The sequence below is a fragment of the Erigeron canadensis genome, chromosome 3, assembly GCF_010389155.1.
Source record: "Erigeron canadensis isolate Cc75 chromosome 3, C_canadensis_v1, whole genome shotgun sequence".
NCBI lineage: Eukaryota > Viridiplantae > Streptophyta > Magnoliopsida > Asterales > Asteraceae > Erigeron > Erigeron canadensis.
In genome coordinates, this window is record NC_057763.1 from 15102674 (window position 1) to 15166500 (window position 63827).

A 63827-nucleotide genomic window follows, 5' to 3' on the forward strand; every position below is an offset into this window, starting at 1 on the left:
CCTTTTAATATATTATATATATATATACTAGTTTGTATTTGGCCGTGCAACGCACGACCCACTAAAGTCGGCAAGAAAAGTTTAGTGCTTTGCAACCCATCTATTTGTAAGTATAACCTTAATTAATTTTGTATTATATTGTATTTATTTATAAAACAAGCTCTTTCCTTTTTAATTTCCTTAATAAACTTAATAATTATGATTCTGTGTCATATTTTTTTATTTTTAATTAACTAAAAAAAGGTACTCGCGTGTTACGACGGTGATGAAAGTAGCGTAAAACCTTTCAAAAGAAATTGTAGAAATATGTCACATTATAATTTTTTTCTAAAAAATATTTAATGAAGACAATATAAACATAAAGATTAATCAGATAGAATTATAATATATTGTCTTTTACTAAATTGTATTATATTAAGAGTGGTGATAAATCATAATATGTTATTAGTTTTAAAACAATGGTGTTATTTAAAAATATATAATACCATTTTAAATATACTTAATAAATATTTGGATCAACACTTACAATGGGATCCAAAACAGTGGTAGGATAAGACTGTCTATACCATAATGGTAGAATAAGACTATCTACATCTTAATCTACCGAAGTATTAGGAATCCACTACCACTACATGAAATTTAAGAAGCTGGGATTACTTGTTAACATTACATAGATAAATTGACACAAACTTAAGATATAATGAATACGAGAACCATCGTGGAAGTAACTTCTCTACACTATCGTGATAGGGAAAATTTGGTAAACACGTAGGGTTTTACTTAAATAATACATGTCATTTTATTTATCTAATTTTTTGGAATCCATATCTCATTGTCTAGGGTACGCGTAAGTCTGCACCATTATACGGTGAATTTTCTCTAATGTCATATATCGACCGAATATAATATTACTTTAATTATCCATCATATACAATATAGAAAAGTTCATTATAAAATCTTTTTTCACTTTTTTCTTTCCAATTGAATTATAAAAAATAACATATTAAATGATATAACAAATTAACAATAACTACATCATTAGTTACTTAACAAAAGAGAGAAATTTAATCATGAATCGTTAAATAATATTATTTAAGATTTTTTAAAAAAAAATAATTGTGTGTGAATGTGTGTGTCATGATGGGGTCACCAAGTCAGGTTTGGATCCACCCGTTAGCCATACCTAAATCAAACCACCACTTCTGCCTCGTCACCACCACTTCTAAAAATTACTTTCAATTCCAGAATTTCATTCCTTCCTTTCAATTCAATTCCAGAATTTCATTTAAGCAGGACGAGACACCTGATTTGCGCCCTTTTTCATCTTAATTTCATCTTTACAAAAGAGAGAAATTTTGCCCTCCACTTCTGCTGCCTCACCACCACCACAATAGAGAGAGAAATTTTGCTTAAGGTTCTTATCTATTCACTTTTATTTTTTTTATTTTGTGTTAGGTTTTTTTATCTTTAATACATAAAGTCCCAATATGTGCGGGGATTTGATCAGACTTTTTTGCTAGTTGCTAAAACTGCTTTAATGATACTTAGTGGTAATACTTTTGTGAAATTGAGATAGGCGTTAGTAGCGTATTCTAATTGATTAAATGTCGCATATGTCAGGTTTCTAGTTCTTGATTGGCGTTCACTCTTTGTTTGTAATTTCCATTATATGTTAACAGAGGAGCAATTGTAATTTACAAATTCTGCAGTGTCGATTATAGAGTATTTATACATCGTGTTATTATGAGTTTGATAGTAGCATATATTTTCGCATATTGCTCAAGTCATAAGAAGTATTTACACTTCTTATCACATATTTTTTTTGTTATTTTATAAAATACAATCAGAGTATTTTTTTGGTTATTTTATACAGTTTCATTTCAATTACAATCTGATTTTACCTGAGTATATCGATCTAGAAGTTTACCCATTCAATTTTTGTCAATCAAATTGGGCTATTACCTGAGTATAGCTTGCTGATCCACTTATATGTACATTTGCATTGCAGCTTGTTGGTGTAAATCTTTCTGCGCTATTACCATCTTTCTGCCTTCTTTACTTTTAAACATCCTAGTACCATTTTATTTATATTCAAAACTTAATGTAGGCTCATTTTTCAAGCTCAATTGTTGTATTTTAAAACTTTTAGATGTCTTTAAGAATACATTACATACTTTATCACCAGCATTAATGACAATTGTTATTTGTCATTTGCATAATCTTAGGTTATATCAAGTTGAATTAGTGTGAAATTTAGTTAATTTATTTATTTATTTTCTTTGAATTTCAAAGTTTCATTAGAGTGAACATAGTAAGTCATTACACCATGTTGTATTGAAATGATATTTGACACATTATTTACACCTCAATGGGTTGAGATATTAGCCAAAAAGCAAAAGGTTGAAAGTGGATCGAGTGTATTTTACACTTGATTCATTTTATAAATAATTAATGTAGAATCTCCTAGAATAAAGAGTACCATTTTGTAACTGTTTTTGACACTAGTTATACATAAGTGTCGTTCGGCGCAGTCCAATCATACTATCATACGCCTAGATTAAGTGATACAAAGTTGTCTAAGAATTTATTTTTAATTATTGAACTCTTCGAATTGAATTTTTCTAATCATATACGATGCACTAGTTATTGATAAATTCATTTTTTCCATTGGTCTTTCCTCCGAGCCTTAACCAACCTGACCCATTTAGATCCGAATTGGTACTAGTATGTCTCAAACGGGTCACAAATCATCCAAAATGTACTGTTAATTTTTCAAAGTCATTTTGTTATGTATGTTTGATTATAAATCAAACAATATATTATTTGTGTAGCTTTTCGTAGAAAAAGTAGTTTTTAGCCCAACCCATTAGGAAACATTTCAAAGTCATCAACGCTTCTTACTTTAAATCAACTGTGAAAAACTCATCCAGGATCAACAATCCGGAGATGGGGAAACAGTGTTACATAAGACTCTTGATTACGGTTTGTTGACAACTGGTGGGTAGGTTTTTTGTAGTGATAGGCTTACAATGTTGCTGACCGATTCACAGACTATCGAGGTTTGTGGTTTTATTTCTCATTTCTCTAATGCTATAACCTTTTTCATTGGTAATGTTTTTGAGTACTTTGTTTTTGAGCAATCACGTTCATTTGTCTCTGTCAGACAAAAGGTTACACTTTCCTGAACATGAAACCACTACAACACCATGAACAGACCATCAAAGGTATGCACATCCCACATGCCTCGTCTTCCAGTTTCATTTGTGTGCTTTCTGCAAAGTTTACATTGCTACTATAAGCGTTGGAATATTAAAATGCACTGTATTACTTTGAGAGATGCGTATAATGAGTACATTATTGATTTCTTACAGAGGATATTACGCTAAGTAAAGTTAGTTAAAACGTTGAGGATGAATCTGAAGATGATACGCCAACTCTGGAACCACTGGTTACTTTGCATAAGTTGCAAAGTAATATAACCGTTTGAAGTCATATATGATTTTAAACATAGTGTGAATTATCCATACAAAATCATTTTTGATTTTATTCATACTTATACATAATCATTTTTGATTTTATTTATAGTTATACATAATCATATATGATTTTTATTTTATTCAACAAACAATGTCAAAAAAGGTTATAAAATCTTATTTAATTTTGGTATGCAGTGTTAAAAAAATACTATACGAAGTCATATTTAATTTATCAAAAAAACATATCATGAAAACTATGTAAAACTAAATTTGATTTTTCACATAAAGTGTCTAAAACTATACAAAATCATATATGATTTTATGCATTAATTTGGATTCTATATCAATAAAACAATACAAAATCAATTATGATTTTGTACACGCTTTAGTTTTAATCGTGAATTTACTGAAATTACATAATTACCCCTAGTTTTAGTTTTGGAAACACTATTGTAAGTGGTATTTATGTAATTTAGTATACAACATAATTGATTTTCGTGTGGTAAAAAGATTGTAAGTCCCAACTAATACTAGATGGGTGCTGAAGACACCTCTATGTCAATGGTGAGAGTACTTTGCAACACTATCACTTAATCTGGACGTGACCAGTTTAGAGTGAGTAGTGTACCAGGTTAACTGGAATGTTACTTATTAAGGTGACAGGCAGAATAAGTACATACAATGCAATAATGTAACTGACAAGTAAGAAAATATAGTGAGACAATATATAATTTTCAAGTGTATTTTATTTATTGATTGTTAAATAAAATATAAGGTTGTTGCGGAACCAAGATAATACAAAGATGTAAATATCCTAACAACCTATGAAATACAATTGATCTATACTTGGAAATTCTCCTAACAATCGAAACACTTAAAGTTGTGAAATGTTCCCTTTTACGATTGAGAGAATATTGCACAAGTTCACCAATATTGCAGAATGTATGTGTTTGCAAAGTTGTTGAAATGCTTGGGCAAGGACCTATATTTATAGTCGAAGTATGAGCATTGGGATCTCAACTTCGACGTACAAATATGGTTGACAGCACACAAAAGTATTAGTAAATAATCCTTTGTGTGTGCTAAATAAAGTAAGACAAAAGGTTACTTTATTCAACCACTCTACATCTTTGCACTTTTATCCACAGACAAGATTATTGTCCGGTTAAAAGGATGTAGTGTTAAAGGTCCTCCTCGTAATCAGTGTAAAGCTTTGTAAAGGCATTTACACTGGAGGATTCTCCAGTTGATTGATCTGGCAGAATGTCAACTGGGCTTCGCTGCTATTGCCATTCTCTTTCTTCCATTTGTTGTCTTCGACTTCAATTGGAATGTCTTCAGGTATATGTCTTTAGATCTTAACTGGAGGAAGTCATTAGTTGCATAAACTGTACATTGCAACTGGACTTCAAATATTTTGGACAATTCTTAATGCTCTCCAGATGTAACTGGAGAGATCCAGTTTTCAGCAAAACTGGACCTAACAAATTCCCCCTAATTGTCCTGAAATATTACCAAGTATTTTCAAACTTGTTTCTATACAAGTGTAAGTTTGAAATACTTGAGTTTGATAAAACCTATTAAGTTTCCAAGACATTTTTATAGATCATCAAATGCCTTGGGTTTAATTTTAATTGTTTGTAGATCTTATCAGTTATCTAACTTGTGAATTACAATCTGGCAACTTGTATATACACAATTTTACAATGAAGTTACAAGAAAGTAAATAAAATTACAAGCAGATAGATAGAAGGAAAACTTAAACAGATGGCCCTTCGCCAGTTTTCCTTCTCTTGGCAACAGATGAGATTGGTTGTTTGTCTTCAAGATCAAGGCCTAATCTTTCTTCAATGTTTTCCTTGAACTTGATCAGATTTTGCGATACATATTCCCAGCCTTTTTCAACCTTGTTCTTTCGCTGCCTACTCTCCAGCAAGTCCAACATATCCACATGCTCTGAATGACCATACTGATGGACATCAGGGTTCTCAGTTGTTCTTTTGGGTCCACCAAGGTATTGAACCTCAACAACAAAATGTCTGGCACCAGGTTTGATCGATACTTTCACATCGGTGATCTTACCTTTATTGTGCCTTCGACGCTGTACATCAGATAAGTATGTGCGAGCCTCTGATTCATTAGTTAGCTTGATCTTACTCGTGCTCAGTTTGTGAGTAGCAGCTCGAATATCATCAGTTGTGGGTTCAGATGGTTCTACCCAAGTCCTCAGATTTGCATCTTTTGATAAGGCTTTCTGTTTTCTTCCTTTGGACTTGGGTGGAGTTAATACCTTGCTGACCACCTTCTTAACTTGTTCAATCCGTTTGAGAATCCCTTCTGACCTTATCTCTTTAGCCTTTTCCACTGATACATTCAAACACTTGGCATCAAGACCAGCTTCATCGTCTTGGTAGTGTTTGTCCAGTTCTACTTCAAGCATTTCCTTCAGGGCATTGACAATCCTTGGATCTTCTTTTATTTTCTTATATTCCAACAGTTGCAAGCCAAGGAGTTGTGTGTCAGTTACATCAACAAGAGGGGTTGGAAGATTTTTCCTTGATTCAAACTGATTGGCCTCCATTTGTTTCTTCCTTTCCTTGACCAGATACCCAACCCTTGCTAATTTCTGACTTTCGCTTTCAGTAACTGGAGGCAATTGATCAACATTGCCAGTTTCCAAAATAGGTGCATCAGCGGCAGGTTTCTCAGAGTCATCAGTTGCAATGGCCTTTCCCTTATCCACATTCCCCCTATCAACCACATCATCAAAAGATTCAATAACCTGCTCACCAGCCTCAGTACTGGCAGCAACAACTATCTCCTTCCCTGAACCTGAAGCTTTAACTAGAGTGCGAGGGATACGAACAGACCTTTCCCCCTTGGCAGCATCTAGTCCTTGCCTAATAGCTTCAAAATCGGCATGACTGGAGGGCAAGCGATCTAGAGGCTGCCACGATTGCATGTTCTTGCACTCTTTGAAGACTCTACATAAGATGCGAACTGTCCTCCATAGATGATTAATCTCTTGAGATTGAGTCATGACATATCCACAAGTGGTGTCTTGACTCTTTTGGATTGCTTGAAGTATATTTAAATCATCTGGAGAGAGCCTAGTTGCCGGTACTTCCTTTTCAACTTCGTCTTCCTTTTCTTTGCCAGCTTTAGTGGTCAGTTTTTCAATAGCAACCGTGTGATCAGATACCTTGCTGGCTAATGTATCCAAACTACACCTCAACTGATTGATCTCAGATGTTATGGGGGTGAGATCAACCTGGGGCGCTGTAGTCTTGGTGATCTCAGATATCACCCTTTCTATCAAATTATTTTCCCTTTCAGCCAAGGTATTTTCAATTTTCTGACCAACTGATGTGGCCAACTGGTTGCCAAGCTCAACAACATCCAGACCAAGTTTGTCAACAAGTAATTTGACCTGTCTTTCTAATTCTTTCAACTCAACCTCTGATGATCTGACAGTATTATTCAGCAGGTTGGTGATGGATGTATGTACCTTTGATTGAGTTAAGTCAAAAGCTTCCTTTAAAGAAGTAGCCAGTGAATTGCAGCTGATGACCAACTCGTTGAGCTTTCTAAATACCAAGTCCTCATTGCCAGAGAACTTGTTAATCCCCAAATCAACCACCCTTACATTGGTAATGTGATCCTTATGATATTTGGAGAGGGACTTGGTATTCTTGTCCAGTGTCTTCTGAATATACTCCACCCTTGTGAAAAGGTTTGAGATATCGGTTTGGAAAGACACGAACTGGCTGTCTAGTGACGGAGGGGAAGGTGCCACTGGACCTGCTCAGAATGCAATAGATACAACTGGAGGAGGTACATTAAGTGAAGGTTCTCCAGTTGTTGTTGCACCAACTGAAGGAATAGAAGTTGTTGAAGAATGAAGGGGAAGAGATTCAATGTGACGTTCATGCTAAGAATGCTCAGGTGTGAACGTCGGCGACGGTGGTGTAAGAAAGTGTCTATTTCTAGGCACATTCATGGATGAAAGTAGTTGTCGAGAGGCGAATGTTGGAATTTCTTGTAAGGAGGAGAAGTCAAGTGGTGAAACTGAAACTTGTGGTTCTTGAGGCTGACCAAGGAGAGAAGGGAGCTGATCAAGTACAGTTGCATCAGCCATCTCCTTGTCAGATTCAGTCTCAGTTGAATCCAAAGATTCAAGCTGAAACTTACCCTCATTTATGACAAGATCCATAAATGTTGGGGGTGGTTGAACAAGTTGTTCAGACTCCTGATGACCAGTTTGAGTTTCCTCAATGGTTTCATCAGTTATAGGATTCGTTGCCAAAGCATCTTCTCCCTGAAAAGAGGAAACTGTAGCCTCAACTACAACTGCTCTTTCCTCAGTTGCAATATCATGGGCTTGTGATTCAGAGACCACGATCACTGGCTGTTACTGGTCAGATATAGCAAGTTCTGATCTAGATCTTCTTCTACTTTTGGTAGATCTTCTTACCTTTGGAACCGCCTGGATGCCTGAGGGGAGATCTCCAGGTTCTGCAACAGTCACAGCATCTGCAAACGAACTGGTGGGTCCTTCATTATTTTGAGGCCCGCCCAGTTGTCTTTCTGACTCACCTGGTGGTGGTGCATCAGTTTTAGAGAATGCCAGTAGCATTCTCGGAGAAATCTGGACTTCATCAGACGTGGACACAAGGACCCCTGTTGCCTTTTAATTTAAACACCAAGCTTCTGAACAAGATGTTTGCGAAGTCCACACTTAGTCCATTCCACAGGCAGTATGCCATTTCTGCTTGGAAAGAGTTCATCTGGTCCCAACTAAACTTTCTACCAAATGGACCATGAAGTACTTCCAGGATGGTGAAAGCCCACTCATAGTAATTGATCCCTTGGTCTTCAGTATACCTCCTTCCAGGACTTCTTTATTACCCATGTCAAGGAAGACCTGACGGAAGTTGATATTTGGAGAAATCACCACTGGACTCTCATCTTGTCTCAAGTAACTGAGGTTAAGGGCCTCCCTCAATGTCTCAGTGGTGATGCTACACGAGACTGACCCATCCTTTAAAGTGAAGGAGATGGATGAGCAGTCATCAGAATTGGACGCCGTGTACCGGACTCGCACAAGTAGTCATGAAACAACTTGTTTGGGTTCAAAGAAAAAGCATCGTTGAGGGGAGAATCCCGGAGGAAGGATTGGATTTTCCCAATGTAACACCCCACCGTTGGCGGAAACATGAGGTGTCATGAAAAGTACAGCACAACATGGAATTATATAGATACTGCTAAATGAAGTAGAATATAATAAATATATTTCTAAAAACATGAGTTCAAAATCATAACAGTGCTAAAATAGCTTATTACAATCAAGTCCATAAAGAAATAATTCAAGGCATGTAGCCTTAAAGTCTGACAATAAACAAGGAGCACTAATCTCCGAAGTCCAATCTAGCATAGCAATCTTTATCCCTGATTAACCTGAGCACCTGAAAAGTATACTAAAACGTGTCAACACAAAGGTTGGTGAGTTCGTAGGTTTTATGTCAAGAGTCTAATAAAAGAAATAAATCTTTTGTCGATTATTTTAAGTCTAAACCAGTAATAGTTCAATATATAACGAGCAGAGTTACGCCATAATAAGTCCAAATGCCTCAATGTCTCAAAGTCTGGTCTTACGGTACCTGCCTTAGTCCAAAGTCTCAAGTCTCAACACACACAATGAGTACGTCCAAAGCACAACAAACAACACATAATCACACACATACAACAAGATCAAAGCACGTCATATGGCACAAGTAACTCTATACGCACAGGCTCAATATTGAACATAAAACAGAAATCGACAAAACTATTTGAAAATAAGTATACTTTCCACCCCAAAACTTGTAAAAAGAGGGGCTACGAAACTCATCTGAAAGCAACACAAGCACAATTATCCTAGATGAACGAACAAGAACACGAACAGTCAAATACACTTGAAATGAGCTCACTATCTGTCCAAAAGTCCTACACTGTCCACAAGTCACCCAGTAAGTACTTACTTAATTGTACAAGTCCATGTTTTATACTAGTGTCTTAGGAAATGCCATTATATCTCATCAAATGTCATACTATTATTAATAGTCTTTTTGTCCTTATATGTTGTCCAAGGAAATAGTTCATTTAATAATGTCCCGTTTTATTGTTTATATCTGTTAAGTCTTCGTGTCAACGTCATTATAAAATATATTAAGTCCGGAAAGTCATATAGTTGGTACATCGTCTTTACAAAGTCTTTTTATTCTTTGTCTATATATATAGTCGTTATAAAGTCTAAGAAGTCCGATAAGTCATTACTGTCGTTAAACGAATGTGTAATTTATAAATGGTCCTTTCAACGTCTTTATAATACATTTATATATATATATATACTTAAATTAGTCCTTAATATATTTATGTATATTAATTTAATTATTATAAAAATTTGGGATTAATAACATTGATCAAATTGTTTAAAAAGTAATTTAACTTTATTTAAAACTTTAATTTGACTAATTCATCAACTTAAACATTTCTGGCCGGTTTGACTAACTTTGACCAGTGTTGACCGGCGTTGACCGGAACAAAAATCGAGGTTCCGGATAGATCTATGAACCATAACCGATTTCCAAGACCAAATCACTAATACAATCCAGTTTTTACAATGATCTAACCAAGAACAACCCAAAAATCACATCTTACCCACAGTTCTTAAACAAATCCGGATTCAAGTTTCCGGATCTAAAAGATTTCGGGTTTAAACATTCGAATTTAAAGATTTCGGACCATAGCTCTTAGATTTAGAAGATTTCGGGTCAAGATTTCGGATCTATATATATATACATACATATATACCTCCAATTTGTTTAACATAATGTAAGATTTTCGGATCCAAGAGATTTTCAGATATATATATATATATATAACCTTAAACAACCGAAACTTTATATATATATATTTTCTCATAGAAAATCGATTTACACAATCTAAGAAAAGATTTTCGGATTCATATGTATATATTTACATATAATCCAAAATATATATATATATATTTTGCCAAAACTCGAGTATACATAGATATATATATATATAACATATAACCGAAAACAAAGAAAAGATTTCGGATTTAAGAGGAGGAAGGAAGAGATTTAAAGCTGAAAATGTGTATATATATATACATAAAAATATCGTGTATATATATACATATATGACTAAAACGGGTTTCATACAACCGAATATATATATATATACATACACGAAAATCTTAATTTTTGAATGAAGAACACGCAAATAAATCAATGATTCGTGCCATACTTACCACGATCTAAACAAAATAGAAGGAGAAGATGATAGATGGTGGTTCGGTGGTGGTCTTGTGGTGGTTTGCGGCCGGATTTGAGAGAAAGAGGGGAAGGGGGGCGGCTGGAGATAGGAGAGAAAGAGAGAGAGTGTGTAAAGTGAGAATGAGGGGAGAGACCTAGGGTTAGGGTTTTTGTTAGTTCTCCCTAGACCCTTGACTGAGTTTGACCAACATTTGACCTTCTAAAATCTCGTTTAAATCTCGTTTAAATGTAACTTTTTAATAGCTTTCTAACGGATATAAACATGTCTATTTTTACTTATTAAATCTTTAATTGATTTAATTTTTAGTATTTTACTAAATTTGGCATTTCCACAAGATAACTAGTATTCTTCTTGTTTTCGAGTCCACGTACAATTTTTCTAAAGTCTAAATGCTCATAAAGTCCGAAATAAACACAAATTCATTTATTTCATGATAAGGTCTTAAAGTCCAAAGACGTACATAAACGAAACGAACTAAAAATGACTAGAAAAGTATTTCGGAAAGTACGGTCAGATGACGGTTGTCACACCCAATGAGAGAATCAGCAGCCTGATGCCCTTGAAGAGATGCCATTGGATTGTTTGGATTTAGTTTTATTAATTTTGAATGTATGGGGGCACCAACAACATGAGAAACATTTTCGGATGGAACATACTCGACAGTGAGTAGATTCACATCACGAGAGCGAGATGAAGAAGATGAAGATTTAGGAGCCATTTGAGATTTTGGATTTAGGGTTTTGGATTTAAAGAAAAAGAGAGAAAGAGATCTCGAATTGCGAATGATTGGAAGAGTAAATGAAAGAAATTTTTGTGCGAAGTGAATGAGAAAATTATTTAGTGGGGGTATATATAGGCAATAAAATATTACCATATATATACGCAAAGATATTTTAATCCCCAAATTTTACAAACAAATTCAAAATTTGATTTTTTAGTAATTTTGAGAGTTAAAAAACATTTAATACCTCCCATCAAACATTTAATGCTATGACGGCTGGTATTCCCACTCACCCAATAACTTCAAAATTTTCCATAAAAAGTGCAATAATTTTCAGCAAAAAGTCTTGACACGTAAGACATGTCAGGTGATGTTTGTGAGTGCGATACAAACACTCGAGTATCATCACGTGTCACAAGTATTGACCAAGTAAAACATAACGTTATGAAATCTGGTTAACCACCAGTTTAAGACAAGACCAAACTAGCATACTGGAGAGATTTTCCAGATGCCAGTTTCAACTGAGAAATTCATTAGTTGAATATTTCAAAATAAAACGAATTTTAATTGGAAAAATACTTTGAGTCTTTCCCCCTAAAAATGTGATCCATTTGATCAATGACTGGTCTTTGAGTACATCAAGGCGTTCAATCTCCAACCAATCAAGGATCAACTGGACCATCCTCAACTGGAGGGCCTCTCCAGTTTAATGAGGATTTAACATACCCAGTTCACTGATGAGATGTTTAAAAGTTTTCTCATCAAGAGGTTTTGACAAACATCAGCTAACTGTTTATCAGTGGGGATGAAATGTATTTCAATGTCTCCTTTCATAACATGATCATGAATGAAGTGATACCTGATGTCAATATGCTTTGTCTTTGAGTGCATCACTAGGTTGTGAGATATAGCAATTGCACTGGTGTTGTCACAAAAGATTAGGGTTCTTGTGTATTTCATACCATAATCAAGTAACTGTTTTGATCCAAAGAATCTGGGCACAACAACTGGCCGCAGAAATGTACACTGCCTCAGCAGTTGACATTGAGACCGAAGTCTCCTTCTTACTGGTCCAACTCACCAGTTTTCCCCCCAGGAAGTGACAACCACCAGTTGTAGACTTTCTATCAATCTTACAACCTGCATAATCTGAATTAGAATAACCCATTAGATCTAGCCCTGAGCCTTTGGGATACCAAAGACCAAGGCTAGGGTACCCTTCCAGGTACTTGAAAATGCGCTTAACAGCATGCAAATGTGATTCTTTTGGATTAGCCTGAAATCTGGCACATAGATATGTTGCAAACATTATATCTGGTCGACTGGCAGTTAAATACATCAGTGAACCAACCATTCCACAATATTCCTTTTGGTCCAGTGGTTTACCATTTGGGTCAGAATCCAAATTTAATGGAGCTGAAATAGGTGTGGTTTTCGATGGGATAGAATCATATTTGTATTTTCTCAACAAATCTCTAACATATTTTTCTTGGTTAATAAAAATACCATCCATGGTTTGTTTAATTTGTAAACCTAAGAAAAATGTTAATTCACCCATTAAACTCATCTCATATTCTTGAGACATGATTTTTGAAAACCTTTTACACATTCCATCATCAGTTGACCCAAATATAGTGTCATCAACATAAATTTGTACCAACAAGATATTACCTTTTTCTTTCAAGATAAACAAGGTATTATCTATTGCACCTCTTTGAAAACCATTATTTAGAAGATGTTTAGTTAGAGTGTCATACTAGGCTCTTGGGGCTTGACGAAGACCATACAAAGCTTTGTTTAGTCTATATACCCAGTGAGGATGCTTTTCGTTCAAGAAACCTGGATTCTGCTTAACATACACTTCTTCTTTCAACTTTCCATTCAGGAACGCACTTTTGACATCCATCTGGAAGACTTTGAATTGCAAATGAGCAGCATAAGCCAAGAAAAATCTAATAGCTTCAAGTCTTGCAACTGGAGCAAAAGTTTCATCCAAATCAACACCTTCTGCTTGACAATAACCCTTGGCAACCAATCTTGCTTTGTTCCTGACAACATTGCCATCTTCATCCATCTTGTTTCGGTAGACCTACCTCGTTCCAATGGGTTCTTTCTTTAACCCTGGAGGACAAGGAAGAAGTTCCCAAACATTGTTCCTTTCGAACTGGTTAAGTTCTTCTTGCATAGCCTCAACCCAGCTTGGATCTGCCAAAGCCTCGTCAATCTTCTTCGGTTCAATCAGTGACAAGAAGGTGACGTTCAAGCATTGTTCACTTGTGGCTCTTCTAGTCTGAACCCCACTATCTGGATTTCCAATAATTTGCTCAATGGGATGAGCAACTGTCAATTTAGTGTATTGACTAGGTTGATATTGCACAACATCAGTGCAAGACACCTGACGATCTTCAACAGTTGTGGCAACTGGAGAATGATCAGCCCAAACTACTTCCACTTCATCATCAGTGTCAGCTGGCATGTTGACATGATCATCTTCAAATAAAGGCATATTTTGAAGAACTGGAGAAGTCTGAACTGGTTCTGATGTTGTTGTGGCACGAACATCTGATCCAATCACCAGTTTCTGTGGTAAATTGAAACTGATTGAGGGATAAAATGGAGTGTCATTGGAGATTTTCTTTTGTGCAACTGGTTCCAAGTCTTGATGACCGGAAACATCTTCTGGTGTAGGAACTGATTGATGAACTTGATCAGATACACCAAAATCAACTGGGTCAACTGGAGATAAATCAAGGCTTGGTCTTTTATTGATTGCCTCATTTGATTCATCGAATGTGACATGAATTGTCTCATGTACCTTTTGGAGTCTATAATTGTAAACTCTATAAGCCTTTCTTATATCTGAATACCCCACAAAAACACCTTCATCAGCTTTTGCATCAAATTTTCCCAACTGACTAGAATCGTTCAAAATATAAACTGGACAACCAAATACATGAAAATATCCAATGTTTGGTTTACGATTCTTGAGGACTTCGTAGGCAGTCTTCCTATGTCTCTTGACATAAACTGACCGATTTTGGGTATGACAAGCTGTAGACACTACTTCTGCCCAAAAACTGGTAGGAGACCTGATTCAGATAACATACTTCTGCAGCTTCAATCAATGTGCGATTTTTCCTTTCAACCACACCATTTTGCTCTGGAGAACGAGCTGAAGAGAAGTTTTGAGAAATGCCAGTGTTAGTGCAAAATGACTCTAATTCTTTATTGATGAATTCAGTACCATTATCACTTCGCAACTGACACACTTTCTTGGTATATTCTCTTGATGAGTGAGATGATTTCACCAGGTGCATCACTTTTTGATCTGATGAATACCACCCAACAATACCTGGTGTATTCATCAACAACAACTAAAGTGTATCATTTACCAGGTTTAGTTTGAACATTCACTGGACCAAAGAGGTCCATATGCAGCATGTGAAGAGGTTCAGTGATACTGAAGTTTTGCCTGGTCTTGAAACTGGCCCTTTTCTCTTTGCCCATCTCACACCCTAGACATGGCTTTTCCTTTTTAAAGGAAATTAAAGGATCCCTTCCACCAGTTGTTTTCTAGATAACTTATTGATATTCTTAAAATTAAGATGGGATAACCTTTTATGCCACAACCAGTTGGTGTCCTCATCAGCTTTGGCATAGAAACAATGCTCTTTTGGAGCTGGTTCCATGTCCATTATGTACACATTCCCTTTCCTTGGTGCAATCATCACCACTTTCCAATCCTTGTTAAATATGGTACCTTGAGCAATATCGAACAACACCTTCTATCCATCATCACAAAGTTAACTGACACTTACGAGGTTATATTTTAAACCATTAACAAATGCAACTTTTGTAAGCTGGACCTGTCCTTTGTCAATGACACCATATCCTTCAGTTTTCCCACTTCCATCATTACCAAATGTCACTGCCGGTCCATCTTGGACATTGAACTCTTCCAGCAGGGGCTTACATCCGGTCATTGTCCGTCCAGCAGCACTGTCCAGATACCATATATTCTTCTTTTGATCGCCCTGCACACCCAAGTAGATAATTAGTTATTTTTGTGAACCCATCTTTTCTTGATGGGTCCACCAGACTTCTCTTGAGAAGTCTTAGCAAATTTAGTTGGGTTGGAACTGGAGGCTGGAACTGGAGGATTATTTCCAGCTTCAGGAGTAAAAACAATTGGTTTGATGGGAACAACAGCATCCTCCTTTTTCATTCCAGATTTTGTTCCTTTTTGAGCAGATTGATTTTGTTTTTGCTTTTGCTTCAAAGGAGGAGTTTTAACAATTTGTTTTTCAACTGAAGAAGACGAAGCTCCTTCCAGATTTTTTATTCTGGTAGTACAACTTTGTACTTGACTTGACAAATTTTGTAGTTGACTCTCCAGTTTCAACAAAAAATTGTTTTCTTCAGGCTGCTGAACCTTGGACTTGGGTTCAGCTGAATTCTGAGTCTTTGGAGTCTTGGGCTCTCTGGACTTTTGAGGTAAAGTATTATCACCAGCTTCCTTTTTAACTGGAGCTTTAGCCTTTTTTGCTCCAGTTTTCACCTTAACAGGGGTCTTCTCAATGGATTCAGATTTGGCAATGTTAGAGGAGTCATATGGAGTCTCAACTCTAACTGATTCTGGCATCTGGTGAATTGCGGGTAAAACAGCTGCCATCTATAGATCACCAGATTTCCAGGCAGTTTTTTGAGCATCAATGGTTTTTGAAAAAGCGTCATAATTTTTACAGGATGCTTGTACCCAAGATTTGATAACCATGTGTTCCCTTTCAAGATCAAATTTTAATTTTTGGTTATCTCTTTCCAATGCCTCATTTTTCAAATCTGACTCTTTAAGAGCCATCTGGACACTTTGCAAATCATTAATTTGACTTTTCATATTATTAAACTCAATTAAAACTTTTTCCAAGTATCTTTCACAGTCAGTTCTCATAGTTTCAACAAATAACTAGTCATCATTTAATGATTTAGCAATATCCAGTTTTAGTTCTGTATCCAACTCACCATCATAATCTCTTACCTTCTTTAAAATGATGTCGACCCATCTTCCAGAAACAACATCATCTTTTACCACTGGTTGTTGATTTTCTAATGCCATGAAACACACATCTCTAATCTCTTCATCATCATCAGATGAGTCATCAGAGAGTTCCTATTTCCCTTCAGTTTGAGCCATCATGCACTTGTTCTTTTCTTTCTCTTTTTCTTGTTCAAGAGACATGAGAGCAATTTGGGCCTTAAGTTTCTTGTATTTGGCCTTATAATCATCAGTTTTGACAAAATTTGGGACCACGGGACCAGTTTGGTTGTTCATCTGACTAGATATGAATTCCTTCATGAAATGACCTTTCTTACAACACTTATAGCAGATAAGATTGGCCTTACCTAGAGAATTTGAACTGGAAGCATTATTGGACCCATTAAATCGATTAGATTTATGCTTAAACCTGTTAAAGGTTTTAGCAATCATGGCTACCAGATCATCATCGTCAGTTTCCTCACAACCATTACTTAGATTTGTGGTAAGGCCAGAGTTCAGTAAGTTGTTTAACATCTCCTTCATTGAATGTGACTGGACATTCTCAGCAAACATTAAAGCAGCACAAGGTTGCCCAGTAAGGCTAGCAACCTTGGAACTCTGAGCATGGTTTAAAGCATTTTGCTCAGCCAATATCCTTGCAGCATCATTATCTTCAGTGAATCTGAAGGCTCCATAAAGGGAAGCAAGAGTATGGCTGTGCAAGGTCTTACCTTGTCTTAAGACAAGAACCATGTGTGCCCATTTGGATGGCAATACATCACAAAATTTCTCAAGAAGAATCTCCTTATGCTTCTCCACTCTCAAGCCTCTAAGTTGATTAATTAGGCCAGTAAATCTGGTGTACGTACCAGTTAAACTTTCATTGGGAAGAGCAAAGAAGGATTCATACTTCTTGTTTAGAGCAACCTTTCTGGTGACAATGGTGTCATTTCCTCCTTCAAACCGGAAAACTAATTCATCCCACATGGATTTAGCACTGGGAAACAACACAAGTGTTGGAATTAGTTCATCAGGGACAGCAGCAAGGATCATGTTTTTCAGTCTGGTATCAAGATCAACCAGCCTGCGATCCTCGTCTGACCAATGTTTTCCCTGGTACCTCTTCTCCCAGTTGGGTCTAGAAAAGGACTAACACCACTGGACATGGGTATATATGGTCCATCCTTGAGGATTTTCAACATATACCTCTCTATCCCACCAAAATGCAAGAGCATTCTAGCTTTCCATGTACCAAAGGTCTCACCATTCCCATCAAATTTGGGAACTGGAGTATTGGAATAGTGTACATGGACATGGCTGGCTCCAGGTGTAGGAGGAGGAGGGGGAGGAGGATTGGTGTTCAAAGGAGTTGTAACATTAATGTTAGGATTAGGAATAGTTTCATTTTGGGGACCAGAACCATTCTCACCTTCAGCAGCCATCAAGCAGACCTAGGTTATAGAATTGAAACAATTCAACCTGCCTGCTCTGATACCACTTGTAAGTCCCAACTAATACTAGATGGGTGCTGAAGACACCTCTATGTCAATGGTGAGAGTACTTTGCAACACTATCACTTAATCTGGACGTGACCAGTTTAGAGTGAGTAGTGTACCAGGTTAACTGGAATGTTACTTATTAAGGTGACAGGAAGAATAAGTAAATACAATGCAATAATGTAACTGACAAGTAAGAAAATATGGTGAGACTATGTAATTTTCAAGTGTATTTTATTTTTTGATTGTTAAATAAAATACAAGGTTGTTGCGGAACCAAGATAATACAAAGATGTAAATATCCTAACAACCTATGAAATACAACTGATCTATAATTGGAAATTCTCCTAACAATCGAAACACTTAAAGTTGTGAAATGTTCCTTTTTACGATTGAGAGAATATTGCACAACTATGTAGCACCGAAACGGATACGGCAAAGCGGCACGGGAACGATACGGGAACGGGGAACGGCAAAACTAAAAAATTTAGGATATGGGTACGGCAAAGATACGGCAATAAAAAAATTTTTAAAAATAAAATATATTGATTTTATATAGAGAGAGACTTGAGACTTCAAAGATTATGTAAAATTATATATGTATAATTTTATAATATATGTTTGATGGTGATAGGTGATCACGGATTAAATTTTTAATAATCAATTTTGGAATAGAAAAAGTCTAATGGTGATCTTAATTATATAATTTAGTTGGTTTGTGTTTGGGAGTACGCATAGTCGCAAGATGGAAGTCGTTTTTGGAATACAAAAAACTCATTGAAACCCTAATATTAGTTAGATACGGTATGAAAACTTCACAGAAACGTTTCGGTATATATGGAAACTTCAAGGAAACGTTTTGTACGCGTTTCGTACGAGTTTCCGTTCCCATGGAGTTTCTGAAACGGGTACGCCTACCTGTTTGGAGTTTCGGTGCATCATAGTTGCACAAGTTCACCAATATTGTAGAATGTATGTGTTTGCAAAGTTGTTGAAATGCTTGGGCAAGGACCTCTATTTATAGTCGAAGTATGAGCATTGGGATCTCAACTTCGACGTACAAATATGGTTGACAGCACACAAAAGTATTAGTAAATAATCCTTTGTGTGTGCTAAATAAAGTAAGACAAACGGTTACTTTATTCAACCACTCTACATCTTTGCACTTTTATCCACAGACAAGATTATTGTCCGGTTCAAAGGATGTAGTGTAAAAGGTCCTCCTCGTAATCAGTGTAAAGCTTTGTAAAGGCATTTACACTAGAGGATTCTCAGTTGATTGATCTGGCAGATTATCAACTGGGCTTCGCTGCCATTTTCATTCTCTTTCTTCCATTTGTTGTCTTCGACTTCAATTGGAATGTCTTCAGGTATATGTCTTTAGATCTTAACTGGAGGAAGTCATCAGTTGCATAAACTGTAGATTGCAACTGGACTTCAAATATTTTGGACAATTCTTCATGCTCTCCACATGTAACTGGAGAGATCCAGTTTTCAGCAAAACTGGACCTAACAAAGATTTTATTTTCTTTTCCTTAATCATTTCTGGAAATATTTAAAAACTGAATGTCAGTTTCATGTTCTTCAAAATACGAAAACTGCTTTTCCTTATCATTTCAAGAGAATTATCAAATATTTTATTATGTCAAAGGGGTTCTATCATCTTACTCCAAACGCAAAAACAACATTGAAAAATCTGAAGATTTCATACCTATAAACTGTACTGTAGATTCACGTAAATTCAATGTTCTCTCTTCTTTTTGTTTTTTCTATTTTATTACATGTTATTTGTTAGTGTATTATGTACTGAAGATTTTTCTAGGGTTTTTATAGGTTAATATTATATTTCTTTATGATTTTTTGATGTCTGGTTCGAATTTTATTTATTATATTAAAATATAGATGTGTAATTGGTGATGATACTTTGATAGAAATACGGATATAAAGTTTTTGTGAAATATATTTGATTTCATTATTGTGTAACTTTTTTTCGCAGAAGTTACACATGACTCGTTATATCTGTCTCCTCCGAAATCAATTAAGAGGACTAGGGTTTCTCAAAAATCTCCTAAGATACATGATAGTCAACTTTTTACGAAACCTTTGTTATCTTCCGTTAAGCGATTCTCACCTAAAAATAATACAACTAAAGGTTCGAAAAGACATATGGAATTCACAACTAAGCCGGAACCATTAGCTGCTGTAATGACAGCTCTTAATCAAATACAGAAGAAAGCTGTACGTGATTTAGGTTTTGGTTCCTTGATAGGTTTTGATATAATTGATCTACCATTGGATCTTTTGTTCTATGTTGTTGACTCATTCGATAAGGACGAAATGCTGATAAGGACATCAAAAGGTGACATCAAATGTGATCGTGATGCTGTATTTGATGTATTTGGAATTGCTGGTGGAAATGTTGACATTAAGTCTTTGGACAAAGTGAGTGATTCTTTTGTTAAAGAGTGGTGTAATCAATTTGCTAATATGAGAGATATTACAATGTCTGAAATTGAATCGACAGTCACTAATTCAAATGGCACAACTGATGAATTTTTTAAGATGAATTTCTTAATGCTCTTTGCCAATACAATGATAGGATGCGAAACCAATGGTCTCGTTAAGTATGACGTTTTGGAACACATATCAAGTAAAACAGTTATTTTTGAGATAGATTGTATTGGTTTTTTGCGGAATGAATTACAAAAGAGTAAAAATAATTGGAACAGAGAGAGTCCTGGAACAAATCCATATGCCGGTCCATCTACCTTCTTAACTGTAAGTTTATTTTGTTATCCATATTGTATTTGTGTTTTTTGACTCTATAACTTTTCATTGTGTTACTTTTTTTTAGCTGCTTTATCTTGACCGTACAAAAGCTGAAGGGCTACCTGTTTTTCGACAACGGCCTATATTCAAAAGTTGGACTCCTTTTTTAAAACCTCGTGCAGAAAGAGAGAATGCTTGTGGAAGTTTTGGTTTAATGGAGCATTTGTCGCCTTTTGGAAAAAAGGTACACTCTATTCTTAAAACCATTTTTGATCTTTAATATGTTTGTTTGTATAATTATCACAATGTACACGTAAAATCATTTTTGATCTTTAATATGTTTGTTTGTATAGATATCACAATATACACGTAAAATCATTTTTGATTATGAATAAATTTCTTTTTATTGAAGCCATTTGGTTTGACTCAATATGCTATACAAAATCATAAACGTTTTTGTACATTAAGTTTATTTTTATAGAAAGTCTATACAAAATCATACATGATTTTCAATGGGTTTAATAATACCGAAGTCACATTTTTCTTTCTAGATGTATGAATAAAATCATATATGATTTTGTATAAGGTTTGGACACTCTAGGTGTAAAATCATTTCTGATTTTAAATAGTTTTCTTTTTAATTAATTTTGTAGGATTGTTTAACATTAATTGATTATAAGCTAGATGGTATAACTGAGATGAAGTTGTTGTTGTTGGATACCATCAAAGAATTCAAATCAAATTATGGAGATGATGCCAGCTTGCGAAGGGTATATTGGAAGATCAATGAGGTTTTTTTTGTGAAGGAGTTTTTAGCTAAAGAAGGAGAAGATGTGGATCTGTATGTGACTAATATATTGGACAGAGAAGGAATTGGAAACGATAATGAACTTGAGTTTAAAAAAGAAAACCATGGTGCAACCTTAAATAGGAAAAAAAAATAACAATATGAGTCAAGAACATGAAGTTGAAGTTAATCTTGGTTCAGATGAAGCAGATTTTGAATTTGAAAGTGAATATGAATCTGAAAATCAGAATAATCGGAATCAAGAAGACTACGAAAATAATGTTGAGAATGAATTATTTCAAGATTCTGGTTGTAATGAAATTGGTAAGAAGTCAATTGTTAAGAAGAATGATGAAGAAGAAGAAAATTTTTTACAGTGGTTGGAAGAAAATAAGGATGAATTTTTTGAAACTATGAACAAACTTTCGTTAAAAATCAAGACAAAGAATCAATCAGAAATTAAAAAAGAAGAAAATAAGGATGTCGTCAACTTGTCCCATCCAACATTCCAACTATTATCTCAGTTTTCTTTAAACTCGCCGTTGAATAATCCTCTAGAAGTTGTTGCCCCTGTCATAAAATCTCCATATGTTAACAGGAGGTTTCTCCCTACCTCTACACGTATAGTTTATTCTAAACTAGTGGTTGCCATGAATATGTTTTCTTCAATTACACAAGAAGACAGTTTTTGGTAAGTTTCGTCTAGATAAATTAATTGTTGAGTAGATAAATTTTTGTAGAGTAGCTAAACTTTTACCTTGTTTACTTTTGTTACAGTAAAATGGTTTTCAAAACTAACGGTGTATATGGAAATCCGTTTGGAATGGCATATATGTTTCAATCGTTAGCCCCTGGATCATATATAGAAGCTCCAGTTGTTGATTGTTGGTCAGGAATATTGAATTATGAAGAAAGATTCAAGAATCAATATTCACCAAGAAGGGTGTTTCTTAGTACATGTATTTTTATAAGTTGTAACATTTAATTATTTATCTATTAATCACTATTAAAATTTTCATATTATATCAAGTTAAAACTCTTTGATTTTTTAATTCAACAGACACATGAACTATTTGATGAGCATTCCAAGAAAAATAAGGATGTACTTCACCAGATTTTTAAGTCTAATTTGGAGAATTTCTTTAATAATGATCCTGATGTGCTGTCATTTAGAGAAGTCGATATGGTATGATACATATTTGTGTGTCTTTCCATTCATTTGAATTTGATTTTTCTTAATTGTTTATCTAACTTATTTTGTTTTTGCTTTAAACTACGAAATAGATATTTATCCCAATCTGTCGTGGGCAACATTTTTATCTTCTGGTTCTGGAGATAACAGATGATTTAAATGGCTTTCATATCATCGACAATATCACTTCAACTTCCGATTTCAAAGACAAGTATGAGAACGTGTGTGATACTGTGGTATGTACAAATCAAATCAACTCTCTTTTATTTAATTTTATAAAATTAGCTAAATTTGCTTTTGATATTTGTATAGCTTTATCACTTCTCAAGGCATTTCAAGAATGTGAATCCTCTATTGTCAAATATTCTTGATTTATACCAAGCAGAACAACTAGATCTTCAATGGCATACAGAAAATAACAATATTGACTGTGGTGTTTTTCTTATGCGACATATGGAATGTTTTATTGGTCAACCATCCAAAAATTGGAATTGTGGTATTCCAGTCGAATCCAAGGATCAGCTTGAAGTACTTGTGAAGTTGAGGATAAAGTATGCCATAAAGATGTTGACACATGACATTAACACTGAAGCGACAAAAATACTTGAGGATGCAAATGAGTATAAAAGCATGTATAGCATTAAGGAAATGAAAGAGAACTATCTAAGAACAAGAGATTATAGGGTTCGCCGTGCATATTGAAATAGTTTGTGAAATAAAGTTGTATAATCTGTTATGAAACAAATATGATGAGAATGTTATATTTATGCATTTCAGCAATAGAAAATGAAATATAATTTATTTTTTCTAGATACATGAATAAAATCAAATATGATTTTGTATGGGAATTTCACAATGTATGCTTAAAATCATTTTTGATTATGAATAAGTTTCTATTTAAGTAACTTATTTTATTGTCACATTGTGCTATACAAAATCATATAACTATTACCCATGTATACATAAAATCATTTTTGATTTTCAATAGTTGATCTTGTATATGTTTTTCACAATGTATCCTTAAAATCATTTTTGAATATGAATAAATATATTTTTATGCAAGCCATCTTGTTTGACTAAATATGTAAAAAATATCATAAATCTTTTTGTACATTAACTTTATCTGTATGGAAAGCATATAGAAAATCATATATGATTCTAAATAATGATTTTAAATATTTTTCTTTGTAATAAAATCAACTATGATTTTGTATGGGTATTTCATTATAACACCCCGCTAAAGCGGAATATACGGGATGCACAGATAAGCACAATTGCACACAGTACAAGTTCCAACACAGCCATTAATCATTAAAAGAACAGAAGTACGATAGTTATTACGGAACAAGGGATGTAACCCGAATAGTCAATAATCATAAGACAGAACAATTGTCTTTAAGAACCAGAACTTGAACTGAAATAGCAAAGGAAAGGTCTTCACAGCTCCTGATCTTGAACGCTCGAACAATTGCCAAATGGATGAGTTTAAAAGAGGAAGACTCCTATGCTAACAAGATCTATAAGCCTAGCTTGAAAATCATGTAAGTTCAAAAGGTCAACTATCAAAAGTAGTTGGTGAGATTCACATAATGTACGTTTTAGTCTACATATAAGTATATATGTATAATAAGAACAGGATCACAAGAACAAGATCACAAGATTTGTACGTTGAACCAAAGTACTTTATAATAGTAAGAACTGGGTCATAATCTGCACGTTTAGCATAAGTACTTTATAATAGTAAGAACAGAACAAAAACATATAATGAACTATAGATATAAATTGTCACTGCTAACCAGATTGGCCAGAACTGAACTGTAATGTAAAGATATGCTCAGAAAGTTCAAGCACGTCAAGTAAGATCTAGGTCAGAACAAGAACAAGAACATGAACAAGTAATATGCATCCTCCAGAACTGCGGAGAATGAGGATGGGCCTACCCTAAACAGCGCTGTCCATAATTACCTATGGTTTATTCCCTGAACTGTGGGATATGAATTGATAGCAGTGAACAAGAACTGAGCATGTTAAAGATCAAGTATAATAGAGCATGTTAAAGATCAAGTATAATAGTATAGATGTATTTAAGATCCTGCCCATTCAAGAATTAAATACTCTTTTAAACAGTTTAAGAATCTTATCATGTAATAAACAAAATATGTTCGTGTTCAGATTCGGAAGTAAGGTGTATAACAATGGTGGAAGTGTGTGTGTTAGTGTGTGTATTGAGAGAGAAAGGTATTTGTGTGTGGAAAGATTGGGAATTGATTACTTTTCAATGTGCGTGAAAGTTACAAAATGTTATCAACAAGGTTATGAAATGAGAAGGCTTGAGGGGTATTTATACTCAAGGTATAACACATAAGCTCCCCCTCAACCTTATAACACACATTCAAAATTACAATGTTAAGAAATGCAACTAAGCACTATTTAAATTTCTAACATTCTCCCCCTTAGTGCTTGGTTGTCTATCAATGGTTCCTTCTGTTTCTCCTTCTCCTTTCTGCTCGTCTTTTCTTGTTCTTTCTTTTCTTATATTCTTGAGCTGCTTTTAAGGTTGATGGCTTATCATTCTCGAAACTCTAGAAGGCCCTCTTCTTGTAACTATTCCAAGAGTCATTCCAATACTTCTTGGGAATGAAATGCCAGTTAGCACCTTCAGGACATTCATCTGGCAATCTAATGTTGTCTTGGAAGTTCACTGGAGGAATATTGTGAGGACCTCGTTCATGACTTGGATTCCAAAGAACCCATGAACCTGTCTCAGTATGAATGATTCCTTCTCTTGGCTTTATAGTCCTGGTGATAATAAGATCCCTTATCCTTTGACGCATATCAATAGTCTCTTGGATACGTCTTATGTGACTTTCTCTCTGTGTCTTGATATCTTCATCTTCATTAGGATCAACATTTTCATGTATGGCTCTTAAGAAGAACAAACAATATTTCAAAGTGCCATCTGAATAATTGGGAAAATCAGATGCACGAATAAAGATCTTCCACTTGAGGTTGTTAATGAAGACAAATCCATCCAATTCTTCAATAAGATCTCCAATCTGATATGAATCTAACTCATATACTCCGGCTCTTTGATTTGGTCTTGTAAGATTGATTCTTTTTGTCCTCCTTTCTAAACCAATATGAAAGTCATTAAACTCATAAAATCTGATCAAAGCTTGAATATGACTCTTCAAGGCTTCATAAGCAAGGAGTTCATCTGGAGTCTTAATGATCAAATGAGCATATTGATTGTAGAGAAAAAGGATGTCAGACACTGGCAAGTATTGGAAAGATTCTTCTTGAATGACATTGATATGGCCATCAGCTCTGCGAACTCTGAAACAAACAAGTCTCTGGTGTTGGTATTTGACAGGAGCAAACAACATCAACACACTTGTGATTGGACTTTGAAACTGCTGATACCACCAATCACCTCTAACTGAACTTTCAGCATTTATCACCTCCAAATATGCATCCCTTTGACCTTGATGTCTGAACAGAAAGAATGCCCTCAATCTGTTTAAGGTCATGTTGAGTCTTTCATCAGATGAGCAATACATCTGAAAGGCTCTTTCTTCAATATATCTTGCCCTTCAATACATCAGATGCTCAAATCCAGAATCTGTGCATAATTCTCATGGAAATACCCTTCATTGATTTGCCAAATTCTGTTTTGATGGATTCTCGGATGTCTGACTCCCATACTAAGTTCTCTTGGAGTATCAAGATTGTTTGTGTCTCTCAGATCATAGATTATCTCTTCAAAGATATCTTTTTCAAATTCTTCTTGAGACATAGCAGGTCTTGGTGGAGCATCATTAGAATCATCCGAATCAGAATCATCATCATCATCTGTACCATTTCTTGGTTGAAATGGATCAGGATCACTCGACTTATCAGAACTTGATGTTGTAGAGTAATAATGAGAGATATAGCTGACAAGTGGAGGCAAGTCATCTGTATCAGAATCATGAACTTGTGATGATGAAGGTATGTTCATTCTCTGATCTTGATCATGAGAAGAAGTAGCTAGAGGATCTGCACTCTGATTTTGATCTTGATTTTCAACTTCTACTTCAAACTCTCTCAGACTCTCGACTCTTAATTGCACAGCCATTTCTTGATCTTGAGCTTGATTTTCTTCTTGAGTAGCAGCAGAATCTTGAGCAACATTCTCTTGACCACCTGATTCTTGTGTCATTTCATAACCCTCTCTACTATCTCCAATATTCTCCCCCTCGGGTTGATCATCAGGATCTTGATCATCCCGATTTCGTGAGATAGTGGCCAGTCTACATTGTTGGTCAAGCTCATTGATTCGTTTCTGAAGTGCTTCTGTTTTAGCCTTATGTTCACTTTGAGTACCCAAGAAATACAGATAAGAAAGAATTGATTGACAAATGGCTTTCTTTGGTGGATTTAGATTTGGCTCTTCAGATCTCAACCTACGCAGGACTGCCATGATGAGAGTATCGGTTGATATACCACTTTCATGAAGTCGACTGGAAGAGCAGTCATCCAGATATTCATCACTTGTATCAGACTCAGAAGAAGATGATGAACTAGAAGAATGATCAGGAGAATTAGGATCAGGAAATGATTGTTGATCTGGAATGAATGGTGTAGATGTCATTGTTGTTGTTGTTGGTATTTGTGGTGGTGTTGGTGATGTTATTGTTGATGATTGAATGATTGGTTGTGTTGTTGTTGTTATTGTTTGTGATGACAAAGGAATGACAGTTGTTATTGTTGAAAAATGAGTTGTTGTAGGTGTTATTCTAGATGGTGGTGGTGAAATCGGAGTTACAACTGAAGTACCAATACGAAGCGTACCTCCAATAAGTAATCTTCAAGGTGAAGAACTGGTTTGGGACACAGGAAGTTTACCAATAAGAATATATCGTGAAGCACGCAGTACACTTTGTTGACCTTCCTCGATACCTTCAACCATATGAGTCAACAATGTACGAGCTACAGGTGGTAATGTAACATTAACAGGAGAATCAGAAATTGGAGTATCAGAACCATGAGAAACTGGCACATCAGTAGTTCCAAGTGGCTCTACCGAGTGACCCGAAAACATCATTACTGTCTCAGGATTTCCTGTTGATTCAAGAGTTTGAACAACAGTTGATGATTCGGCTTCGCAACCTGAATCCTTTGGGAAATGGACAAACATAACACCGGTGTCACTTAGATCAACCGTTAAACCCAAAGCACGAATAGCCAAAGCAACTGCTCGAGCTCGTGAGATTTCAAACTGTCGCTTAGCTAATTCAGCTTCAATGGTGCCTTCGTTCAAAGCTGGCATAATGTTAGCAATGGAAGGACTTCCAAACAATCTTCGAGAGGGCACTAAAGCTGAGCTCTCTATGTTTGTTCCAGCAAAATCACTCAGATTTGCAAGTGGTACAACAATCGGTGTCAGTGTCCTAGGGGTACTAGATAAACGTGCAGAAACGACAGGCAAGAGAGGGGCAGATGTCTCTTTAGCTTCAACATCCACAGACTCTGAAGGAGAATGGGATGGATTACGTGGATTTTGCCCATGTAATAATGAGACGTCAGTCTGTAGAGAGACTTCCGAATGGCTAGTGGAGGTTTGACCTTGCAAGAGTTGGGAGCTCTTGTCTTCTAACCTAGGTCGAACCCGGCGTTTATATGTGTTTTTGACTAATTGGAGGCCAACGTTTTCTTTTTGCCTTTCACCTAGCCCGGACCTCTCATCCTCTCTAACATTTTCGACTCCTCCCTCATTTCCTCCTTGTCCCTCCGGGATGTCCATGACATCATCAGCAAACTGATTGGCATCATTATTAGATGAATCAATATTAGAATCAACTACATCCTCTGGTTCAGCTTGTTTGAAACGATCATACTCAAAGCGTGATTTCTTGAATGTTTTCTTTTTAATATTGACAGGAATGGACTTCTTGCGGCCTTGATGGTATGTCGGTGTGGGAGATAGCATTATGGATGAAGATATGGTTGATGATTGAATTTATGTTGGAACTGATAGTGATTGAGGCATTACTGGGGGTTCAGGGGTGATGATTTCTGGAAGTGGTGTTGATTGAAATGGTGATGAATTTCTTTGTGGTGATGGTGATCTTCTGATATTTGAAGTTTTAGGAGGTGGTAATCGGATAGGTCTTGGAGTCCCAGACTCAGAGATAGTATTCTCAGAAGATGTAGGAGAAGAAGGTTCAGCTGGTGTTTTTCTTTTCAACTGCTTTTTCTTTGAAGAACTTCCCTTCTTCTTCTGTTGATGCACTTTCTTACTTAACTTTAACACAAAAATTTCACCTTTCTGTTTCTTACTCTTTGACCTACCTGAACTGGATTCACCCTCACTCTCTTTTCTTTTCCTCTTAGACCCCTCACTTGGCAACATATGCACAACTTGGGTAGGAACCGGGAGGCTTTCCGGTCCCAGAGTTGTTCTAATCCAGTCCAGATATGCCTTCTTGATATCATCAGAATCGGGAACCATATCAAGTAAAAATGATGGAATCAGATAAGAATAGTTAGGAATACCAGAGTCTCTAACAAACTTGAAAGGATGAGTAACAACTTTCCCTGTTTCAAGAAGTCTTGGAATATGCTTCTTGTTCCTGATTATACTGCGAACAATTGCTGAGAGAAATCTTATGAAAGGAATATACTTCTTGGAAGCGGATATCTTTCCATTGACTACTACTATCAGTTGATCCCAAAGAAGTTGAGCAATGTCGTAGTGTTGATTGAACACAAACCCATAGAATATGTACAGCATTGACTGGGTCAGGTTATCCATGCCTCTTGTATATGGAGTGAGGCAGTTGCTGAGAATAGAAAAGACATAATACCAAATTCTTGGTAACTTCTTCAGCTTGAAGTCTGTCATCTTGGTTAAAGGACCTTCATAACCAAGTGAAATCAAGGCAGCAAACATCACATCATTTGACTCAAATGTATCATAATCATTTCTTCCATTTAAGGTTGCTTTTGGTAGCCTTAAAATTCTTCTGAAGTCATCTAGATTGAACTCGAAGTCATATGTATTATCTCCAGAGTGAATTTGAAATTGAAAATAGCTTTGACGACGTAGTTCTGGAGATTTGACTTTGGCTTTTGTTCTTGAGGATGATGGATCTTGTGGTTGAACAAAAGTTATTGATCTCCACATATCATACAGATATACTTTAGCTAAGTCAACATCCACTATGAGTGCATGTGAAAGTGGATGATTATGGAAGATACTTGAAACGATTGGAAAGCCGGGAGCATTGAAAGGATCATACAACACTCTATTATTTCTCATGTTCCTTGTATTACCGGCAGTGAGAATTTCTTCAATCGATTCATTAAGTGCTATCTCTTCATCATGTTCAATCTCTTCTTGATGATCCATTATTTTATATTTTTCTAATTTTAAGACATAAAGACAATTTAATGGACACAGAAAACAACATTTGAATAGCAAATAACAAGGTTCACACAAACAATTTATATAAGATACAAGGAGGTTCACAAAGGCGATCAATTCAGTGTATCCTTTATAAATCATTTGTTATGAGAAAATAAACACAGAATAGTTAAACACATATTTTCCATATACAAATTTACAAAGAAGTTCACACAGGCGATCACTTATTTGTACTCTTATATACTTTGATATGTATAGAACTTTGAAAATAAGGTATAATCATATAAGTACAATATACTTAAGAATAGTAAGGAAGTACACAAAGGCATTCGATTCCTCGTATTTCAAATATATTACAATTATATGATCATACAAAGTAGTTTGTCACACCACACAATAAGAAAAAAAAATTAAAAAATTTTGGAAGGAAAAAAAATTCTAAGTATAGAAAACCAGAACAATCTAAATTAGATCTTTCTAAGTTAAACTTAGTTGAAGAAATGAAACGGCCTAAATTTAGATCGTCTTGAAAACTTTAGATTGAAAAAAAAAATTGAAGTATGGATAAATGAAGATGAAACGATCTAAAATTGGATCGTTTTAAACCTTTATTTGAGAAAAAGTTTAAGTATGGGAAAAGAAGTGAAACGATCTAAAAGAGATCGTTTTACAATTTACCAGTTAAAATCAATTTTGAAGTGAAGAAAAATGAAACGATCTAATTTAGATCGTTTTGGAAAAATTTTGAGAAAAACTTCACTTCTCCTTTTTAAAGATTTTCTAACACTTAAAAATATAAAGTGAAATCAAATTCATGATCTCTCCTTACACTTAAAAGTATCAGTTTTGAGCAAACCGAACTCATAAGAATTCAGTTACCCATCAATTGAAATCCAAACACAATTCATCAATCACACAGCGTTCAGACCCTAAGACAATCCTGAAAAGATCGTCTTGGTCTCAGTCACAAGGGTTTTCAAAGAAATTACATGAAATGAGAATCAAGAATGGTCTTTTATAAAGTCGTTTTATTTCCAAGTCATTTAGAAGCTAAAACGATCTAAATTAGATCGTTTTAGAATCAAACAACTTAGACATAAAATAACTTTGCCAAACACGAAATATTAGCCAAACAGACAATTACTTCAGCACACACAATGTATCAAAATGAAATTTAAGCATAGCTAAAACATTTAGAAACATAATAACCAACATCACAATGACATAAACCATCTAAAATGAACTTAACAGAATTTGAAGATCAAACACTGATCATACTTTCACAAGAACAGGGGGGAAGGGTTTTTTTGAATTTTCAAAATGATCAAATAAAGCATTTAAACATGTAACAATCATTCACACTTATCCTAAACATACTTCTAATGTACATGATTAACATAGAAACACTAACAGGCATGAGAAATTCAAGAAAAATCAAAAAATGAGATCTACATTCAGTTTCGGAATAGTACATGTGGATGTGATTAGATGATGATAGTGTTATGGAAAGAAATGATCACAAAAAGTTTTGCAACAAAACCCTTAATTTTGTTTTGATGATCAGCAACAAAGATTATGATGATGGATATTGGGTGTGTGAGTGTGTGTGAGTTTACGGGTATATGTGATCGGATAAAAGACAATAAAAGGAGATTTCCCTCCTTAAAGAAGAAGATAAAGAAAGTGGGTCGGGTCAGGCTGACTGGATCGGGTTTGGTTATCTGGGTCGGGTATGGATTAAATCAGTATTGCGCTCAATTGTTTTTGGGCTTTTTCATATAACAGAATTTAAAACAATAATAAACAAAACAAAACAAAACAAACAAAAAAATATTTTTATGAATTTTAAATTTTCAAATTTTATATTTAGTTTTTCTAAAATAACAATGAGTTTCTAATCAAATAGTGCAAATACACAAACTCCCCCATGATTCATGAATTATCCTTTTACTCGCCCTCAAATATTGCATGATATGAAACATATTGCACATAAGCATAGCATCAATGTTTGACAGATAATGAATGAAAATAGAAAGAGATGAAGGATTTTTTACAAAACATGTAGAGGCAAGTAAGTGCATTGGTAATGAGCACTTATTTGAGATAGTTTCTTTGAAAAGAAACTCATTTCAGGATCATGTGTTGAATAGCTTCCAAAGTAGAAATATTTAACACAGACCTTTATTACCTGCAAAACAAATCAACTTTTTCTAGGTACCCATTGTTGAATGGGTCCTTTTGGGTCAGATGAATTATTCAAGGTATACAAATGAGGTTTACGAACAAGAGGTTTATTCTTCAAATTCATCACAATACCATTAGAATCAACAATAAATGGTTTAGAAATCACAGTAGAAGGTTTAGATTTTATTCCAGACAATGGTTTAGCTTGATTACTCAAATTTGAATCATTTTCCTTATTTGGAACATTTTTCTTGTAATCATTAGCTTTCCACTTTTTTCTAACTGAAGATTTAGAAATCCACATTTGTTTATTAATTGAGTTTTTCTCTTGATGTTGATAACTTGTTTTCTTGTTTGAAGATTTTTGATTCTCTTTCTTTGGTGTTGTAACAGTGAACCAACCATACTGATCCCTATAACTGGTTATACCCTTAGATGTGTCTTTTGTTAACAAAACTTGGCTAGATTTTGACATCTTAGGTATTGAACTAGGTTTAGAGATAGTTTTAGAAGCAAAGGTTCTAGAAACAGATGTAATATCAACCTTGAGCTTTGGGTTTTAGGAATGGTTGTCTTACCTTTCACAGCTGGTGCATGCTGACCTTTGGTGAATAAAATGAAGTTGGAGCAATTTTAGATTTAGATTCTTTCTTTGGTTCAACTTTAGGCCTTTTGTAAGAAAGTTTTTTAACTTCTTTTTCAATTTTTGATTGACTTTCTGGTTGAGAACCAGTTTTGGTAGTCATCTGTTCAATCAATGCTTTTGCTTTAGCCTTAAGATCTTTAGGAATCTCAATCTTATGCTCTGAAGTCACTTTACTTTAGTCATCAGATGTGGTCACTGGGGTATCAAAAGAAAGTATCTTCTTGACAGAAGCAAGACGTTTAGCCTTCAAAGCTTGAACTTTCTCTTCAATTTGAAAGAATGATGATAACATTGTTGTAGACATCTCTTTAATGTCTTGAGGAGAGATGCTTCCACCCTGCATTTCTTTATAAGAATTCTCACTCCCATTGGATGGAGTGGAACAATCATCAGAATTATGATTATGCATTATTTGGGTAGGGGTAGTCTTACTTACTTTTGGAGAATGATCTTGAGTTTTCAGATGTTCAATGTCCTTTTGTTGAGACTCAATCTTTTGTTTTAGGTTTTCAATCTCTTTATTGAATATGGTAGTTGGAATGTAAGCTCTGTGAGAAATTGATTGTGAAGACTCTTTTTGAGACTCATTTGCTTTAATTGAAATGTTGTCTATTTCTTCTAACTCATAGATTGATCTGTTATGAGTTTTCTTGTAAGTATCATTGAAATGTTCATCTGAATTGGTTTTGGTCTTTCAACATCATCTGACTCATAGTCATCCTCAGATGGTCTGATGAAATTTTGAATCATGCCAAGTCTAAGAAATTTTTCATCATACATAGCACCAAGATCTTCTTTTTGGATTTTTTCTAAATGTGTTGGATTCTCACAACCCAAACCAAGAAGAAGTTCTGATCTATCAATCTTTGATTTATTGTAATAAGCAGTGAAATCCAGGAAAGGATTTTGTTCTATTTTGTAGATTTTCTCTTGATAGAACAAAATGTTTGCTTTCAAATCCTCAACTTGTTTTTGAAGAGTTTCAATTTCAACTCCTTTGAGAAAACAAGAACAGTTTAAATCATAAATTTGTCTTTCATGTTTTTCACAATTTGGTCTCATATCTTTCATTTTGTTTGTGAGAAACTCAACATCTGCTTGTCTTGCATTTGCTCTTATCCATTCATTGGTTTTCTCAAGCTGTAAGGTCTCAATGGTTTGCTTGAGTGAATGGACAGTCTTTTCAAGGTCTTGACATTTATTGGTTAAATGGGCATTGGGTGAAACAACTTGAGAACTGTTACTTGACAAATGCATTTCTTTCCAAGAGTCATAGTTAACTTTGAGAGCATCATGAGCTATTGAGAGTTCTGAAAAATTTTCATTAAGTTTATCAAACTCTTGTTTAGCTATTTGCAAATTGGTTTTCAAAGTTAGATTTTGCTTTGTCAAAATATCAGTAGTTGTTTGAAGAGACAAGTAATCATCTTGGGAAAGGAATTTTACCTCACTAGTTGAAATTTCTGAATCAATGTTGATTGTTGTCATATGTAAAGATTGAATTACAAATTGAAAAAGAATATTTTTGAAGTTTTTGAATTTAAGAAAAAGATAAAATTGTAAACAAAACTTGAATTTGAAAAAAAAATTTCAAACTAGAACGATCTAAATTTAGGTCGTTTTAGAATCTTTGAAAAATTTTCTAAGTATTGGAAGAAAAAGTGAAACGATCTAAAAAGAGATCGTTTTAAAAATTGGTAGAAGAGTTAGAACGATCTAAATTAGATCGTTTTAACAAGACAATGGAAAAATTTTCGAAGTATGGAAAATTTTAAAAATTTGGGTAGAGTAACAAAATGATTTGGAAGAACTTTGAGCAAAACCAATCTCAAAGAGATCAGTTACCCAAGGAAGGGTGTGATTCCCAACCACAACAACTTCAAAAACAAATTCCACACAACACAGTTCACACAGAACTCAACAGCTAGAACAATCTAAATTAGATCGTTTTAGTTCCTTTGAAAAAGATCGTCTTGAATAAACCTGCAAAAACAACAGAAAAGACAAAATAGTCGTTTTTTTTATACAAAATTGCTCAATTCTGACTCAATTTTGAAAGTTAGAACTTGATCCAAACATCAAAATGCTCAGAAAAAGATGGCGCACAACCCTAGAAACAATTCCATATCTCAAATCAACTCAATCGTGAAAATCAAAGTTTGATCAAATTTTCTAAAATTTTGATTTTTAATCAAAACTTTGAATTGGATTCTGAAACTTAACAGGAAGTTTTTCGAGATGATTTAGAATAAATCTATATGAAAATTGATTGTGTATTGGTGATGAACAGTTATGGCGGTAAACGGTTTTTGAACACGAAAAAAGAGAAATTCGAACAAAATTACAATCAATCTGTAATGAATTTGTTCTGGATCGTCAATAGATTGTTGTTATTCTCTGATACCACATGTAATAAACAAAATATGTTCGTGTTCGGATGCGGAAGTAAGGTGTATAACAATGGTGGAAGTGTGTGTGTTAGTGTGTGTATTGAGAGAGAAAGGTATGTGTGTGTGGAAAGATTGGGAATTGATTACTTTTCAATGTGTGTGAAAGTTACAAAATGTTATCAACAAGGTTATGAAATGAGAAGGCTTGAGGGGTATTTATACTCAAGGTATAACACATAAGCTCCCCCTCAACCTTATAACACACATGCAAAATTACAATGTTAAGAAATACAACTAAGCACTATTTAAATTTCTAACATATCATAAGTAGTTCAAGATCATAATATAGTACGTAGAATAGTTCAAGAACATATGTACAAGTACAAAATAGTTTTTATGCTTTTCAGTCCCCGATAAAGAACAAAGTGTACGGAAGGGGGATTAGTGAACTCACAGTGATCTGGTACAAGCACAGTTTACAAGCACAGAGAACAAGGACAGGGATAGATAAGTTATATCTATCACAATCCAAGCACGTCTTGAAGGAAGCCTAAGTACATATCATTGATCATAAACAAGTATGCATATTAGTTCATGTGATTATTTAATCACTGAAATGTCCTTGATGGACTGATGATTTGGTCCTTTGAAGATCTTTGAACGTTTTGACTCAAAAGAGTTTAAATGAACTTTGAGTACATGAACTGGACTTGAATTGAACGTCTTTGAACTCACACATAAGTCATTATCGTGTTAATGAGTTGAACGTGTCTTTAATAATGAACTTTAGCTTTAGGAACTCAATTTAGGTGTTCATAGAACTTGCTCTTTAATGATTACGATGAATCATGACTTAAATGTACTCGATTAGGGTTTGCACAATGTACGTTGTTCTAGATCGTTTTAGGAACTAGCTCTAAGGATTAGATGATAGGAACATGATCGTTTAGTTTTCTAGATGTAGAAGATCGTATTGAAGTTTAGTTATGATAAGTTATTGATGCAATATCGTTTAGGGTTTCATTAGGTTCAGATTGTCCTAGGTTCCAAGCACAAGATCGTCCTAGGTATCATCAAGTCAAGATCATTTTATAGTTCCTAGCTCAAGATCGTCTCATGGTAGCATGTTCAAGATCGTTTTATGCACATTGAATCAGGATCGTCCTAATGGACTTGAATCAGGATCATTTCAATGATCCAAGAACGAGAACAAGACACATGATCATTTCTAGTTCAAGAACACTTGATTTGAGCGAAACCGATCTTAGAAGATCAGTTACCCAGGAGTGTACCAACACAACTTTCACTCGAGATCAAACGAGCAAGCACGAGAGAACAAGGTCTGTCTAAGGACAATCTTGGGACCAAGATCGTCCCATTCAGGACCGTCCCAGCCTTCACACGAGGTTGAACAAGCTCAAGTACACCAACGAACGTTTAGATCGATTTCAGAACTTATTTGGACATAACTCTAGCACATATATGCACCATAACATTAACTAATAACAATTTTAATGATTTCAAGACCATTTATAACATGAACAAGTCATGACACTCAAGAACAAGTTGTACTTTCATATTAAAAAATGGGTTTTGTAGATTAAAGCATGATATGACCCAAATTTGTTCACACCAATGTTATTAAACACATTTAGACACGAACCCATTATCTATTTACACGATTTTCATTCAAAATTGGACCAAATCATCAAGAACATGAACTTGAAAAAGTACACTTTTAATTTGATCAAAAATTCATAAAATGTTGTTGTTACCTGAGATTTGATTCAAGAAGTATGTTTTGATTATCACAAGGATGCTAAAAGTACAAACGATTTTGATTTAACAACCCAAAATCAAGAGATGCTTTGTGTGTGTGTTTTGGTGGCTGCAAGTGTCTGTTTTAGTGAGAGAAGTGAAAGATGGAAGGAGATGAATAGTAATTCTTTTCTCTCTCTAAGGTTTCCATCTCCTTCTATTTATACAATCCCATAGTAAATGAACTCAATAAATGCAAGGACTATTTGTGAACATTTTGAACTAGAACTTTTATGAACACGAACGTTTACAAACCGAACTTTAATATTTTATCATACTTAATCATGAACTCGTCATATAAATCAGGATTCAAGATCGAATTGACCTTCATATGAACACATAATTTAGGTCTAAAGCATGTTAAGAACTTAAATTAATTGAAATGTCTAGCCGTTCTAATTGCGAAAGTACGTTTCAAAGAACTTATTTAGAACATTTCTAAGACGGTTGTTACATTCATAATGTATGCTTAAAATCATTTTTGATTATGAATAAGTTTCTATTTAAGTAACTCATTTTATTTTGTCACATTGTGCTATACTATATGATTTTGTATAACTATTACCCATGTATACGTAAAATCATTTTTGATTTTCAATAATTGATCTTGTATAAGTTTTTCACAATGTATCCTTAAAATCATTTTTGAATATGAATAAATATCTTTTTATGCAAGCCATCTTGTTTAACTAAATATGTAAAAAATATCATAAATCTTTTTGTACATTAATTTTATCTATATGGAAAGCATATAGAAAATCATATATGATTCTAAAGAATGATTTTAAATATTTTTTTCTTTGTAATAAAATCAAATATGATTTTGTATGGGTATTTCACAATGTATGCTTAAAATCATTTTCAACAATAATCGATCTTTTATTTATTTTTCACAATGTAGGCGTAAAATCATTTTTAATTTTGAATAATTCGCTATGTATATGATTTTCACACTGTATGAGTAAAATCAAATATCATTCTACGAATAATAACAAAGGTAACTAAAACCTCAATACAAAATCAAATATGATTTTACAAAACAGAAATAGAAAACACAAATATGTAAAATCTATATACAGAATCAAATATGATTTTACAAATACAGATACAAAAACAGAAATCTCTAAGATCTATATACATAATCAAATATGATTATGAACATAAAGATAAAAAATAACAGAAAACTTACAAAAACATACAAAATCAATTTTGATTCTACACATAAACTAAATAACACTACATAATCACTGGATTCTAACAAAAGAATTAGAAATGAAAAAAAAAACATAAAAAAATTAACTAAAAACCTAGAAAATCATACAAAATGAAAAAAAATACAAAAATAATGAATAAATAAAGAAATAGAGTTGATCGGATCATCATTATTAACAGATAAAAAATAACAGAAAACTTACAAAAACATACAAAATCAATTTTGATTCTACACATAAACTAAATAACACTACATAATCACCGTTATCTATTTAATGATTTAGACGGAATCGCTGATGGAAATGATAATCGCCGGTAGAAATAATTGCCGGAGACACATAATTAACAGATAGAGATAATCGCCGGTAGAAAATAATGGCCAAAGAGAGATGATAGACGGGTAGAATGGCCTGAAAGAAAGAGAGAGCAATAGTGTGTGTGTTTACTGTGTGAATCGCAGGTTTTAAGTGTGTGTTGGTGTTGGTTACTGTGTGCGTGTGTATTTTGGGAGGCGAAGGAAGAAGATAAAGGATGCGGGGTAATTTACGAAACTACCCTTTCGTGTTTAATTTTAGTTATAAGTTAAATGTTAATCTGAGCCATTGATTAGTTTGATCTAAGGGCTGAGATGCAGCCCTCTAGATGTATAGATAATTAGGGATTCATATGAACAAACCACTATTATTATTATTATTAATTAAAATAATAACATTGCTAATTTTGTGAATTCATCCAAGGTTCATTTCTAAATTCGTGAATTAAAAATCAAACTGACATGTCAGCAGGTTACCAGGTCACATATAACTTTTTCCGCTAATAAACAATAGATGCTTTCTAAAAAGTAAAACTTTCAAAGGATATTGCTAATTTCGTGAAATCGAGTAAAGTTCATTTCTATTTCGTGCAGTTATCCCTATATAAAACTAAGAAAAATAAATAATCCTCTTAATAAAATATCCTAAAAATCCCCCTAACAAGTTGACATGTGATGTCCACTAATTCTCTTTCTTAAACGTGTCCCTAATTTGTACACATATCATAATCTAATAATTAAGAGGATCTTTATGCTATTTTGTTAGGAGGATTAATCATTTCCTATAAAACAAACATTGATTTTTGGTATATAAACATATGATGAATTGTACATATACATATTCTGTTGTAACATCAAAACCATAGGATGATATGGTTTTGATTTATCCTTACTTACATTGCATATATATGCTATATTTGCATAGGGGATGAGAATATAAGGCTGTTAGGTACCTAAGCTTAGATGTCAGACACTCACATATTAATTTTTTAAACCATAAAAATCATGAGGGCCAGATATTTATTCATTAAATAATAAATAATAGAATATTAGTATGTGAGAGATTCTACACCTAAACTTAGGTGTCGGACAACCTTATATCACATTTTCCCATTTGCATAACTATGTGAAAATCGAGTTATGCGTATTGCCCAATTCCTTGTTTAAACACAGTTGAGAGATGGTGCACAAAAAGTAACAAAACGAGAACAGTCAAAGCACATATTCATAGCTCCATTAGTCCTTAAAAACGATAAACAAAAGCGATGTTTTAAATAAAGTTTTCGCCACAACCACATAATTAACTACATAACAACATAGATCTTAAGTTTAACAAAGATCTTAAGTTTAACAAATTAAGGTTTTTTTTTCCAACAGAATTGACCCGCTTAAGTTGTCATTTCTGGCACTGTAAAAGTTTTCTTCGTTTTCATGGATCTGGAAGAATCGGAGAGCACATTGGAGAACCCAGAGTATACCGCGGGAGAGAAGCCACACTAATTGGGGGGTCGGCTCTGGTTCTAGAGGAATTCCATGGTCGCGTATCTCCCTCATTCTGTCAATAAGTGAAAGGACCCGACTCGATAAACCGAAAATACAAGATATATATAATATTTTTTTTATAACGTACTGCGCCGCAGTGGGAATCCTCGGAACAAAATGGGAAAAAGTCCCACGACGCCGCAGTGGGTTTGACACTCTCCCACTGCGCCGCAGTGGGAGGAACTGAAAACAAAGATGAGGAAAACCACTGCGCCGCAGTGGGCAAAGCCACCCCCACTGCGCCGCAGTGGGCTACTTGATCAGCAAACCAAAACCATTTTAACACTTAAACCAAATTGCAACCTTCCCATATCCGCATGAACTTCATAAAACACGATCCTAAGATTTTCAAGACACATAAAGACACATTTTAAATAAATTTATGTCATCAACATGTTCACAATTCATGGATACCATCAAACGGGTCATTTACCCATTTTGACACCGTTTCAACCAAAAATGCAATTTCACAACTGATTGAAAACTTTACACCTGATCATAGACACAAGTTTAATAAAAGTATGACCATCAACAAACAATGTACCAAGAGCCAAAAGGTATGGGACTTCTAAGCATCTACCAAAAGATCATCATTCATCCGCAAATGACCTAATTACCTTCAACAACTTGCTAAATCCAACTTCGGGCTCAAATCAACTCTTTTCAATCAACAATACTAGTTCCTTCTTCCGGAAATACCTATAAAAGGGTAAACAACTAAAATATAAGCAAAGGCTTAGTGAATACACTTGCATACATTTACGAATACGAAGGAAGGGCACGTGCAAAGACTTTCACATGTAACCTATGACACCGTCGTGTCACATTAACATGCTCACTTTGCACACTAACAACACATATATGCATCCATATAAGCTAAACAACATAATCATGATCATCTATCGGGGTTCTTAGGCCACCGGAGGTTCTTAGGCCTCAATCGATCAACTATCGGGGTTCTTAGGCCCCGGAGGTTCTTAGGCCTCATAAACTATGCCCCACATGGGCTTAACGTCAATTCAATTACCATGCTTGGAACATTCACATCTCATGGTATGCAAATATACTCACATCCTCCGCAACAAAAACAATAACGCTAAATAGACAAGCACAAGCAAGCTTCAACCTATAAGCATATCGTGAAAATGCATAAGCTTACATTCACACTCGACTAGTTCAACCTAGCCATTCTTAATCACTAGCCTTTTCTAAACCCAAAACCCAACCCATTTGTCATTGAGTTATTTTCATTCTTACAATAACACTAGGTAGCTCATTCTACCATTTTCATCATTATTTCAATAACTAGAAAAACTCATCTTTTCTCATAAACTCAAATTATCACATGAACTTACCAATTTCATAATCAAACACATCATATAACTCAATGACAACTAGGTTAACTAAGGAATTGGGAAAAATTCATCCATAAATCACATTCTAGCAAAACCCCCAATTTGGTTCATCCATGAACCCTACTTTCAAAAGGGAAGATAAAAACTAAATTAGGGGAAATCAATACCTCAACAATGGAAGACAATAAATTAGGGTTTTCAATTCACAATTTCTTCCCCTTTTTCCTCTTAAATTTTCGACCACCACCACACCCACAAACTCTAACTTTTAATTCTTGAATAAAGATTATTTGATGGTGATGGTTAAGATGATTATAACTCTTGAATTAAAGAGAAAAGGGGCTATGAACTCACCTTAGCTGGATAACCAGAAATTAGTGATTTCAAGATGAATATCCGGATTATGTGCCCCTAAATAAATCATGCGATATTTATTAATTGAGAGTACATTACCTTAATTCCATTCATTTTATAATCTATATTGCTTGTCTAACTTATAATCAACACCATTTTCCAAATTTTGTACAGATTTATAACAAGACTAAAAATATGTATTTAAGTCTATAAATACCTAAGGTCATCGATTTACTCCCTTACTTAGTCCATCATGTAAGTATGTAGTTACTTTATATTCTACTCATTCATGTTTTATTATTTCTTTTAGATTTAATCGTTTACTAGTCCAGTACCCTAATTTACAAGTGGTGGCATCTTTAGTACTAAATAATTCTAAGCACAACAAGCCGTTTCATATATATGTAAATATATGTCACTAGGAAATTATCATCCGTTGTTAGTCCCCAAGTACATTATAGAGTAAAATATAATACTTTTATGTCTCTTATTGTGTCATGTACCTAACTAAATCATGTAGCTCAAGTCAATATCCATATAAGTATTTAGTCCAACATGTTCTATATATCATGGTACTATGCCATCACGTGGTCCTCTATTATATATTTGGTCGACTTCTTCTTACTGATATTTATTCATCAAAGTTCTTTCATGTTCATAAGTATCACCAGGATATATGTATATATATTTTTGTGTAGTTTAACTTATATCTATGTTCACCTTTCATTTCTATGAATCCTTTTCCTGGTGATTTTGAATGGCAAGACAGTAGGTGAACATGACATGAGAATAAATAAAGCTCTTAATGGACAGAGTTCATGGAACTTACAACAACGAGAAAAGAGAAGTGTAGGAAAGCTGAAATAAGCTCCTGGCTGAGAGTGGTTGAAAACACGTGCTGCTGAACAAAGGGAACGAGTTCGAGTTTAATGACACATTTAGAAACATAAGAAAACTCGAATGGTATAGGTACTTACGAGAGCTAACAGAAACGTTTGGCGACTCAAGACTAGAACCCGAAACCTCAACGCAGCTCAACAAATGACAACCTCGGCTAGCTAAAAAGTCATGGCTACAGTGTTGATGATATTATGGTGGAATGGGCTGTTCTTTTCCTGGTTTGAGAACAGGGGAAAACAGAGAGTGTAAGGTAGAATTTTAGTATTATGAATGATGGTTTATCAATGTTGTTTTGGTGCATAGAAGCTGGAGAATGGGGTGACTATTTATAGATGGAAGAAAGGTGATCAAGAACCTGATTACATGGTTGTGAAAGAGACACATTGGTTGTGAAAGAAGGTGGTACTAGGGTGGCTGTTAGGGTGGCTATGGGGTGATAGAGCTGCTGTTGAAAATTTACTTAAACAAGAAGGTTCACCTCCTCAAGATTAAAAGAAAACATTTGGAATTTGTCAAGTATATCAATGCTCTACTATTGAGACTGATTAATCAAAAGACACAATGGAAGAAGAGTTGCTTGTTCTTACATTTTGTGAGGTTCAAAAGAATATTTTTGGCATGTTCAACAAGGAAAGAGACAGCAAGGAATATTGTCTGACAAGAGGAAGATTATTGCCAAAGGATAGTTGGCTTTTATGTTTAGAATCCCACGTGTGTGTTTTTTTTTACTAGCCTTTTGTATTGTTGTATTGTGATCTTATTCTTGCCATAATTGATATTTAGCAAAAAGAATGAAATGGGATGTAACGGATAGTACTAGTGTCATATCATGCAGGGTGTATTTACTTATGCTATATCATAGATAGTAAAATCTTCCCTTTTTCTAATTAGAAACAAGTAACCCTCATGTGAATTTATGTACGTTTGACATTGATATTATAGATTTTTACATCTAATAATTTGTTATATGTTTGTACAGGTGAATTATTGATACAAATATATCAACTCATTAGATTATCACATTGCTTGTTGTCAAGTAACATATAGCTTGTTTTCATAGAATGTCCATCGAAAATAAAAAAATCAACTAGTAACAAAATAAATAATGGCCTCAATTTTGTCGATTGCTACAGTATCTACCCGTTAAAGGAACTTTCATCCCGAAAGTTAGGTTGAGGTACCTGGAGTAGTTGTGAAGAGGTGGGGATACTTTTGTTTCATCTGATCTTCACGTTCCCACGTAAACTCTGGGCCTCGCCTAGAGTTCCACCGAACTTTAACTATTGGGATACGACTTTGTTTTAGCCTTTTGACATCTCGATCCATTATCTCTACAGGTTCCTCAATATATTGCAACTTGTTATCCAACTGAAGTTCTTCTAGAGGAATGATGAGGTTCTCATCAGCTAGACATTTCTTCAAATTTGACACATGAAAGGTGTTGTGAACACCACTAAGTTCTTGTGGCAACTGTAGTTTGTATGCTATAGGACCAATCCTTTCCAAAATTTCAAATGGTCCTATGTACCTAGGATTTAGTTTCCCCCGTTTGCCAAAACGTATCACTCCTTTCCATGGTGATACCTTTAACATGACTTTATCTCCAACCTCAAATTCCAATTGTTTTCTTCTAACGTCAGCATAGCTTTTCTGATGGTCTCTTGCCGCTTTCAACCTTTCTTGGATTTGCACAATCTTCTCAGTGGTTTCATGTATAATTTCGGGCCCGGTGATTTGACTATCTCCTATTTTGGCCAAACAGACAGGTGATCGACACTTTCTTTTGCTTACTAATTAATCTCCAATTTATATTACAGCACCATTTTGTTGGTGTTATTTATTCATTCTGATCATGATTAACGTATGAAATCTCTATCCCAAAACTTAAGAGCAATCTTGGTGTATATATATATGCTTATAATGCTAGTTGGAAATTCTTCCCTTGTGTGTAAATATAATATATATTAGGTCATGGATACATTTCCGATAAGTTTCATGGGCAAGGTTATTCTAAAACTCAAATTATTAACCATGGCAGTGACTCATTTGTTCTTTTAACTATGTATCAAATTGTCAAGGTATCAAAGCATATGTAGTTATATTATGACCAAAAATATCACCAAGTCATGCTTTGAATTTTAAGTTCAACTGGGAAAATGAAAATCATACTTATGACTCCAGCAGGATATATATACAATCACCTTTAAACAACTCACGCCCATGTTGATATAACGAATTACACCAATCAGTAGGTTCTTTACAAGTTATCATACTATTATCATGAGGGAAATTTTTATTCAAGAAATCAAATTTTTATATGGGCACCTGATCAAGGGGATAAGATATCACTTGTATTAGATCTTGGTAATAAAGGAGCCATACATCAATTAAAAGGCTCAAAGCATCCATCTTAATCTAGAATGGCAGTAGGTTTTGAATCTAGTTTTGCATTTGTAACAATATATATATATCGAGATGTCACAGTAAACATTTAAGGTACTACAATTAAAACATTACAACAATAAAATTACCAAGTTCATACAAGTACAGAATTTTTAAGGAACAGAATACAATGATCTTTCTACTACTACTGGTTTGAGATACTACATTGTTAAGCTACTGATCTGAGAACCTATCCTACTTCTACGTTCTCTTCTCCTACTTATTCGAATACTTAAGTTCTAGCACGATAGCATCCTGTTTCTTTCTGCCACTTCGTTGTTGCTGCTCCCTACCCTCTCGGGACTCCGTTCCCGGCTTGCAAATAGGCTTCCATCTTCTGCACCATGATACTGAGTTGTTCCACCTTGTGCTCCAATTGTCCAACCTTCTAAGCCATTTCTGCTCCCTTTCTCTCTTCCATGATTCTTCTATTCCTTACCGACTCGACCTCATTCATGACATAAGTCAAATGAGCGTTAGCAGTCGTCAGGTCATTAGATAATTCGATCTCTCGATCCATCAGGTTGTTAGTCACCTGCTTATACAGCCCGAACAGGTGATTCATTGAGTGGAGTTGACTGTTCATCCCGATAAATCTGGTTTCCAAGGTGTGGACGTGGTTGCTAACTTGGTGCAACGCCATATACCCTGGCACTTCCATTAGTCAAGTTTCTACTTGACTTAGTCGATGTTCTTGGTTATTGGCTACTGCCACTAGGAGCGGCACGGTATGATGAGGTGGTTCGTGGGTCAGTGGGTAAGCTTGCTCGTAGTTGGATGGTCCTCCCGTCTTAGAGGTGGGGACAGGAAACATCAAGTCGCTCCTCCACGCATGTAGATATGCTGGTAATTTGCTCCAGTCCGGATGATTAAGGTGTTCCCAAGCAGATTCGTCTATTGGGGCAGTAGATTGGTACCCGGGATTCTCCTCCACAGGCCAAAAGAATGGTCCATTCGGGAATGGTTCTGGTGCGGGTTCTTCTGGAGGTGTGATTTCCTTTTGACAGGGTGGAATCACTCTTATCCTTGTTGTTCGAGTTATGCGGGCTTCGATTTCATTATGAAGTGATGGGATAGGAGGTAAAGGTACCACATCAGGGACTACCATCATCTCGTCCATTGGTAATTCTTCTGGGTCATCCTTCTCTTCATCGGGTTCTACTACAGGTTTTTCTCTATTTCTCAACCCGGAATGGTGCGATTCAGCATCAGTTAGTATGACATAAGAATCCATGTGGTTGCTGTAAGAAAAGTAGTTAATGATAGAGCAGATATTGTATTGAATCAACCAAATTCTTGTTGTCTAACTTTTAATCTTATTAATGGTTATTGTTTCTTGCATCCTGTTAATCATACGTACAAATGCTCCATGATTGTTTGAAACTTTCATTTGGTTATAAATGAGAGAAAAATACCCAGTACAAGGATTTACCTCAAGATTATTGTAGAAACATACAATGTGATACACTTTTACACTACAATAAAGTCACATATATGTATAGTGAAAATCTTCTGTTGGGACTCTTCCTTATGTAAAAGTTTGAATGGTCTAATAACTAATAAAAATATAACTTGGAAGTCTTAATCAAAACAAATGTGGGTTCTAAATGGTCATGATCACCTGCCCAAAATATATGTAACTAACTCAAGAATAATAGTGTTTGACACAATACTAATAACCCCAAGTCATTTTTATTCATCTCACAACTTGTGTCACCGAGCAAGTATGGGCTTAAATCATATTGTCGGCAGTCTAATTAGTATCTACCCGTTAAAGAACACATCCTAACTCTTATCAAGCGTTTTTCTTATAAGACATCTACCTAAGGTCATTAAAAAAATTTCGTTATAGTCTAGGCCTACTAATGCAGTCTAACGAATTAATTCTTAGACCCCACTAGTGCAACCTAGTTCTCTATAACAACCTGGCTCTGATGCCAATCTATCACACCCCGCCAAATCATTTTGACGAGTTATGACTACAAAGGATCATAACACAAATTGTACAAGAGAACGACCATTAAACGTGTCGTTTTTATTCATTAATACCAACGTTTCAAGACATAACCTTACAATAAAGTAGTTAGGAAATACATAAGAGTTCTTATTTATTATCTAGTACATGACTCTTGAATACTTGAGATTCCTACTCCGCTCCAAGAGATTCCATAACACTAGTTACCTGAGAAATACATGCTAAAATGTCAACATAAAGTTGGTGAGTCATAGGTTTATCATATCAACCTAGTTTATGGATCACAAGGTTTTTATATACATAATATATATAATACTATAACACTGAGCTCCCAATAAAAGTGCATGTATTCTCACCCCAAAAATGAAATATTTAAAAGGGGCTATGAACTCACCTTAGCTGGATAACCAGAAATTAGTGATTTCAAGATGAATATCCGGATTATGTGCCCCTAAATAAATCATGCGATATTTATTAATTGAGAGTACATTACCTTAATTCCATTCATTTTATAATCTATCTTGCTTGTCTAACTTATAATCAACACCATTTTCCAAATTTTGTACAGATTTATAACAAGACTAAAAATATGTATTTAAGTCTATAAATACCTAAGGTCATCGATTTACTCCCTTACTTAGTCCATCATGTAAGTATGTAGTTACTTTATATTCTACTCATTCATGTTTTATTATTTCTTTTAGATTTAATCGTTTACTAGTCCAGTATCCTAATTTACAAGTGGTGGCATCTTTAGTACTAAATAATTCTAAGCACAACAAGCCGTTTCACATATATGTAAATATATGTCACTAGGAAATTATCATCAGTTGTTAGTCCCCAAGTACATTATTGTAACAACCGTACTTTTAATATTATATATGTGCTAGTTAGGTTATCTATGTTCCCGCAAGCCATAGTTATACTTGAAGCTAGTAGGTAATGCCCCAAATTAGTAATCTAAAGCTAATAATATGTATAAGAATTTCCTAACGAAAATACCTCGGAACGAAAATTTTTAGAGGTGATCAATCGATACGATAATAACAACTTAAGACTCCCAAATTGAGATACCAATCAAAAATTCCTATGGAATGCCCAACAAATCAAAAATAAAACCAAATCAAGAAGATATGATCATGATAAATAAAAATTTCAACTAAAAATATAATTGGAAGAATTATGTACGTAAAAGCGTCGAAAACTTAATAAGTAAGCATATAAGCTTAAAAATTAATACAAATCTACAACCAATGACCTATGTAATCAACTAAAAATACAAAAATATATCCATACACATAAATATACATGACTTATACACATATATACATATTCCTAACTAAAACAACCAAATACTTACATTTAACTAACTAAACACCTACAAAACAAATACAAAATTTACATATACTTACACTTATACTTATACACTAATTTTATACAAAAATAAAAATAAAAACTCTTCAATATTTCCCCCCCCATGGCCGGCCCCTTTCCCCCCTCTCACACTCCACATTTTGAATATTACTCCTTCCAACTCCCCTTGAAACTCACACAAAACACACTCTTCACTTTCTACACACACCAACTTTATTTTCTCTCTCAAAAACTCTCCTCTCCTCCCTCTCTTCTTCTTGATTTCGGCAGCCACAAAACAAAGGGAAGAACAAAGCTAAACTCATCTAAAAACTTGTTACTAATAAGGGTTTAGATTAGATTAAGCAAGGGTGGTGTTAAGCTAAGGTTTAAGGGTTAATATAAGGTTGAATCAAGGGTTATTTGGTTCAAGAAAGGCCACGATTTTCTGCCATCTTTTCTTCATCTCAAAGTGTTCTTCAAGGGTATATATCTTCATCTCTTTGTTAGATTAATCTTATTCTAGTTCATATTAAAAAGGTTTTATCAAAAGTCCATGTTTTCTTCATGTTTCTCTTGAATATACACTTGGTGAGGGCAAAGTTGATAGGATCCTTCTTTCCATGCTCATGCATGTTGAATCCATGAAGAAAGATCCAAGGATTCAACTAGTTAAAGACCCAAAAGTGTAGTTATATATTATATAGCTTTTGATATGATTTTTCCTTTGAAAGATGGATATATTCATACATATTATGAAGTTAATATTTCTGGAAATATTTATAAAAATATAGATTTTATTGATAAAGTGTTGGATCTATGAAAGTTAGCATCAAAAAGGTGGATATGTGTTGATTAGTTGTAAAGTAACTTTTTATATAAAAAGATGAACATATTTTATATAATGTTTATGTATATTTCTGGAAAATTTCATAAAAATACATTTTTATGTTGATGGATTGTTGTTGGATAAAGATTTGTTGTTAAAAATGATGAGATGATTACATGCATGCTAGATTTAAGAAAGTTGGATGGTTGTTTGGACTATGAGGTGAAGCTAGACTTGTGTCAACTGAAAAATAGGTTAAAAGTCATGCAAATATTCTGGAAAAATTCACAAAATATCAATTATATAAAGCTTGGGTCAAAACAAGTTAAAATATGCTTGAAATCGAAAACCGAAAGCTTGTTAAAATGCATTTTGAGCACACACATGCACCATAACTTTATGACCATGAAAATGTGATGAACATACTGGAAATATGACATATTAAAAGTATAAAACTCAATTCATTTGATGCATGGCAAGAATAAGCTCAAAAACCGTCTTTTCGGGTCAAATAATCACTAACCGAAAGCACTAAATTGCACATATCACACCACCACCACCATCACGACTTGAACCACCAAAATATGATGAACTTACTGTGAATGTTGAATTTAGGATGAAAATCCATTTTGAAGTACCTTAATAGCCTAAGAAATGAGGCTAAAATCACTATTTCGGTAAACGATTTTCAATTATAAAATCCTCAATTTAAGCAAGACACAAGAGAGGTTGAATGGTTACAGATTTTTATTGATAAAAGGTGCCTAAAAAGGGCTGGAATTTTTGGACTAAAAATCTTGTGGTGATTTGTAAGGATTTCTATGATTTAATGAATTAAAATGGTAATTAAGAGGTATATAAATTAATAAATAAACTATATAAACCATGAATCTGATCAAAGCCACTTAACCAATGATAAAAGTGACCAAAACCTACTGGGGAAAAATAACTACAAGCAAGGGAACAAGAACTATACAATTTAAAAGTAAATTATTAAGTAAAAGTCACTAATTAATCATTATGATTAAATAAATAGAAATAAGGCACAAATAAATATAAGAATCACAATGTTACAAATAAAAAGGCTTGAAAATCAGTAGATAATCCATCTATAATTATCTATGAATTTTAGAGGTAATTTAAGGACTTAAAAATAATTATAAGGAATTGTTTAATTAATAAACCAATAAAATAAGTAAATAAATTAATTAAATAATATTAAATTAAAGAAATAATTATAAATCAGTAACATATATTAACATTAATATTATGAGAACACAAATGTCAAATATGGGTATTAAACAAAGCATGCAATGGAAAATATATATAATACAAAGTTAAACTACCGAAATTCCAATAACCGAACAAAATCGTATGAATGACCTTTACTACCAAATGTCTTCCAACCAAATGAGGCGAACAACATAATGTAATTGAATTCCATAATTTAAACGACAACCAAAGTTGGGCAAGTCTACTAGCATACATCTCATGATCTAGTTTACTAGTCATGCGACACACACTTACGTTGTGCATATTTCGAATACCATGGTTTAGGCTTGCTTGAGGAAAGACACCACTAGCCGGAGATCTCACTTTTGATCAGCCCTCTTTCACTCTCAATTCAAGTGAGTCATAGCCCCTTTCAAACTATTTTATGTGTTTTAACTATCGGGGTGAAAAGCATGATATATAAGCTAAATTGCTTTTATTATTACAAATATATGAAATGATTCTTGATATTATGATTATGAAATGAAATTGTTTCGTATGTTCATTATGATAAATGATTTATATGATGAGCTTGAGTTCTGTCAAACCGCTTTCTTCGGTTCACTACTATTTACTCCGATTATGGAGGCCTGTAGTTAGTTAGTTGCGCAACTAGGTTTCGTCCACCCACCCAATTGTGTAACGGTGGAAGGTTGGTTGTCTTTGTGACAACCTCCACTTCCAGTCCGACCACGGGTGTTCTAGCTACCTTACTTAGGTCGTCTCCATGGCACGACCCCTTTTTATTATTATTGTTACGGCACTTGATTGACAGCTCGTGCAAGATTTATCTATTTATTATTGGACTTCGAAAAAAATGGTAGTAGTAGTGGCTCAAGCATTTACTCATCAAGGTTGATTGAATTATACCCTCGTGGTTATATGATAGAAATTTTACTACGTTGATTATAGTAAGTGGAACATACGCTTTCCAAATGCGACATTGGAGGTATACATGGAAATTTTGGTGACTCTCAAATTTTTGGTTATGATGGATATATATATATACACTTTATGTTGTTAGTTAAAAACCTATGAACTCACTCAACTCTCGTAGTTGACACTTCTTCTTCTTCATGCTTTTCAGGTTAAAGATTTAGGTGCGTAGCGTGGACCACCCTTTTGGACTCTAATATGCTTGTATGGTTGGACGAGTATTGCAAACATTTAATCATTTTAATTATGAATTTGGTTGTGTAATGGATTTGGACGTCATCTTTAATTTGTAATCTTTTGGATTTTGAATGTCATTTGAAAACTTGAGTTGATGTTTTATATTTAAATCTTTTGTACCATGTCGTTCTGTGGCATCTCGTGTTTCCGCCTTAGTCGGGGTGTTACAGAAAAATGGTATCAAGAGCCAAGGTTATAGAGAATTTTTGCTATAACCTACGTATTTTCAAAACGAGTCGAATATTTCTTAAACAATTGAGTTGATCATAAAGTATTCTTGTTTTACTTATGCATAGCCTGATCAACTATGCCTAATTAAAAATTTAATATGGAATGATCGAAATAGTTGTTTAAGGAATATTCAAAAAGGAGTCTTTTGAAAATAAAGCTTTAAAACGATTCTTGGTGCAAAAGATACATAACCAAATCCAATGGTTGCATTACTTATTAGAACCCTTAGTTAATACCCCCACTTGGCTAGCATTACTTTGCCTATTTAGACATAATGCACAAGTTAAATTCTAGTCATTTCGTTGATTCTAAATGGTCGTGTGGGTCATGAGTGTCGAGTTGGTCGTTGATAGTCTTACTAATTATTGTTGGGTACGTCGGTGGTGGATGTTCATAATGTTGTTCGGTTGTCAAGCTTGTGAGTCGTAGGTCGAATTGGTTGGTTGTCGTCAAATGATTAAGGTCGTCTCGGTCCGTCAAGTCGTCTTGCTGTCCGCAAATGGTCACATGGGTCGTCAATGGTCAAGTCGGTTGCAAATGGTCGTCTAAGCGTCAAGTGGAGTCGTCATCTTATGCTTTATGTGACTTGTGTAGGAATATTATGTCGCAAAGGAGTGAAGCCTCAAGAAACTCCAATCAAGTAAGGGACATTTATGCATTCGTGGACATGGTCAGGGAGAGGCGACAAGAACAAGAAGAAAGCGAGGAGACGGAGCCCACAATGGACTCCCAACAGCCCCCACAACGAGAGGAGGAGGAGGAGTCCGAGCCCACGGAAGACCCATCAAATGGTGGTGGTGCTAGAAGCGTTGCTTCTAGCCAACCGGTACGTCGTTTGCCTACTCCACCACGGCCACCATCAGCCCCTAGAGCTCCCACACCGCCGAGACAAAATGCGGCCATGAATGTAAGCGATGGACGCTTCCCAACTCACGACCCATACTTCCATCCACGCCTCCCCCGCGATCATCCTTATCACCTTGGGCCAAGACTAGGAGAAAACCCCCACCGTCCTGTCTATGGAATACCCCCTCCACATCCCATGGGTATGACTCGGGAGGAAAGGGAACGAGTGTGGGACATAGCCGGTGGGCTAAGGGATGCCCGAGTGAGGGTTCGACATCAAGAAGTCATGATGGAAAGAACCTTGGGAGCCATGAGGCGAATGGGAGAAGATACCGGCATGGTAATAGATGGAGTGCGCCGGATTTATGAAGTGATATTCATAATGGGATGTATTCTTGCAGCGGTGTGTTCCATTGTGGTAGTTCTTGTGCTTAGGAAATGACCCTAAGGATGTTTTGTTCATGAACTTATTCGGTAGACAATTATTTGTACTTTGTTGTGATTTCCTTGAACTTGTTTGTGATTGTGTGACTACGATCACTTGTTTGTGGGCTTATGGCAATTTTGTAAACTGATGCTGAATCATTGGAATGGAAGCTTGATGCCTTTTTGCTTTTATATGATGTGTTAATCTATGTGTGTTATGGTTATACTTGTTACAAAGTGAAAAGTTACAGCAGGAAATCAGTTCTGACCACTTTTGGTAAAACGGCCATATCTGGAGTTCTATTTGGTCTTTTGACCTGATTCCAATTGGAGATGAAATCTAACTCATGGGGCTACATTTTATATTTTATGAGTTTTGCCCAGTTCGTCCATCTTGGGTCACATTTTTGAGCTTCAAGTTCGTATACAGATTCTGGAAAAATCTGTCAAAAGGCCCAAAAACAAGATGGACATGCTTTAAGCTTACCCAACCACTTGTAATTCATAATGATAAGTAGGTTGTGATTAAAGGAAGGAAAATGAATTTAGGAATATATAGGTATACCTATGCATACAAACGTGGCCTTATTACACTAAGTAACCTAAACGAACACGTGTGAGATCGGAAGTTGTGAGTCGGGTCCATGTCACATAATCCTTTATACAAATGACTAAACTATGTTCTCCTTTGTAGAGACATGGCACCACGAAGGACCGTTGAAGAGACAAGCGCTGAGGCTAGACGCCAAGAGGAAGAAGCTCAACGAAGGGCTGAGTTGGCGACTCTCATATCTCAACAAATCAATGCTGCCATGCCAAACATTGCCACTCAAATCGCTGAGAACGTGACTGCTACCATCAACTTGGCAAGAAGGCAAGAAGGTGGAGGAAACGCCACTGACCGAAATGCTTACAAGACTTTTACGTCTTGCAACCCCAAAGAGTTCTATGGGACGGAGGGTCCCGTTGGGTTACTTACTTGGTTTCAAAGCATGGAGGCAATCCTAAATATCATTGATTGTGCGCCAGCCGACCGCGTCAAGTTTGCGGCAAGTAAGCTCCAGGGGAGGGCACTCACATGGTGGAACCTCCAAGTCACCACGAGGGGTGCCGCCACGATGAATGCTTTGACCTGGGAGCAGCTCAAGGAGGAATTGAAAAGGGAGTATTGCCCTAGACCTGCCGTCCAAAAGCTGGAAATTGAGTTTTGGAACCATGCCATGAAAGGAATGGAGTTAGAGACATATGCGATTCGTTTTCACGAGTTGTGTGTGCTGGTACCTGATATGGTGACTACTGAAGCCAAGAAAGTTGAGAGGTATATTTACGGATTGGTACCGGAAGTAAGATTGATGGTCACGGCAGCAAACCCCACCACACTGGAAGAAGCAATAAGTTTGTCAACAAGATTGGTTAATGACTTGGTCAGGACTGGGAAATACTCGCGAGGCGAGTCAAGTTCAAGGCAAGGAGGAGGAAGCCGATTTGGTGATCGTAAGGGGAATGGGCCTGATAAAAGGCAAAAGATTGTAAGGAATTATGGAATCACCAATGGTGCGGCACAAAGATGTAACCGATGTGGCAACACCCATCAGGGGGAATGTAGGCTATGCTCGATTTGCCGCTCATTTGGACACCTTGCTGCCACTTGCCGTAGGGGAACAAGAGTTGGAGGAAACCGGGGAACTTGTCATGAATGTGGAAGCACGGAGCATTGGAGGAATGCTTGTCCTAGGTTGGGACGAGCTCAAGGCAATCGAGGGAATGGAAATGGAAACCGTGGCAACTATAGGAATGTTGGAAATCGTGGGAACCAAGCAAACCGAGGCAATAATGGGAATCAAGTGAACCGAGGTAATGGAGGAAATCAAGCAAACAATGGGAATCAAGGAATCAATGCCAACCAGAATCGTGGGAACCAAGGAGGTCAAGCTAGAGGACGCGTGTATGCCATGGGTGCGAATGAGGCACGTGATGACCCAAATGTCATCGTAGGTACGTTTCCATTAAATAATGTTTATGCCTCTATGCTATTTGATTCTGGAGCCGAAAGAAGTTTTATTTCTTTTGAATTTAAGGAAATGATTGGTAAGAAACCTAGTGAGCTTGATGAAACTTACTATATCGAATATGCTAATGGAAACGAGTATAAGGCCAAGGAAATTATTTTTGATTGTATGTTGACTTTAGACGAGGAGGATTATAGTATAGACTTGATTCCCATTGAGATAGGAAGTTTTGATGTGATAGTAGGAATGGATTGGTTGTCTAAGATGCGTGCAGAAATACTTTGCCATGAAAAGGTCATTAAAATTCCCTTAGATAATGATGAGGTGCTTATAATACAAGGCCATAGGGCGGGGGTCCAAACCAAGATAGTGTCATCTATGAAAGTAAGGAAATATTTACGTAAGGAATATCACACATACTTGGCACAAGTAGTGGATAAGCAAGTAAAAAGTAAGGACCCTCATAAGGTCATGGTGGTTAGGGACTTTCTAGATGTGTTCCCTGACGAACTACCTGGACTCCCACCCACGAGGCAGGTGGAGTTTATGATTGATTTAGTTCCCGGGGCAGCCCCCGTAGCTAAAGCACCGTACAGGTTAGCGCCCTCCGAGATGCGAGAACTTTCTGAGCAATTGCAAGAATTGCTTGATAAAGGCTTAATCCAACCTAGTTCTTCGCCATGGGGTGCTCCAATTCTTTTTGTCAAAAAGAAAGATGGATCTCTGAGGATGTGCATAGACTATAGGGAGTTGAATAAGCTGACGATCAAGAATAGGTATCCGCTGCCACGAATAGACGATTTGTTCGATCAACTTCAAGGAGCGTCGCATTTCTCGAAAATCGATCTTAGATCCGGCTATCATCAGTTGAGGGTACGAGAAGAAGATGTACCTAAAACGGCTTTCAGAACGCGCTATGGGCATTACGAGTTTCTGGTGATGCCATTTGGTCTCACAAATGCGCCCGCCGTTTTCATGGATCTAATGAACCGAATTTGTAGGCCATACTTGGACAAATTCGTCATAGTATTCATTGATGATATTTTGATATATTCTCGTAGTAAGGATGAACATGAGAAGCATTTAAGAATAATATTGCAATTACTTAGAGACGAGAAGTTGTATGCTAAGTTTTCTAAGTGTGAATTTTGGCTCCGCCAAGTTCAATTCCTTGGACATCTCGTAGACGAAAAAGGAATTCACGTCGACCCATCTAAGATAGAGGCGATTAAGAAGTGGGAGGCACCAAAGACGCCAACGGAAGTGCGTAGCTTCCTAGGATTGGCAGGTTATTATCGAAGATTCATCCAAGGATTCTCTAAAATTGCGGTACCTCTGACCCAATTGACCCAAAAGTCAAGAGAATTCATATGGGGTGAAGATCAAGAGCAAGCGTTCCAAACGCTTAAGAACATGTTGTGTGAAGCACCCATACTAGCGTTGCCGGATGGAATGGAAGGATTTGTGGTATATTGTGATGCGTCGAATAAAGGACTTGGATGCGTGCTTATGCAAAGAGACAAGGTCATTGCCTACGCGTCTAGACAATTGAAGCCACATGAGAAAAATTATTCGACACACGATCTGGAGTTAGGAGCCGTAGTATTCGCCTTGAAGATATGGCGACATTATCTCTATGGCACTAAATGCACCATATTCACCGACCACAAAAGCTTGCAACACATCTTTGATCAAAAGATGTTGAATATGAGGCAAAGGAGATGGATGGAGCTGCTGAATGACTATGAATGTGAAATCAAGTACCATCCGGGGAAGGCAAACGTCGTTGCCGATGCACTTAGTAGGAAGGTGAATACTAAGGTGCCAAGGGCAAGAATCAGCTACTTACAAGTAAGAATGTCTCTAAGAGATCGTTTCTTAGGAGACCAAGCAAAGGCCTTTGAAGGGAAGAACATTAAGGATGAAGCCTTGTGCGGTATGGAAATGAGGTTTGACAAGGATGATGAAGGAATCTTATACTTCAAGGGAAGAGCTTGGGTACCGAAGGTAAATGGTTTAAGGGATGTACTTATGAATGAGGCTCACAATACGAAATATTCAATTCACCCAGGCGCGGATAAGATGTATCAAGGCCTAAGAAAGGATTTTTGGTGGCCTGGAATGAAAGGGGACGTAGCCCGATATGTGAGCCGATGCATGACTTGTGCGATGGTCAAAGCTGAGCACCAAAAGCCATCTGGTCTTTTAAAGCAGCCAGAGATTCCCGAATGGAAGTGGGAGCAAATAGCAATGGACCTAGTGACAAAATTGCCTCGAACAAAGAAAGGTCATGATGCTATATGGGTGATTGTTGATCGTCTTACGAAATCAGCCCATTTCATCCCCATCAAAGAAGATTGGAACACCGAGCGCCTAGCTCGCTTGTACGTCGAGAAGATTGTAACACTACATGGCGTGCCTTTGTCCATAATATCCGATCGGGATGGTAGATTTACCTCACGTTTTTGGGGTCACGTGCAAGAAGCTATGGGCACAACACTAGCATTAAGCACGGCTTACCACCCTCAAACGGATGGACAAAGTGAGCGAACAATACAAACGTTGGAGGATATGTTAAGAGCCTGTGCATTAGAATTTAATGGAAGCTGGGATGAGCACTTGCCTTATGCTGAATTTACATACAATAATAGCTATCACTCTAGCATACAATGTGCACCGTTTGAAGCTTTATATGGACGCAAGTGTAGGTCTCCGATGTGTTGGATAGAGACGGGCGAAAGAAGTCTAGCTACCGTCGATTTTGTCCAAGAAACAACGGACAAAGTAGCTATCATTAAAGAAAAGCTTAAAGCCGCCAGAGATCGGCAAAAGAGTTATGCGGATCAAAGAAGGAAGCCCCTAGAATTTGAAGTCGGCGACAAAGTGCTCCTAAAGGTGTCGCCATGGAAAGGAACAGTGAGATTTGGTAAGAGAGGAAAGTTAAGTCCTCGATACATTGGGCCATTTGAAATTGTGGCTAGAATAGGCCCGTGGCCTATAAGTTGAAATTACCCCAAGAAGTGGGAGATGTTCATGACACTTTCCATGTGTCAAATTTAAAGAAATGCGTGGCGGATGATTCGAAAGTAGTTCCACTCGAGGAACTACGAGTGGAAGATAAGCTCCAATTTCGCGAGGAGCCAATAGAAGTTCTTGACCGCGATGAGAAACGCCTTAAGAGGAGCAAGATCCCTATAGTTAAAGTCAGATGGGATACAAAGCGCGGACCCGAATTTACATGGGAGCGCGAGGACTTCATACGTGAGAAATATCCGCACTTACTCCCTAAGCAAACTCAAATTCCGGGACGGAATTCTTCTAAGGGGGTAAGGATGTAACAACCGTACTTTAATATTATATATGTGCTAGTTAGGTTATCTATGTTCCCGCAAGCCATAGTTATACTTGAAGCTAGTAGGTAATGCCCCAAATTAGTAATCTAAAGCTAATAATATGTATAAGAATTTCCTAACGAAAATACCTCGGAACGAAAATTTTTAGAGGTGATCAATCGATACGATAATAACAACTTAAGACTCCCAAATTGAGATACCAATCAAAAATTCCTATGGAATGCCCAACAAATCAAAAATAAAACCAAATCAAGAAGATATGATCATGATAAATAAAATTTTCAACTAAAAATATAATTGGAAGAATTATGTACGTAAAAGCGTCGAAAACTTAATAAGTAAGCATATAAGCTTAAAAATTAATACAAATCTACAACCAATGACCTATGTAATCAACTAAAAATACAAAAATATATCCATACACATAAATATACATGACTTATACACATATATACATATTCCTAACTAAAACAACCAAATACTTACATTTAACTAACTAAACACCTACAAAACAAATACAAAATTTACATATACTTACACTTATACTTATACACTAATTTATACAAAAAAAAAAATAAAACTCTTCAATATTTCCCCCCCCCATGGCCGGCCCCTTTCCCCCTCTCACACTCCACATTTTGAATATTACTCCTTCCAACTCCCCCTTGAAACTCACACAAAACACACTCTTCACTTTCTACACACACCAACTTTATTTTCTCTCTCAAAAACTCTCCTCTCCTCCCTCTCTTCTTCTTGATTTCGGCAGCCACAAAACAAAGGGAAGAACAAAGCTAAACTCATCTAAAAACTTGTTAATAATAAGGGTTTAGATTAGATTAAGCAAGGGTGGTGTTAAGCTAAGGTTTAAGGGTTAATATAAGGTTGAATCAAGGGTTATTTGGTTCAAGAAAGGCCACGATTTTCTGCCATCTTTCTTCATCTCAAAGTGTTCTTCAAGGGTATATATCTTCATCTCTTTGTTAGATTAATCTTATTCTAGTTCATATTAAAAAGGTTTTATCAAAAGTCCATGTTTTCTTCATGTTTCTCTTGAATATACACTTGGTGAGGGCAAAGTTGATAGGATCCTTCTTTCCATGCTCATGCATGTTGAATCCATGAAGAAAGATCCAAGGATTCAACTAGTTAAAGACCCAAAAGTGTAGTTATATATATATAGCTTTTGATATGATTTTTCCTTTGAAAGATGGATATATTCATACATATTATGAAGTTAATATTTCTGGAAATATTTATAAAAATATAGATTTTATTGATAAAGTGTTGGATCTATGAAAGTTAGCATCAAAAAGGTGGATATGTGTTGATTAGTTGTAAAGTAACTTTTTATATAAAAAGATGAACATATTTATATAATGTTTATGTATATTTCTGGAAAATTTCATAAAAATACATTTTTATGTTGATGGATTGTTGTTGGATAAAGATTTGTTGTTAAAATGATGAGATGATTACATGCATGCTAGATTTAAGAAAGTTGGATGGTTGTTTGGACTATGAGGTGAAGCTAGACTTGTGTCAACTGAAAAATAGGTTAAAAGTCATGCAAATATTCTGGAAAAATTCACAAAATATCAATTATATAAAGCTTGGGTCAAAACAAGTTAAAATATGCTTGAAATCGAAAACCGAAAGCTTGTTAAAATGCATTTTGAGCACACACATGCACCATAACTTTATGACCATGAAAATGTGATGAACATACTGGAAATATGACATATTAAAAGTATAAAACTCAATTCATTTGATGCATGGCAAGAATAAGCTCAAAAACCGTCTTTTCGGGTCAAATAATCACTAACCGAAAGCACTAAATTGCACATATCACACCACCACCACCATCACGACTTGAACCACCAAAATATGATGAACTTACTGTGAATGTTGAATTTAGGATGAAAATCCATTTTGAAGTACCTTAATAGCCTAAGAAATGAGGCTAAAATCACTATTTCGGTAAACGATTTTCAATTATAAAATCCTCAATTTAAGCAAGACACAAGAGAGGTTGAATGGTTACAGATTTTTATTGATAAAAGGTGCCTAAAAAGGGCTGGAATTTTTGGACTAAAAATCTTGTGGTGATTTGTAAGGATTTCTATGATTTAATGAATTAAAATGGTAATTAAGAGGTATATAAATTAATAAATAAACTATATAAACCATGAATCTGATCAAAGCCACTTAACCAATGATAAAAGTGACCAAAACTACTGGGGAAAAAAACTACAAGCAAGGGAACAAGAACTATACAATTTAAAAGTAAATTATTAAGTAAAAGTCACTAATTAATCATTATGATTAAATAAATAGAAATAAGGCACAAATAAATATAAGAATCACAATGTTACAAATAAAAAGGCTTGAAAATCAGTAGATAATCCATCTATAATTATCTATGAATTTTAGAGGTAATTTAAGGACTTAAAAATAATTATAAGGAATTGTTTATTAATAAACCAATAAAATAAGTAAATAAATTAATTAAATAATATTAAATTAAAGAAATAATTATAAATCAGTAACATATATTAACATTAATATTATGAGAACACAAATGTCAATATGGGTATAAACAAAGCATGCAATGGAAAATATATATAATACAAAGTTAAACTACCGAAATTCCAATAACCGAACAAATCGTATGAATGACCTTTACTACCAAATGTCTTCCAACCAAATGAGGCGAACAACATAATGTAATTGAATTCCATAATTTAAACGACAACCAAAGTTGGGCAAGTCTACTAGCATACATCTCATGATCTAGTTTACTAGTCATGCGACACACACTTACGTTGTGCATATTTCGAATACCATGGTTTAGGCTTGCTTGAGGAAAGACACCACTAGCCGGAGATCTCACTTTTGATCAGCCCTCTTTCACTCTCAATTCAAGTGAGTCATAGCCCCCTTTCAAACTATTTTATGTGTTTTAACTATCGGGGTGAAAAGCATGATATATAAGCTAAATTGCTTTTATTATTACAAATATATGAAATGATTCTTGATATTATGATTATGAAATGAAATTGTTTCGTATGTTCATTATGATAAATGATTTATATGATGAGCTTGAGTTCTGTCAAACCGCTTTCTTCGGTTCACTACTATTTACTCCGATTATGGAGGCCTGTAGTTAGTTAGTTGCGCAACTAGGTTTCGTCCACCCACCAATTGTGTAACGGTGGAAGGTTGGTTGTTTGTGACAACCTCCACTTCCAGTCCGACCACGGGGTTCTAGCTACCTTACTTAGGTCGTCTCCATGGCACGACCCCTTTTTATTATTATTGTTACGGCACTTGATTGACAGCTCGTGCAAGATTTATCTATTTATTATTGGACTTCGAAAAAAATGGTAGTAGTAGTGGCTCAAGCATTTACTCATCAAGGTTGATTGAATTATACCCTCGTGGTTATATGATAGAAATTTACTACGTTGATTATAGTAAGTGGAACATACGCTTTCCAAATGCGACATTGGAGGTATACATGGAAATTTTGGTGACTCTCAAATTTTTGGTTATGATGGATATATATATACACTTTATGTTGTTAGTTAAAAACCTATGAACTCACTCAACTCTCGTAGTTGACACTTCTTCTTCTTCATGCTTTTCAGGTTAAAGATTTAGGTGCGTAGCGTGGACCACCCCTTTGGACTCTAATATGCTTGTATGGTTGGACGAGTATTGCAAACATTTAATCATTTTAATTATGAATTGGTTGTGTAATGGATTTGGACGTCATCTTTAATTTGTAATCTTTTGGATTTTGAATGTCATTTGAAAACTTGAGTGATGTTTTATTTAAATCTTTTGTACCATGTCGTTCTGTGGCATCTCGTGTTTCCGCCTTAGTCGGGGTGTTACAATTATAGAGTAAAATATAATACTCTATGTCTCTTATTGTGTCATGTACCTAACTAAATCATGTAGCTCAAGTCAATATCATAAGTATTTAGTCCAACATGTTTTGTATATCATGGTACTATGCATCACGTGGTCCTCTATTATATATTTGGTCGACTTCTTCTTACTGATATTATTCATCAAAGTTCTTTCATGTTCATAAGTATCACCAGGATATATGTATATATATTTTGTTAGTTTAACTTATATCTATGTTCACCTTTCATTTTCATGAATCCTTCCTCCTGGTGATTTTGAATGGCAAGACGTTAGGTGAACATGACATGAGAATAAATAAATCTCTTGACGGACAGAGTTCATGGAACTTACAACAACGAGAAAAGAGAAGTGTAGGAAAGCTGAAATGAGCTCCTGGCTGAGGGTGGTTGAAAACAGTGCTGCTGAACAAAAGGAACGACTTCGAGTTTAATGACACATTTAGAAACATAAGAAAACTCGAATGGTATAGGTACTTACGAGAGCTAACAGAAATGTTTGGCGACTCAAGACCAAACCGAAACCTCAACGAAGCTCAACAAATGACAACCTCGGCTAGCTAAAAAGTCATGGCTACAGTGTTGATGATATTATGGTGGAATGGCTGTTCTTTTCCTGGTTTGAGAACAGGGGAAAACATAGAGTGTAAGGTAGAGTTTTAGTATATGAATGATGGTTTATCAATGTTGTTTTGGTGCATAGAAGCTGGAGAATGGGGTGACTATTATAGATGGAAGAAAGGTGATCAAGAACCTGATTACATGGTTGTGAAAGAGACATTGGTTGTGAAAGAAGGTGGTACTAGGTGGCTGTTAGGGTGGCTATGGGGTGATAGAGCTGCTGTTGAAAATTTACTTAACAAGAAGGTTCACTCCTCAAGATTAAAAGAAAACATTGGAATTTTGTCAAGTATATCAATGCTCTACTATTGAGACCGATTAATCAAAAGACACAATGGAAGAGAGTTGCTTGTTCTTACATTGTGTGAGGTTCAAAGCATATTTTTGGCAAGTCAACAAGGAAAGAGTAGCAAGGAATATTTT

At 35.2% G+C, this 63827-nt stretch overlaps 2 protein-coding genes and 1 long non-coding RNA gene across 3 annotated transcripts; 2 read left to right on the plus strand and 1 right to left on the minus strand.

The window, feature by feature from the left end:
• The first annotated feature begins 22739 nt into the window (after positions 1–22739).
• LOC122590704 lies at positions 22740–23544 on the plus strand. Its single transcript, XM_043762883.1, has 3 exons — positions 22740–22811; positions 22910–23053; positions 23130–23544. Exons 1-3 carry the CDS (start codon positions 22809–22811, stop codon positions 23517–23519), a joined length of 537 nt encoding a protein of 178 aa, XP_043618818.1. The 5' UTR covers positions 22740–22808; the 3' UTR covers positions 23520–23544.
• Positions 23545–44106: 20562 nt separating this feature from the next.
• Positions 44107–44532, minus strand: LOC122591548. The gene has a single exon (XM_043763810.1). The coding sequence runs from the start codon at positions 44530–44532 to the stop codon at positions 44107–44109; it is 426 nt and encodes a 141-aa protein (XP_043619745.1).
• A 6594-nt stretch (positions 44533–51126) lies between these two features.
• Positions 51127–52025, plus strand: LOC122590896. Its single transcript, XR_006322624.1, has 2 exons — positions 51127–51166; positions 51898–52025. It is a non-coding gene; the product is annotated as an uncharacterized LOC122590896 (long non-coding RNA).
• The last annotated feature ends 11802 nt before the right edge of the window (positions 52026–63827 follow it).

What these genes read in the sequence shown, in the direction of transcription:
- LOC122591548 (XM_043763810.1), bottom strand. Translation starts at nt 44,532, where the DNA reads ATGTTAAAGGTATCACCATGGAAAGGAGTGATACGTTTTGGCAAACGG.
- LOC122590704 (XM_043762883.1), top strand. An exon ending in AGAACGTGTGTGATACTGTG is followed by an intron (nt 23,054 to 23,129) that starts GTATGTACAAAT and finishes ATATTTGTATAG; the next exon opens with CTTTATCACTTCTCAAGGCA.